The following is a 60948-nucleotide window of genomic DNA, read 5'->3' on the forward strand; positions in this document are numbered from 1 at the left end:
AAAACAACCCAAATTTATCTAAACTCTTTGCATAACTCCTACTCTCTAAACTCTTTTTTTCTTTATGTGGTAAAAACAATGATTGACAACAGAAGGAACAGAATTTAACATCCACGCCTCCTGTAAGATGGAGCTGGGGTTTCTGAAAACCAGAGTTCGATCAGAAGCAAAATAATCCTGTTTCAGAAATTGTAAGATCACAAACAAAGATATCTTTCTATCACCAATACCCTTTTATTCGAGCCAAATATCTGACAAATTTCAATCGGCCCTGAAGTGCCTGCTGCTTTCTACTATGCAGTTTGTCAATCCCATCTTCACTTTTATCTCAGTTTTGGTCATTCTCAGAGATATGTTCTACAGGTTACAAAGCTCCAGAAGAGCTATCTTGGTCAGTCCATTTCCAAATGTTAAGAATACTTTGCCACTCTGTGTGTTGGATGAGTATCCACCATAATCAGGGTGAAATAGAGAGTGAGTCAGACATAACTATAGATCAATATAGTTAGCAAAATTAAAAACCACTCTCAGCGATCCACTTCAATCACATATTCCCATGCCCCACTGATATGAATGTCCAGAGGCTCATGTACTTCCAAGTGGAGACCACCCGTAAATTGGCGGAACAACACCATATATTCCTTCTAAACAGTTTTCAATGAGGCAGCATCAACATCGACCTCTCGTTCCTCTTAACCCCTTCACCCACTCTCCCATTCTTTGATTCCTCTGTCTCCCCTAAAGGCACACCCATCTTCCATCTCCCATCAGGGAGCTGTCTTTATTGGGCAGTCCTCTGCTCTCTCGCCATCACTCATCATCTTCTTTCTCTTCTTCCCCTTATTATTGTTCGCTTGTGTTCTTCTGGTTTAGTGTCACAAAATGTGATGTTTTGCAGCAATGGTATTGTGCATTACAGAAGCAAAATTGCAATGAATTACGGTTCCATAATTCTTTGGCATCTATAGATTTATTGTCCGTTAAAAAATCTTATGGAGGAAGGGGAAAAATTGTGTTTGTAATGTTGGGTGTGCTTTTTCAGGCCCCTAGACTTCCTTTCTGATGGTAGCAGTGAGAAAAGGCCATGGTTTGGGTAATGAGACCTTGAAGAAGAAAGTTCAGGCCTAAAACATTGGTAATATATCTTTACCTCCTGTGGGCGCTGCAAAACCTGTTCAGTTTCTCCAGCAATTCTGAGCTTCTATTACAATCACAGTGTCTACAGACTTTTGTGTTTCACTGGGTGGTGAGAATCCTTGATGATAGAGACTGTTTTCTTGAGACGCTGTGTCCTTAATGGAGTGAAGACCAATGCCCATGATGGTGCTGGCTGTGTCTACAACCCTCTGTAGCCTTTTCCTGTCCTGTGCATTGGCACCTCCATATGAGACAGCAATGCAACCAGTCAGAATGCTCTTCACAATACACCCGTAGACATTTACGAGAGTCTTTGATGACATATCAAGTCTTCTCAAAATCCTAATTAAATATAGCTGCTGGTGAGCCTTCTTCATGATGGAATTGACATGATGGCTCCAGGATAGATCTACAGAGATGTTGACATCCAGGAATTTGAATTCCCCTTTCTCCTCCCCAACCCCTCTGTGGTGGAATGTGGTATGTAGACATGACCATGCTGGACTGGGCAGACTGGCCTGTCTTCTGTCCCTGTAGCTCCTCCCCGTAAGATCCCTAATAGAGGCTGATAGCCCTAGTCTCCTCCCTCCATACCTTTCTTGGATGTGAGCCAGCAGCATGGAGAAACATGCTGAGGTTTTCTGGTTAATAAAGCCTTTGACTACTTGCTTTGTGTCTGCAGCTGGTCATTGATCGTGCCACAATTTATTAACAAGAGTTTTATTTGGCATGGACAAGGCGATTTGACTGGAGAAGCTGGAAACCGATCTGAAGGAACCAGAGGTCTCAGTCAAGTTCGATATGTGGCTACATTGCTTGAAGGCCTACATGAGGCACCAAGAGATCACAGCAGATGGCAATAGATATGATCTGCTTTTCGCAGGGGTGGGTGCTGAGCGTACCAGATAATCTGTGACTGTGAAGAGTACGACAAGGCAATGGCCTTACTGTGACAGCAATATGGAACCCCAATAAATGCCATGTATGCCCGCTACCAGCTGGGCACTCGACCCCATGGCCCTGGTGTGTCAGTTGATGATTTTCTAAGGGCCATGCAGGAGCTGGGGCGAGCCTGTGGGTGCCTGAATGTGACTTCAATGACCTACTAGGAGGACTTCATCCATGACGGGCTAGTCGCAGGCTTCCACTCTAACCACATATGAGAGCAACTCCTGGAGAAGGGCGACTGGACCCTGCAGCAACTCCTGGAGAAGGACGACTGGACCCTGCAGGAAGTTGTGCTGATGGTCCAATTGCTGGAGATGGTCCAAAAGAGCATGGAGGCCTACTCAGCAGGCTATGCAGCTGCCAGATGGGGAGAATGGGTGACAACATATTGGGACTCGGGGTCCCTGACTGCCACTGCTGATGCCGAGCACACAAGGTACAACTACTGGAGCCAAGGCAAACACCCGCAGAAGTACTGCCCTGCCTGCAGCGCAACCTGCTCAAGCTGCCAGAGGAAGAGGCACTACACAAAGGTATGCTGCTCTAAACTCCCCTCTAGCAATGCCATGTGCAGACTGTTGCCTTCTTGGACTGACCCACTTTTGGCGTAATTTCCGGTAGCCGAGTACAGAACATCCAGAACAGAGGCGCGATGACACAGGATGACATAACATTCGGCTTCTCTTCTGAACTCCACCTCGTGTGATCCTTGAGGGCACCATCTTCGCGATCTCCTGGAAAGCCATCCCAATGATGTAGCAGCAGTGATTCCAGTAGTGAACTGATGTTGGCCTCCATCGTGCTGGGCCAGAGCAGGCCACATTAGCTGGGGCGATCAATGATGGACATTGAGGTAAATGCCACACTACAGGCTGCCTGTTTGACACAGGAAGCAGAGAATTTCATATACCTGGGTACAGCCCAACATTATTCCCTAACGGTGTCCCCAGCGAACTGCAAGGTAAAGCTATCCTCTAAATCCCGCTCTGTGGAAATCAGTGGGTGTTGCACCATCCCCTAACCACGAGCGGCACAAAATATAAAAACTTCAAATAGCTGGTGATGCCCCACTTCTGCGCACACATCATATTGGGGCTGGATTTCCAGTGCCAGCTTAAGGGTGTGCATTTTGATGGACCACACCCACCCCCACCACTGTCAGTAATAACCAGTTCTTGGAGGGCCCCCACCCATCTTCCTGGATAAGCCCAATCATACACCAGAACAGCAAGCCGGGCACCTGATCTGCGGCTTGGCCACCCTCCAGGTCCCTCCGTCCTCTCTGTTCTAAAACTTCACGCTGGACTGCAAACCAGTCGCCACATAGGGCAGGCGATATTGCCTTGGGGACAGGGAATTCATAAAAATTGAAGTGAGGTGACTGCTGGGGGTGGGCATATAGAACCCAGTAACAGCCCCTGGAGGGGGCAAGTGGTGGTGATGAAGAGTGGGGAGAAGCAATTACAGCCAGACCATCAACAGATTCACATTCTTAAATGCCTACCCTCTTCCCTACATGGCTGAAATGGTGAATGAGATCATGCAGTTCAGTGTTTTCTCCACCATAGACCTCAAATTGGTGTATCAGCAAATTCTAATTTGCCTGGAAGACCAGCTTTACACGGCATTTGAGGAAAACAGCCGCCTCTATCACTTACTGCAGTTCCCATTTGGCCATACGAACTGGGTGCCAGTGTTCCAAAGGGAGATGGATCACATGGTGGATGACAATAAATTAAAAGCTACTTATCCATATTTGGATAATGTCACCATCTGCAGCTAGAACCAGGAGGAACACGATGAGAACCTGTAGAAGTTCCTGGCCACCACCAAATCCCTCAACCTTAAGTATAATAAGAAAAAATATGTGTTTAGCATCAAGCATTTGGCAATCCTGGGAGTCATGTGGAGCATGGTGTCATTACCCCTGACCCTGAGCACATACATCCCCTTCTGGAACTTTATCTGCCCCAAAACCCAAAGGCTATAAAAGGTGCCTGGGGTCCTTCCTGTACTATGCCCAATGGATCCCTAATTATGCAGGGAAGGCCCAACCCATGGTGAAAACCACATTTCCCCCATCAGTGGACACCCATGAGGCTTTTGAGGCCATGAACGATGAAATTGCCAAGGCAGTGATGCACACCATTGATGAATCCATCCTGTTTCAAGTGAAGAGCGACCCTTCCGACTTTGCCTTGGCTGCCACGTTGAACAAAGTAGGCAGGCCAGTGGCATTTTTCTCCTGAACTCTCCAAGGCCCTGAACTCAGACACTCTACCATTGAGAAGGAGGCACAGGCTGTAGTAGAGGCTGTGTGTCACTGAAGGCACTATTTGGTTAGCAGACCATTCACCCTGCTGACGGACCAGAGAGCCATTGCTTTTATGTTAAATAATAAACAGCGGGATAAAATCAATAATGACAAGATCGTGAAGTGGAGAATTCAACTGTCCACCTACAATTATGAGATCTTGTATTGGCCGGGCAAGCACAATGAGCCACCCGATCCACTGTGCTAGGGCACAAGTAGATCACTTCTAAACCCTCCACAATAGACTCTGTCACCCCAAAGGGCACAAGGCTCAACCATTATGTGAGGGCCCATAACCTCCCCTGTACAGTAGAGGTGGTCAGGGAGCTGACTCACAATTGCTTGGCCTGCGGAGAATGCAAGCTGCAATTTTACTGACTGGAGAGAGCCCAGCTCATCAAGGCCACTCGCCCCTTTGAACATCTCAGTATGGACTTCAAGGGGCCTCTCCCGTCCATGAATCAGAACATGTATTTCCTGAATAATATGGACAAGTACTCACATTTCCCATTCACCATCCCCTGTCCCAATATGACCACATTCATGGTCATTAAAGTTCGCTGCAACATCTTGACCCTGTTTGGATACCCCAGTTATGTTCACATTGATCGGGGGGGGGGGGGGTCCTCATTCGCAAGTGAGGAATTGTAGCAATATTTCCTTTCCAAGGGCATAGCCATGTAGCCATGAGTAGAACCATGAGCTATAACCCCACAGGAATGGGCAAGTGGAGAGGGAGAATGGCACGATCTGGAAGGCAGTCCTTTTGGCCCTCAAGTGAAAAGGGATGCCCATCTCCCAGTGGCAAGAGGTCCTTCCAGAAGTTCTGTATTCCACCAGGTCCCTACATTACACTGCAACTAATATCACCACACATGAAAAATTATTCTCCTTCCCTTGGAGATATGGTGTGCTGAAGTAGCAGCAAGCAAGCATAAACTCAGAAAAGACTGTACAACAGGCTTTTTTCCAGTTCAAGTCTTGGTGGCTCCCCAAGTGACTGGCTCAGGTTTATATTGATGTCAAATGATTGACAGCCAGCCAAGTGGAGTCAGCCCTTTAGGCAGTCTTCCTACAGGTACAGTAATTACCCCCTGCAGTAGGCTGGTGGTCGTATCTCCACAGGACATCGGCAATGGAAACCACACTGCCAGTCTGGCTGATGACCCCAGGGCCGGTGCTTCTCCATAAGCACGTTAGGACCCACAAGGTGGATTTGCTGGTCGAGGAAATGCACCTCCTGCATGCTAACCCACAGTATGCTGTGGTACAGTACCTGGATGGACAGGATGATACAGTGTCCATCCAGGACCTTGCTTGAGCTGGGGCTCCGGCATGGGAGGTGCATCCAGTAACTCCCGTCAATGACCAATCAGCCCCAGGGACCACCCTGATAAGTGTTGGTGAGCCCACCACCACAGCCCCTCAGGCTGCTGCTCCCCCTCCCACCATTACAAACAAGTCCCCCTCCCCCCCTCAGAACCGGTACACAGTTCAGCCCTCCAACACTCAGCCTGCCAAACAAGCCACTGTTCTGTACGAACCAATGGCACAGCTGGTGCTGTGGTGAACACACCCCTGGATAAAACCACTGGATTGGCTGAATCTATGAACTGTTATGGACTACAGGATCAGTGCCAATCGACATTGTCCTGATTCACCCCGCCGGATTTCATCCATAATGGTGGAACGCAGTACTGCAGGCATGACCTCGCGGACTGGGCAGGCTGACCCACCTTCCGAACCTGTAGCCCCCCCCTTAAGATCCCTAATAAAGGCTGAGAGCCCTAGTCTCCCTCCCTCATACCTGCCTTGGATGTGAGCCAGCGGCATATAGAGGCATGCCAAGGGTTTCTGGTTAATAAAGCATTTGATTACTTGCTTCGTGTCTGCGGGTGGTCATTGATTGTGCCACACCCTCTCTCCCCCTTTTTTATTTTCAGCACTCCTGAAGAAGGGCAGAGGTCTGAAATGTTGACTGCCTTTTACTTTCTAAGCATATTGTGTAACCTGCTGAGCTTCTCCAGCACTTCTGTGTAATACACTTAGATGAAAAGACCAAGTGTATTGTAACCAAAACTATTGACACTATAAAAATGTGATGTCTGCAAAGAGATATAGATATTACATGTGGGTGGGCAGAAATTTGTCACAAGGATCATAGGTGAGGGACCGAGGGGTTATTGTCAGGGAGAATCACAAGATGCTCATTGTGTTATTGTGCAGCAGTTTGCTCGAATGGTTAATGTGCATGAGTTCACCCATTCCATTGGTGAATAACATATAAAATTAATTTTGCAAGACATTATGCAATATTACCTAATTTTTTTTTGTCAGAACAGTCATCTTTACATAATGGATTCTACAGAAGTTTAAAACTTATATGATAAATCTGTGATTTATCATATAAGATTTATAAAAAAATCTGTGATTTTCCTCTACTAAATCACTTCTCTCCAAAGCAAAAAATGTCAAATTACAAAGTCAAAAATGTAAAGCTGCTAACTCCATCGATATAGGATGGCATTTATAAATGAGATTAAATCGCAATGTTTCCAAAAGCACCAACTCAACAATTGAACAGTGAATAGGTTAATGATGTGAACCTTAAATGTCATAATAACAATGTTCAGAGACAAGGTAATTACTGACTTTTGATTGTCCTTAACTTACTGATCCTTGTTGTAAAAGGGCATGGCATTTTCACTTCTCATTCTGATGTTCTTGATGTATCTGGATCTGCTTCTCAGGGGAGCAGAGAATATGTGGATCTCTGCCCAAAGAAGCATAAGTGACTGCCTCATTGAATGTATTTGAGACACAGATAGGTAAATATTATGAATAAGGGAAGAATTAAGGCTTCAGGGAATATAAGTTAGTTGAGTCCAAAGCTAGATCATCCATGATCTTAAATTGAATGCAGGCTTGATGAATCAGAGGGTCTACTCCTCCTATTTCTTATGTTCTTATAACATAAACTTAACAATTAAGTATTCTATTATTTCTCATTATGTTAAATAAATGTTAAAATGCTGATATTAAAAGTTATGAAGGAAAATCATTTAAAAACAAGCCCTTTAGCCCACTGCATCCATACCAACTTGACCATGAAGTGTCATCTACTCTAATCCCATTTCTCTGCTTGTATCCCCATCAACTGTCTTCCTTCCTACCCATTCCTCCCCTCAGCTCTGCAATCATCCTACTGCCACCAACCTAGGCAAGAAGCATATTAAAATACCAACCAGCATGCTTTGGTATATGGAGCAACCAAGAAAAATCCATGTATTCACTGGGAGAATATTTGGGTGGCAGAGTTGATACAATGCTATTATGTTGTCACCGACCCATGTTCAAATCTGACGCTGCACTTTGTACGTTCTCTCTATGTCTGCATGCATTTCCTCCAGGTGCTCCGATTTCTTCCTACCCTTCAAAATGTACGGGTGTTGCAGGTGGATTGGTTGTAATTAGGCGGCACAGACTCATGGCCCGTGAGGGCCTGTTACCTTGCTGAATGTCCAAATTTAATTTAAATAAGCAAACTTCCCTTGAATGGCACCCTTGGTTAGGATTGAATGCATCAGTGGAGTTATGAAGCAGCAGTTCTAACCACATTACTCTGCTGCCATTGTTCATATGTTTAAGTCACAGATTTCATTGTTCCATTAATGTTTTAATGTTAATGCTTTACAAATGTACATAAAAGTAGAAAAACTATTACATCTCAAAGAGGCCTCTGAAATTCAATTAAACTGTCAATGTTTATACTCTACAAGAGTTTTCTCTGATTCCATCCTCCTCAAGGCAGCCATATAGCATGTCTTTATTTTTCTCCTACCTAATTGTTTAGTTTCCTTTTGAAAGTATGGCATAATCAATTCCTGAGGTACCAAGTTTCAGGTTCCACCATTCTCAGTAGAGACATTTGGTATTGTGCTTCCTTCCATGTTTCTACTTCATTACTGAGTCACAGTTTGCATTTAAGATATTGAGCAGGTAAATGCCCAGTGTTTGGTTAATATTAATCCTCTGAAGCAGATAATCTGAATTTATCAAGTTGCTTTTTGTGAGAGTTATCTATCCATCTATTGACCGCTATGTTTCCTGCATCACGAAGGTGACAACGCTTCTAAAATCAAAACCAAAAGATGCTACATTAATATATTTTCTTTTCACGTTGATGTCCTTCCACTGGATATTTTCAAATGTACTAACATGTTAGTACATTTGAAAATATCATGCAGACATTGAGAGAACATACAAAGTGCTAGGGACAGCGCCAGATTTGATCATGGGTCAGTGACGACATAATAGCATTGTATCAACTCTGCCGCCCAAATATTCTCCCAGTGAATACATACATTTTTCTTGGTTGTTCCATATACCAAAGTATGCTGGCTCATTCTCCAGTCCAAATTATTAAAGTGAGCTATGACTAATTGTGGTCCAACTAGTCTCATTTTCATCTCCCTTCAAGAGAGGAAAAATAAAACAGAATTAACATTACAGATTAATGATCTGTCATGAGAAAATAATGAAAGGTCAGCGATCTGAAGTGTTATTTTTCATTGAAGTTTAAACTAAGTCGTATCAAATTGCAACCGTGAGAGTTCATACCCTGAATGACTGCAATAGGCTGAGCTCAGTGTTACTTGGCTTGGAAAAATGCTCATTTGCTGAATCACACTGTCTTAACTATTATTTCGTGCAATCAGTGTGTGTTTTTGTTTAAATAAAGTTAACACTCATCAGAGAGAATCAAGGTAGAGCAGCATATGCAATTGCGGCTTTACTGAAGGCTAGAGCAACGAAATCAGCGAAAATACATCATAAAATGAGTTTAGATTGTTATTGAATAAACGATAGTTTCTTGTAATTGGACATAATCTCATTCAGTTAATTCTGAAACTGTACAATGAGAGAAAGGCAACAGATCTAAGGAGGTCTGCAACGACACAGCAAACTGAACTCTCTGCAACAAGTGAATGTGGACGAGAGAAACTTAGTTGAGGGAACTCAAGCCCGAAACGTCGGCTTTGCTCTATAAAGGACACTTCTTGACCTGCTGAGTTTCTCCAGCTTTGTGGTTTTACAAAGATTTTGTAGATGTTCTTGTTTTTGGTTTAAACAACTTTTCCAGATTATGTTATTCAACAAATAAGTCAGGTTCAGGACAGACTTCCAGTAGGTTCCCAAAGCAAATGCTTGGAGCAGACTCCCGCTGTGTCGGCACTGCCCTAAAGTGAACAGCCCGCTTAGAAGGACGGGGAAGAACAAATATTCTTCTGAGAACGAATGACACATCTTTTCCCATCCACACACCTGACGTTGGTTCTGCCGTCGCTGACGTGTGGGAGCAGAGGGATGGTTTACGAGAGATTCCTGAGGTGCGCGGCGATAAAAGTGAGGGAGTGTGAGTTGGCGGAGAACGCGTCGGCTCTGCCGAGCTCCGACCTGCGCTCGTCCCGAGGAGCCGAGCCAGCGCCACAGCCACCACCGCCGCCGTCAGCATGAAGCACCCTCACTCCCGCGTCCTCGCACTGGCACTCCTCACCTGGGGCAGCTTCTCACAAGGTACCCAATCACCACCCGTCACTGTCACTTGCTACTTCTTTGCTGTTGCCATTTCATTCACTGAAAGGATTCTCCCGCATTTCAGCAGGTTGCCGGAATTTGGGAACCTTTTCTTGTTGCTCGGCGCTCTTGCTGTTTGTCTTGGTAATAATCACCTCAGTTTTCTTTGCTCTTGAGGCTTGAAAGTCTGTTTCGAACCCTTGTTCTTGTATTCCTTCCGTTCTTGCTATTGTAAACTTTTATATTGTTATCGCCAGTAAACGCATGTATGAATGTTTCTGGATGCACAGAATAGTCATTCACTCAAACGCGCAGAGGAAATAACATGATGAAGATTTATTTTTAAAGGCTTTAAAAATCTGCGTATGGAGAGGCTGCAGAAGGTCCAGCGCCTGTTATTAATCAGCTACAAATGAGAATAAAGGGAGCTTTGCGTGGACAATAGAATAAATTCTGTGCATTAAGATACAGGTGAAGGAAATGGAAAAGTATTATATACTTAGCTCTTCAAGTGGAAGCGGTAAATATAAACACATTTTCCATTAAATATTGTTGTTGATGAGTTAAACTCTCCCGTCACACCCTTCTTCCCACATTGGCATTATGGATAACTTACTGGACTAGTCGTTCAACAGACTCGGCTACCACTTGGGCTACTGCAGAGCTCAAATCTCACTCGAACGAGGGAAATTCAAATTCAATGAATTAATAAATGATTTTTTAAATGGTCCAATAATGAAACTACTGGGTTGCCATAAGCAGCCCCCTTACTCTTAGTGATTCCCTCCAGGAAACAAATTTCTGATCCGCGGCTTTGACATTTAGCCGCCTTCTGAAATGGACTCAACTTAAGGCCAATTAGAGATAAATGCTGATCTTGCTGTCACCTTTGGATGAACTGAAGTAAAGCGATCATATTCTAAAAAAGATTGGTGTTTCTCGGTGAGTCCACCATCAATCAAGCTTGCTCGCCACATTGTTGTAAATTTATGAGGTTGAAATGATGAACATAATTAGCATGTGTTGATCTCCAGGATGCAAACATACAAAAAACCCTGCTACCCTTTGGTTATATCCCTTCCATTTTTTAATTGGACCATGTTCTCAGTAAACTGGTTGAATCAGACTGCTGTGAATCTAGACATATGCCACTGTCTCAAAACTGACCACTGGAGTTGTCAATAGAGACTCTGTATAAATAAAAAAAAACAAACCCTGGAACTCACAGACAGATCAGGTAAGATACAGTGTTACTTTTATAGATTTAGGAGAAAGCATGTGAGAGAAGTTGATTTAATAGTGACCAATTAAAATCTCATCTCCAAGAATTTACTAGCCTCCAGTAGAGATATGATTGGCTTGTAGGGCAGAGACTTACAGCTGGTCTGATGTAACCAATTGGGAGATATGGTCCTGGGGATAGAGGTATTTGGGTTTTGAATGCTTGCTTCGGAGAAATAATGTTTTCCTGCTAATTAACCCCAGTAGAATTTTATTCAAGCCTGGAATTGTAGCATAGCTATAGAGTTATATTTTGTTGTAAATGGACAACCATTGTTCTGTGTGTTCCTTGCTCTGCAAGAGAATTTTATGATTATGTGTGCAACAGATTGATTCTAAATTATTATCCAAAACAGCTAAATTTACAATTTGAAAACCTAACATGATTACATGCATAGAGATTTGTGGATAAACTATTTGGGGCACTGATGCATGATATTTAAATATAGTCTGCAATGTATGGAAGGCAAAAGATTCCCCTCTGTACAAAGAACAGAAAAAAAATGTGCTTTTAGAAATATTCAAGTATCATAATATTTAATTGAAAAATTCCAAGTGAAAAATTAAAATGTAAATAAAGTAACCAATTTTTTTTAAAAAACTTTTTAATTTGTGCATAATTATTAAAATTGTATTGATTATTTATTGAAATATTTTGTTATATAACTGGAGACCATTTGGAACAGAACCAAAAACTTTTTAATGGATTTAAGCTGTGACATTCACACCATGTCCTATTAAAGTGAATTACTGTTCAAGAGTCAGTTTTTAAGGTAATTTGAAAGAAGGCCTGCAAAGCACAGTTTGAGAATTAAAGAAAATATAACTTCAAGCTTTGCATTTAATTTTTAAAACTGCTGCAAGCACAATGGACACAATTGTGAAGAAGTTAGTTTACTTTTATCATTCGTGGTCATTTGCAAAAATCATTTTTCATATTAATTTAGTGGGATGATGTTATATTCTATGTTTTATTTTAAATAGTAGGGTATTGTTAATGGTTAGTAGCATGAGACCTCCCTGCACCTCTTCTTCTCCATACTCCTTCTCAGTGAAGATAAAAAACAACCTCTTTGACCAAGTCTTTGACCATCTTTATGAATATCTCCTTCTTTCAGTCAACCAACTTTCTCTCTGATTATACTACTGTGAACTACCTCAGAATGTTTTTCACCATAGAAGGCAATTTAAAAAAAAAATGGTTTTGAAATAAGAAATAAGCATTTCTGTAAGATGTGGAAATTCATTGGAGATAATTTTGAGTGATTGTATAAAATAATTGAACAGCTCATTTTCATCTCCAAATTTTTAAGCTCAGTAGTTAGTATTTCCCATTCATGTTTGAGTTTTTTTTGCATTTTTGTGCTGCCAACATTACCTCCAATGTCCTTAAAAATAATAATGAGATCAGAATTCATTCATCAGATTTAGAAAATTGATTTACAATATGGTCAAGACAAGAATCTTTATATAAAAGGAAAGTTGAACTCAAAACTAAATTTGATCTTCTTTCTACTTATCTTTTTCCAATATTTTAAGAAAGGAGGGAGGGAGAAAACGGGAAATTATAGACCGGTTAGCCTGACATCAGTGGTGGGGAAGATATTGGAGTCCATCATAAAAGGAGAAATAGCAGAACACTTAGTCAGTAATAATAGTATAAGGGCTAGTCAGCATGGATTCCTTAAGGGTAAGTCATGCTTGACTAACCTTCTGGAATTTTTTGAGGATGTGACAAAGAGGGTGGACTCGGGAGAGCCAGTGGATGTGGTGTATTTGGACTTCCAGAAGGCCTTTGATAAGGTACCGCACGGGAGTCTAGTGGGCAAGATCAGGGAGCATGGTATTGGAGGTAAGGTGCTGACATGGATAGGAAATTGGTTAAGAGATAGGAAACAAAGGGTTGGAGTAAATGGGTCTTTTTCAGAATGGCAGGATGTGATGAGTGGAGTGCCTCAGGGATCGGTGTTGGGTCCTCAGTTGTTTGTAATTTATGTTAATGATTTGGATGGGGGGATTATAAATAACATGAGCAAATTTGCAAATGACACTAAACTGGGTGGCGGTGTGGGGTGTGAGGAGGATGTAAGGAAAATGCAGAGGGACTTGGACAGGCTGGAGGAGTGGGCGGCTAAATGGAAGATGAATTTCAATGTGAACAAATGTGAGGTTATTCATTTTGGGGGAAGTAATAGGAAAGCTGAGTATTATTTAAATGGAGACAAGCTAGGGAGTGGGGAAGTGCAAATGGATCTGGGTGTACTTGTTCACCGGTCACTGAAGGCTAGCATGCAGGTTCAGAAAGCTGTGAAGAAGGCAAATGGAATGTTGGCTTTCATAAAGAGGGGATTGGAGTATAGGAACAGAGACACCCTTCTGCAGTTATACAGGGCCCTGGTGAGACCCCACCTGGAGTATTGCGTCCAGTTCTGGTCTCCAAACTTGAGGAAGGACATACTAGCTATAGAGGGTGTGCAGCGCAGATTTACAAGTTTAGTTCCAGGGATGGCAGGGTTGTCATATGCAGCAAGGCTAGAAAAACTGGACTTGTATCCATTGGAGTTTAGAAGGATGAGGGGGGACATGATTGAGGTATACAAAATCATCAGGGGGATAGACAAGGTGAAGTCTGATTACTTGTTCCCAATGATGGGGGAGACGAGGACTAGAGGGCATAGTTTAAGAATACAGGGTAGGCCCTTTAGGACGGAGATGAGAAAGCATTTTTTTACCCAGAGAAGTGTGAATCTGTGGAATGCTCTGCCACAGAGGGTGGTAGAGGCGGATTCGCTGACTATGTTCAAAAGAGAGTTAGATAAGACTCTTGTGGGTAACGGAGTTAAGAGTTATGGGGATAAGGCTGGAAAGGGGTACTGATGGTAATGATCAGCCATGATCTAAAATGGCGGTGCTGGCCCGACAGGCCAAATGGCCTACTCCAGCTCCTATTGTCTATTGTCTATTGCACATTGTATAATTGTATCATTCAATTGTTTATAAATATCAATAAAAAATCTTTTTTTAAAAGAAAAATAATAACAAAAACTAATAATAGTTTCTTTTTCAAATACATGTAATTTGTTTGTAGGAGTTCATGGATTTCCTAAATGATGGTGTGTAAAATCACATGCCTGATGTATTTTACAGGTGCACCTACATTGCCCCAGAGGTTTGTAGAAGGACAGGAGTTACGTCTGTGGAGTGAGGTAATCATAGTTACAATGAATTTGAAGAATATAAATCAAAATAATCTCAGATGCTTATTGGTGCTTAAAGTGGATGGATGAAGGAGATAAGCCATTCTAGGTCACATAACAGGTTGATTATTGGGCTTCTCCAGACAGAGACTGTGATGTCCCTGCTTTCTGCTAGAAATGCTAAATTGTAGAATCCCATCAACACTGCAATTAATTACAGTTCTTGTAGGATGAAAAATGCATTTGTCCTGTATTGTTTGCAAACCTATTTGCTTGCAGAATTCACGCATAGACAGTGACACACTCGCAGAAAGCACTTGTAGTATGAAACATATTTCTTGCTCAATAAGAGAGGTTTTATGAATTTACTGGATTTTTTTCTCCATACTATTTACCAATTTGACTTAATTCACGTGCAAACTATATAAATGCACATCTGTACATGTTTTAATCTTCCTGTATTGCTTAACATAACACTTTCTCAAGGCCACCAAAGGTTTGTCCACACTCCTGACTCAGCACTTCTTCCCATTACAATCCATTATGAATATTTATTGTTACTAGTTTATTTTCTACCTTTTTTATTTTATACTTCTTGTTGATTTTATACGTTATGTGTTATGTGCCTGGAAAGCTGCAGCAAGTAAAACTTTTATTGTATCTTTATATTGTTTTTATGTGTGTAACTTCATTGTTCATGAACTTTAATTTATTGCAATGTTTTCAAAAACATTTTGCATTTTAATAATTCTACTTAGTATATATTGAATATCCTGAATAATTTAAATGCCCATGTTCAATTAGCATACGCATTTGTTATTCAGATTTGTAGATAATACAGGAATTCCAGTAATACTTTTTGACGGGGAACACTTTAGATAACATGCTATTTATATCTAGTAAGTGGTGAGAATTATGGGTTGAACACTTGCATTTTCTCTTTTTAAATGAAATATTTATAGGTCAGTTATTTTCTATTTTAATGATCCTTTATATCCCTTTGGAACTATTTTTACACTGGCCAGGTTATTTCTGTAAAAGGGTGGCACAGTTGGCTAAGTGGTTAGCTAAAATCCTTTACAGTGCCAGTAATCATGACTGGACCTGGATTTGAATCCTGTGCTGTCTGTAAGAAGTTTGTACATTCATCCCGTGTCTACCTGGGCTTTCTCTGTGTGCTCCAGTTTGCTCCCACCACTCAAAAACATATCGGGGGTGTAGGTCAATGGGGTGTAAATTGGGTGGCACTGGTCCATGGGTCAAAATAGCCTATTAACATGCTCTATGTCTAAATTAAAAAATTTAAAAGTTCACCTAGAGTTGGTGCTTCAGAAATATATTACTTTAACATGGTATGACGTTACAGAAAATATTTTCATATTAATTTCAACATTGTGAAGTGAAACCCCATTCCACTTCCCTTACAGAAATTCACTTCTTGTACCAAATGTTTTGGTTATAGTATCAATAAAAGTTCTTGATCAGAATTAAACCATACAAGCAGTTGCCATGTTCAAGAGGAGATGTTCTTTAACTTCTGAATTACCTCTTTTAGATAGATGACCTGTGCTCATCCTTACTCTCTGATAATACACAGCCACAGGTGAGAATCAAATAATTGGACTGGAGATTTATGCAGTTTATAGATTTAAAAAATTTGATGATAAAAATATTCTGACAAATGCATGTCTTGTTTTACCAGCTAAGCAGCACACTTGAAGAACTGTGTTATATGGCCTTGACAATTCTGCAAAAGGTACGATCATTAGTTTATTGACATATGCATTGTACAATGTACATACACACCAAAATCCTTCCTTGCTGCAACTAAACAGGTATTTTGTGAAAAAGAAACAACTCAGGTGTAAACTTTATTGAATTAAAAAGAAACAGTAAATACAGTATCAAAATATAATGGGTATGAAATGCAATCAAATTATTTGAACTGAATGTACATTTGCAAATGTTGCTTTAATGCTAGAAATATGTAGCAAACAATTTAAAAATACTTGGATGAGCACTTCATATTCACCTATAAGACTCCAAGCCAAGAATTGAGAAGGGTGGAAGGATTGTTTGCCCCAGTGTCCCAATGGGATGAATGGCCTGCTTTTTTCCTATAAATTCCCATGCTTTAAACCACCCTTAGAAACAGATCAATGTATTTATCCTCTTCTCTCAAAAAAGACATCCTCTGAATATTTATAGATCTGAACAACTGTTAATTTTAGTTTTAATATGTTGCATATTCTAGAGAGTGTTTCCAATTCAAAGAATAGACTTTTCTCATTGTTATCCACTCAAAATCAAATGGAAAGTTGAGGAGATGATGAACAGCAGCAACCTGTTTATGCTCCTTCTTTTGTTTTTGTTCAGAGAGAATATCACAGCAGTATATTCATGGGTGATTGGCCAGTGAGGCTATGAGGATGGAGCATAGAAAACAGAAGGGGAAATGAAGAACAAAGTGTAGCAAGGTGACAACTAGTTGCAGCAATGACAGGATTGTAATAGTAGGTGATTTCAATCTCCCTCATATTGACTGGGATTCTCACAGTGCAAAGGACTTGAATGGGGCAGAATTTATCCAATAGGATTTTTTTTCAAACTATATGTTGATTGCCTGACTAGAGAAGGAGCAACAATCTCTTGGGAAATGTGGCAGATATCAGTAGGAGAGAAGTTTTGGACTAGTCACCATAACTCAATTCCTTTTAAAATAGTTATTTAAAAACACAGGACTGGTGCACAATTTAAAATCCTATATTGGGGTTAGGCAAAGTTTGATGGCATATAATAGCAATCAATAAAGATTGATTGGTAGGTAACAAATGGGAGGCTTCTAAAAGTAAGGGAAGCACAGCTCAGAGAAAGCATTCGTATTAGAGGGAAGATCAAGGCTGGCAGGATTAGGTAATTATGGATGACCAGAAATATTGAGGATCTGGTCAAAAAGGGAGGCATATATCAGTTAAAGTGGAATAAATAGGATGTCAAGGGCATGCCATAGCTCCAGTGGATAAAGTTAAGGAGAATGCTAAAAGATACCTCAAGTATATTAAGAACAAAAGATTAAACATGGAAAGGGCCTCTTAAAGTTCAACAAGGTCATCAATGTGTGGGTCACAGGAGGTGGGTGAGATCCTAAATAAGTATTTTTATCTGTATTTATGTGGAGAAATACATGGAGGCTGAGAATATCTGGGAAATATATAGTGATGGCTTGGAGAGAGACCAAGAGAAGTTACTGGAGATCATAAAATACATAGATGGATAAAAACCTATGTTCTGATCAAATGCAACCCAGGACATTATGTGGAACCTAAGGAAGAGATATTTGTATAATTGTTGAACACATATGAAGTGTTGTTAATATGGAAGGTAGCTAATAGTGTAACTTTATTTAAAAATGTCTCCTGGGACAAGCCAATGAACTTAATGTTATTTGTGGGTAAATTACTGGAGGGGAATCAAGAGACCTTTGTTATGAGTCCAGAGGACTCAAAACCCGGCAGCAATAGAAATTCACCAAGACAAATGGTTACTTAAACAAAAATTGCTTTTAATTTTCTTTCAACATAAAAACCAGTTCTAACTTTAACTTATTACTATTAATTTAACTTAACCTAACTTAACCCTCTTCTAATTCTAAGCACATGTAATGTGTATATGTTCAGGAAAGTTCTTTGCTTTAATAGTCCAGTTATTCACTTCTCACTTCTCCAAGTTCACCAGTATCAGGCAGTTCTTATACTGCACACAGAATTTAACATTTATAAATTTTCACCAGGCTCTGGTGCTTAAATGGCTACTGCTCAGGAAGTTTCTAGTTGGTTTCAGAGAGATACTTGCTGCTCGTTGGACACACACAAACTGATTTCCTCCGATCAGCAACTTCAGAGCCTTGTGGAAGAAATTTACCCCATTATGGATTTTCCAAATGATAACCTCTTCTTCCAGGTCACCACAGAGTTCCTCTTATTTCTCTTATTTCAGTAGAAACACTTTAGCCAGTCATTACCTCTTGTAAGGACTACAAGGGTTTTGCACAGTCGGAACTCAGAACTCCCAACCTGTCTTCAAAATGGGGTTTTTCACAAGCCTGACAAGCTTGCTATTTTGTGGCCTCAACTGCTGATGTAGAACTGACTTCTCTCTCTCTCTCTCTCTCTCTCTCTCTCTCTCTCTCTCTCTCTCTCTCTCTCTCTAAGAGAAATCTTATTTGTTCTTTTCTCTCTCTCTGCTTATAAAAAGCAGAACACCTCCTTAAGGCTCCAAAACCCAATCCTTGAAAGATCTTTATTTGCACCTGCTTTTGAAGTTCCTTCCAAAACAGTTTCATTGTCTTTACAAAGGCACTGGTGCCTCAATGTCTCACTTTCAGAAAAGCTCTTGCTTTTGTGAAGTGTTACTCTGCTTGTGAAGTGACCTACACACTAACCCCCACAATCTATCTCTTTTAAAAACATATTGATATATAAAATAACCCATAACACAGGATCTGCCTGCATTTGGAAAGGCAAGGATTGATTAGTGATACTCATCATGGCATGAATCCTAGAAATTGTGTCTCATAAATTTAATTGAGTTTTTTAAACAGGTGACCTAAACGATGAATGAGGGCAGGGTAATAAATATGTGAAGGTGTTCATGTTATTATTGCTGCTTTTACAAGTTTTGCAAGGACTGTGTGTAATGGAAAGTTACTTGGTCAAGCAATGAAATAAAATGAGTGTGAAGACGCAAAGGGGCATGATAAGAAATGGCAAAAAAAACAACCCCTTTTTGATAAGTGTGTGGCTTGTTGAGACATAATCCATGCCTTTCAGGTGCTGTATGAGTGTTAAATATACTGTGGAAGTGGGGATCTGTTCTGCACCTGGAGTATCTCATAAAAAGGTTGTGTTCAGCGTATGTGCAGAGCTCACTGATTTGGAGAAATAGCTGCTGGGCCACAGCACTCACTCTGTAACTCTGTTCCTCTTGCTTTACAAAGTGAAAATGAAAGAAGATTTATCTTGTTGATCAATGTTAAGAGTTTTCTTATAGTTCGAGAGATGTTTGGAAATCAGTGCAGTACAGCAGACAGACTTTAGCAAGGCTTTTGTCAAAGTCCCACATTGCAGGATGGGTTGGGATGTCAGATAGCATGGAATCCAAGGTAAGCTGACCAATTGGATACAGAGTTCCCTTGATGGTAGGAGTCAGAGGGCTTTAGAAGAGGGTTGTTATTTAGACTGAAGGCTTGTGAACCAATGTTCCCTCCAATATTTGGTATTCAGTGTGCGCAAAAATTTTATTGTGTGCAAATTTTTTTAACCTGTGAGAAAAGTATGTGTGCTCTGAATGCTTGTGCAAATGTAAATTTAAAATTGTTTCAAGATAATTTTGGCACAGCCTATCTCTCTCTTGGCTAATAAAACTGTATTGGAATGTTTTAATATAATGTAAGTATGATTGCTTCATTCTATGAAGTAACCTATTTAGTTAAAATTTTATTCTATACTTTGAACTAAAAATAATTATTAATTACTGACAATACATTATTTTAGGAAACTAATCTTTTGTGTACACATTAACTTCCTTTGTATGCTGGTTGCAAAACGTGTGTGACCAATGTTATGGACCATGGACTGACCTTTTGGATTGTGGACTGTCATTATAAAGGATAGATTTCTGCTAAGAACTCTGTTCAACTTGTGGTACAGCTGAGTGCCGACTCGCCAATTGATTGGAACTTTTGGAAACATAGGGAGAATCCAGTTGTGAAACAATGAGCAGCAGTTGGAGCGGCAGTTGGAGCGGCAGTTGGAGCGGCAGTTGGAGCGGCAGTTGGAGCGGCAGTTGGAGCGGCAGTTGGAGCGGCAGTTGGAGTGGCAGAAGGCAGCTAGAGAGCTGTGTAAAATGCACATGGGTCATAAGTAAGGATTCATAAGTTTACTGCAACACAACATCAGTCATTTCTCCAACATTCAATACAACGTCCTTTGTTATCAGTTAAAGAACTGACCTTGGACATTGAACTTTGAGATTGAATTCTGTAGACTGTTTTTTTGGACTGACTTACTTGACTGACAGACTTGGTGTTTGGGGGGATTTTTCCTTTTGGAATATCAGGCACAGACTCTAATGGTCTGGTCTGGGTTTATCCACATATACAATGACATCTATAGATTTCTATAGATACTTATAATGGGGTTAATTGTGTTAAGACATTATATTGTTAACAGTGATTAATAAAGAGTTAAAATTTAACCCTTTTGAATTGTATCTTCTGTTGTTGCTGGTTTGAGACATTACAAAGTGGGGATTCATCTGGGATACAAACAAATTTGGGAGTTTAGAAGTCAATTGATTAGTGATAATTCGTCTTGAGTCTTAATCAAGCTGGAGCTTGGTGATTGATGGAATTCTGGTCTGTTTAGGAAATTCCTTTGGTAAAAACAACTAAAAGCCTGTGTGTGTGTGTGTGTGTGTGTGTGTGTGTGTGTGTGTGTGTGTGTGTGTGTGTGTGTGTGTGTGTGTGTGTGTGTGTGTGTGTGTGTGTGTGTGTGTGTGTGTGTGTGTGTGTGTGTGTGTGTGTGTGTAATCAACAGCAACAAACCAGCAGCCATTGATATAGTGGGATTTTTGGCTAACAGGCACGTTGGTGACTAATGCCAAAAGTTGGCAATTGTTTCAGTCAAACCATGAATGGAAAAAGGTGGAGATTGGAAGGAAAAATGCAAAATACTACATGGAAACAGGAAAGTTTGAAAAAGAAGTGTTAGAGCAGTTTCTCAAGAGTAAAATGTCTAAGCAAATACAGTTGGAATTAAAGAGATTAGAATTGGAGACAGCTGGGAGACAAAAGAAATTGGACATAGAAACGGAACAGAACAGATTAGAAATAGAAGCCGCTGAGAGACAAAAGTGATGGGAAATGGAACTGAAGATATTACAATTAGAGGCTACATGAGCAGGAAAAAATTAGAGTGGAAAATGATGGGAGAAAAAAAGAGACCTGAGATCAAATTCTTGGACATGGTGAAGGGTTTATGGCCAGTAGAGGGTTTAGTGCCTCCATTTGAGGAAGCTGAATTAGATAAATATTTTCAGCACTTTGAGAAAGTGGCTGTGAATTTAAATTGGCCACAAAACTAATGGTCTCTTATGTTCCAAAGTGTAATTAAAGGAAAAAGAGATTAAAAGACATGTTCTGGATGATATTAAAGGATAGTTGGATGAGAATGAGGTGAAAACCTGGCAGGAGTCTGCTAAGTTAGCATAAGCCTAAATGGATGTCAGGCAAACATTTTCAAAAGTGCACTGTGAATAATCCAAGTAAGGTGGAGAATAAATTTAGAAGCAGTATTAAGGGTAAAGATGAATGGTAAAGAAAAAAAAAACCTTTGGGTCCCCTTTGCCAATACATGACCAGAAAGCTGGTAATGTGATTGCAAGTTGTTCTGTGCTGTAAAAGAATAGAGATAAAAGAGGTAGCACTGAAGAGGTATAAAAATCAAGAATTATCTAAATTTACTGATAAAATTAGAGATGTATTCAAACATTTTGTGACTAAGCATTCAGTTTCAGATAAGGAAAGGTTAAAACAAGCATAGATGATACTTTGCTTATTCCAATATATCCTAATTTCAAAGTATCTTCTTCCAAAAGTATGAGCTATGATAATCCAAATTTTGATCTCTCTAATTCAATAAATCAAACTCTGTGGCTGCTACTTTATGTAGTTTTAATTTGCTGATAAAACATATAAACATTTTACATAGCTTCACATTCAGCCTTTCATAATTCCCCTCAAAAGTAATAAATACATACTGGATATAAAATTTTTATATTTGTATTTGATATTACTGTTTCTATTTAATTATCTTCTAACAGTAAATAAGATGGAGTTAATATTTCTCATAATTAAACCTTTAATTGATAATATCTAAATATTGTATAAATCAAAACAAAGGTGGGTAAAGGATTTGGGTGTAGATATAACTGATAGAAATTGGACACAAATATGTTTTAATAGTATGAAAAATACCATATACAGAATGTTACAGTACATTTTTATACATCAGTTATACTTCACGCCACAAAATCTTAATAGATTGAAGTTAGATATTTTGGATGTGTTTTCAGTGTAAAGAGAATATAGGTACTTTTTTTACATTCTACATGGACATGACCCAAATTGAATTCTTTTTGGACTAATTTTCTTCAACAGGTAATAGGTGTTAAATTCCCAAGAAATCCTATGTTGTTTCTTTTGGGGGATATATCACGGATTAATCCAGATTTAAAATTGGATTAGTTTCAAAAAGAATTTTTTAAAATTGCACTGGCAGTTGCCAGAAAATGTATAGCTGTTTCATGGAAATTGAATACAGAATTGGTATTAGATTGATGGCATGGTGACATGCGAAGTTGTATACCTTTGGAAAAGATTACATATTATTTAAAGAACAAATTTGATATTTTTTTGAAATTTGGTTTCCATATATGCAAAAGATTGGTGTTATAACTTTATAAGTAATTACATATGTTAATTGGTAGAATATGGTGCAAATTTTAACACTCCCTGGCCGACCCTTAATATTTCATTTTATTATTTTTGTTAAATATTATGTGTGTTTTTCTTATATACACATTTAGATTTTGACCAAGTGTTATATGTTGCACAGTAGTGTTTTATTTTATTGCACACTTTATATTTAATAGATATACTAATAGTTGTAAATGTTAGAATGATTAGGTCATAATTTAGTTATAAGGTAATATCCAGTATTGTTTTAATACTAATTTATTTTCTTTCTTTCTTTTTGTTCTATCTTCTTTTTCTCTTTTCTTTCTTTGGGGTATTTTTCTGTATGGGATGTGGTGAGAAAAATGAAAAAATTGCATTTATTAAGTTATTTTGGCTATATATGTAATTTTTACATGTGCTAATAAAATAAAATTTGAAAAAAGACTTTCATAACGATGAATAACAAAGCATTTACTGTGTGATAGAGATATAAAGCATGTAAAAAGAAGCTCAAACTTTAAAGAGATACACAGAAAGTATTTAAAGTGACAAAAAATTCAAAGAAAAATTTCTCGTGCTCACACTTCCTTCACATGTTGAAGAGTAACGAGCAAGCTGTTAGTCTGGGTGGATATTATGACATATTACATCAGAGTCACAATGGTAACACTATGAACTATAGTCTCTTAAAGAGACAGGCACAAAATTAACTAAGAGCTTAAAAAAAAACACAAGGTTTTAACCTTTACACAAGTGCCAGTGAAAATCTTGCGAGATACTGGGGCTGCTCAGTTTCTTATGTTAGATAGTATTTTGGAATTTGGAGAAGAAACTGACACTGGGGAAATAAATTTGATTAGAGGTATTGGAGGTGATACTAAACATATTCCTTTGCACAAAATAGTGTTAAAATCAACCTTGCTTAATGGACCTATTACAATAGAAGTCAGGTCGAATTTCCCAGTGGAAGGAGTCTCACTTTTGCTAGGCAATGACTTGGTGGAGGGTAAGGATGTTCCTGCAGTGCGAATGATAGCTAAGCCAGTCATTGATTAGTCAGAAAGGGACTCTGATATTTACCCAGCTTGTGCTACAACAAGGGCAATGTCTAAAAAAAATCTCATTCAGATAAGGCTGTGAAAATTGATTTACTGGAAAATAAAGTCTGTGAGGATCAAAAACAGCATCCAGATGAAAATGACCTGGTAAAGTGTGAGCAATCTTCTTTATTAGACCCAAGTACTGATAGTAAACTTAAGGGTACAGATTTTCTTTGGTCATTATCCAGACAGGAATTGATAGTAAGGTAAAATGAGGATCCAGATCTTGCTGAGATGAGAGATAAGGCTCCCTCTGATGAGGAAATTAAGAAAGTGCCAGTTGGTTATCATGTCAAAGATGGAGTATTGATGAGGAAATGGAGACCACATGATGTTCCTGGGAAGTGTATACTAGGTTGTAATCCCTAAAGCCTATAGGGGATGAAATTATGACTTTGGCCCATAACACACCCCTCAATGGTCAACTTGGGGTGAAGAAAACTATGGATAAGAAAATAAAACATTTTTATTGGCCTAGTTTAAGAAAGGATGATATAAGCTTTTGCCGGACCTGTCACACTTGTCAGGTGTTGAGTAAACCTAATCAGGGTACCCCAGTGGCACCCTTACAACCTATCCTTACTTTCGATGAGCCTTTCTCAAAAGTGATTGCAGACTGTGTTGGCCCATTGCCCAAAACCAAAGCTTGGAATTAGTATTTGTTGCACTTATGTGTGCAGCTACAAAGTTTCTGGAGGTTTTCCTCTGAGAAACATTAAAGTAAAGGCAATTGTGAAGGCTTTGTTAAAATTTTTCACCTTTGTTGGCCTGCCTAGAGAAATTCAGTCAGATCAAGGGACCAATTTTCTGTCAGGCTTATTCTAACAAGTGGTTTATTAATTTAGAGCTAAGCAGATTTTATCTTCTGCATACCATCCAGAGGGTTGTGACTTTAGAGAAGTTCCATTTGACACTGAAAAACATGATGAGAACTGAATTGTTTAGAGAATGAAAAGGATTGGGATGAAGGGGTTCATTTGCTTTTATTTGCAGTGAGGGAGTCTGTCCAAGAATCACTTGGCTTTAATTCATTCAAGTTAGTTTTTGGACATGAGGTGAGAGGTCCTTTAATGTTATTAAATGAACGGTGGGTTAATAATGATGTGCATTTAAATTTGTTGGATTATGTCTTTAAATGTAAGGATCAGTTGCATAAAGCTTGTGAAATGGCAAAGGAGAATTTAAAGGCCAATCAACAGAAGTTGAAGGTTTGGCATGATCACAAGGCAAATATGAGAAATTTTAAACTTGGTGACAAAGTGTTGGTTCTGTTTCCTACACATTGAAATCCTCTTAGGGCAAGGTTTTCAGGACCATATTTAGTTAAGTCTAAAGTTAATGAGTTCACTTGTGTTATTGAAACACCAAATCGCAGATGAGAAACTCAGGTCTGTCATGTAAATATGATTAAGCCATATTTTGAGCAGGTGGCTCACAGTGAGACTAAACCTTTGCCAGAGGTGATGGTTATCGACCAGGATAATGAGGAGACAAATAAAACAAGTTTCAGAGAAGGTCGTGGGACACAAAAATTGATAAGCCCGAGGTTAGAAAATTCCATGATTTTGAAGGACCTGGAAACAAAGTTGGCTCATCTCCAAACTTCAGAAAGGAAAAAAAAATGAGACAGTTACTTGTAAAATTTGAGAATATATTTCCAGATTTACCTCAATGAATTTCCATAGCTTATCATGATGTGATGCAGGTGATGCTTGACCTATTAAAAAGCACCCCTTTTGGATGAATATAGAAAAGTGCAGACTAGTAGATCAGGAGATTGACTATATGTTGAAGAATGGTATTATCAAAAAGTCAACTTCAAATTGAGTTGTCATCTGAGTGCTGACTCGCCAATTGCTCGGATTGTTCGAGAACAAAAGGAGAATCCAGCTGTGAAGCAGAGAGTGGCAGTTGGAGCAGCTGTTGGAGTGGCAGTTGGAGTGGCAGAGGGCAGTTGGAGAGCTGTGTGAAATGCACATGCCTCATAAGTGAGGATTCATAAGTTTCTTTCTCCAACATTCAAAATGATGTCTTTTGTTATCAATTAAAGAACTGAACTTGGACATTGAACTTTGTGATTGAATTCTGTGGACTGTGTTTTTGGACTGACTTACTTGACTGACTGACCTCGGGTTTAGGGGGTCTTTCCTTTTTGAATATTGGGCACAGACTGTAATGGTTTTGATTTTTCACATACACACTGTTTATAAATATATATCAGTATATTTGCTACAGATACTTATAGTGGGGTTAATTGTGTTAGGATATTATATTGTTAATAGTCATCAATAAATATAGAGTTTAAATTTAACCCTTTTGAATTGCATCTTCTGTGTTTGCTGGTTTGAGATGTAACTCCAGTGGTGTGCTGAACTATTGGTGCTGGTATATTAATGATTTAAATGACATTGCAGTTAGCATGGTTAATAAGTTCACAAATCACACGAAAGTTGGTGGTTTAGTGGACAGTGAAGAGACTGTAAGATTATAAAAGGATGTAGATGAACTGGAAAAGTGGACAAAGAAATAACAGATGGAATTTAATTTGGACAAAATAAATTTTGGTTGGGAAAACTGGGGTAGGGCTTCCAAGATTAAAGTATGGTCCTGAAGGGACTTGTAGACAAAGAGATTTGGTGGTACAGGTACACAGCTCCATGAAAGTGTTGACAACAGGGAGACAGGGTGCTGAAGAAGGTATTGGGGAGGCTTACCTTCATCATTTGGGAAAGTTAGAAAATGAGTAGGGACATCATTTTACATCTGTTCAAGATGTGGGTGAAACCACACTTGGAATATTTTGCATAGTTTTGGTCACCTAGCTATAGGAAATGTATCATTAAGCTGGAAAGACTGCAGAAAAATTCACAGGACAGGTGTGATTGAATTATAAAGAGAGGCTGAATAGACTTGTACTTTTCTCCTTGGATCATAGGAGGTTAAGGGGAGACCTTTATAAAAATCACAAGAGGCCATAGATAAGGTAGCCATAGGCTTGTTTCCAGGGCAGGGAATCTAAAACTAGAAGGCACAGGCTTAAAGTGAGAGGGGAAAGACTTAAAAGGGATTTGAGGTACACCATCTTATCATAGAGGGTGGTTGGTAAATGGAATGAGCTGTCAGAGAAAGTGATAGAAGCAGCGACAATTGTGAAGTTTAGAAGATATTTAGATATCGACGTGGATAGGAAAGGTTTGGTGTCTATTGTCTGAATGCAAGTAAATAGGATGATCTTAGTTAACATGGACAAGTTGGGCCAAAGGGCCTGTTGCTCTGCTGTAGATCTCTATGACTTTGTAACCTTGCCTGCACGCAGCTCCTTCCTCACTTGGTCTCAATCACTTTGTTCAAATCTGGTTCTGATGAGGTGCTAGTGTCCACAATAATGTGGGGTGAAAAGGGATTTCATTATGCTGGGTTCTGTAGTTTACTTGTTTTCATCTCATCTTGGGAAAAGTCAAAAAGAATAAAAATAGATTAAATACGGTCTTCGGCAAAAAGAAAAAAAAGTTGCCTAGCAAACATGGCCAGAAATTTTGAGAAGGTTTCTGTGCAGTGGGAATACAGGAAAATGCTAATACATTGAGGATGGTGGCATAATAATGACAGAATTGCCTTCATAATCTCTTCTTCAGGTTTCTAGCTAAATAACTATGAAGGCCATCTCCTCACATCATGAAAATTGATTAACAATAGCTTGTTACACAAGCAGAAATCATTTAAGTCAATACAGTATACTACCTTCCCATGCAATTTGGAAGCTTAATGCCCATTGATATGCAATAATTTGAACAACTGTTAAATAATTTCACTGTTTTATCTCAGCATATAATATTGAATGGATTTTCCATGACTGCAAAATTTCTAGTGTTATGTAGTAAATGTCTTCATAAATCCATTTCAATCTGTCACATTTTAAAATAAACTTTTAATTATTTATAATGAACCTATTTGCTCAGTGTTTTCAGCCTCTTGTTAAATGCATAATGTGATAATAATTCCACATTATCTTCTGCTTTGATAATTTATTGCAATTGAAATGAATGGATTAAAATCTATGGAATTAATTTTGGAAGCTGAGAACAATACAAAACCAGTCCTATATTATATCTTTAAGGTATGAATTTCTGCCATGATATTGCATGTTGTTTGCAATGAGCAATATCCTGGAATTAATCTGTATTTTTGCTTTATAATATTTAATTCTTCAGCACGAACTTTCATGGTAGAATCTGATATAGGCTAAATTGTTCACAGTGGGATAACAATTCCAAACTAAAGGTGATTTTTATTGTTGAGCCTGTCAAAACTGAATAAAGAGCAATGATTCAAAATATGGCATGATGCAATGTGAGACAGTTCCACATTTTTTTATCCTGCACTAATTGATTGATAATAGGGAACTTTTATGAGCTCATACATCATAAGAAACAAATTACTATGTGTTCTCTAGTTTTATTTGTAGCAACAACTGTGTACTTACATTGCTGATCTTGTAATGAAATCAAACCCAGGACATGCATTGTGGTGAGGGTGCTTTTTCATTCTCTGATAGTCTAATATTTTTCACGATTGTTGATAACTTTCCTTTTTTGACTTGCACCTACCATTTAACAAAGATGCTGTTCAAATACATGATAACCTTCATGAATGAAAATCTTAATGATACCCATGAGGAAAAATAAAGTTAATCAATTTGAAATGTCAACAGATCTCAAGTAGAAAACATATTTCCAGTTGGGTAAACAAGAGACTGCAGATACTGGAATCTGGAGCAGGAAACAAAATTCTGGAGGAACTCAGCAGGTCAAACAGCATCTGTGAGGAAAAGGAACTGATGATATTTCAGGTTGTGATCTTGCATCAGGCTGCATAGTTCCAATTGAAATATTTGCCCTCATATCAAGCTGAACATGTGTGGTGATATATAATTACACCACTAGGTCACCAGGGGTCATCCCAGTGACCTTGTATATAAAGCTGTCCAGAGCTACAGTGTAACCTTCCAGGCTGGTCTTGCAGAGAGACAAGATCTCTTAGTGTACATATTAGTTTATTAAAGCTGTCTTATACTCACACTGCTGGTGTGGTTATTGTCAGTACAACATGAACAAGTCATCAGGAATGCATTGCCTTTCACCCCTATTAGAACCCTGACCTTTCATGAGGTAGTAGAATGAAGAGGAGGAAATAAGCTTCATTCTGATGTTTGAAAGGAGATTTTCCTTTCCTATCATTTTAAGTTACCTGTATGGGTGGGCACCTGGTTGTCTGTGCATGGTTGCCACAGTAATCTAAAACCAGAACCTGAGGTCACTTCACAGGAGGGGTTTTCTGCTGTTGTCGATTAAAAACTTCCTAAAAATATATATAATATGCCAGATGACACACAGTGCACTCTATTGATGGATCTGCTCTACAAAGACATTCAGGCCCTGAGGTGTATGGTCAAAGTGTGGTAGCTCAGGCATCCAAGGATCTTGTGGTTCACCTGACTAGTGACCAATTCTTCAGAGCATTTATATCTTCTGGTGAAGTTACTGCAGGTGATGTGTAGAACCTCATCTCTCCATCCCTGAAAACATGTCCTGTGTTAATCAAAGTTAATAAATGCAATGGTGAAGCAGTGCTGAATGTTTAGGGAAAAAAAAATCTTAATTTAGATTGATTCATTCCTGTTGTCTTTCAAGGTATTTGTAAAAGATCCAATGTACAATCTATAGAAAAGATGAGCAGATCTCCCAGTGTCTGATGCAGTATTTAACTGTCATCAAATAGTTACTAAAACAGACTTCATAATTGTTTATCTTATTCTCTTGCTGAAAGTATATTGACTGCTATATTCTCCAAATTATATTAAACAATAAAAATTAACCCCTTCCCGATCAATTCTCAGCTTTTCTTTCCTGCTCTGCCATCCATGTCCACCTCTGGCCTCTTGGCTGTTGGCCTATGCTCCTCTCCTTCCTTCCTCCCCCACCCTTTTATTCAGGTGCCTGTCTGGTTTTTGCTCTTACCTTGATGAAGGGCTCAGGCCCGAAACATTGGTAATACAGGTATAATCTTTGCCTCCTATGGTCGATACAGGACCTGCTGAATTTCTCCATCAATTTTGTGTATTTAATATATTTTGTTCTCCAGAAAATTGATTCATCTGTCATTAAGGATATTAGAGAGGCATAAAGCTGTTTCACTATTTTCCAAACTTGTTGATGAATAAATACCTTCTGCAATTCATTGTGATTTTTATGAATCATTTGCATAAATAAATCCAAAATTGGCATTATTCCCTATTTTATTTTTAAAATTTTAAAATCAATTTTATTTATAAATTTAAAACCACAAAAATTTCACACAATTAATAATAAATACAAATCAAATACAAATACATGTGGCTTATTTAAAAAAAGAAAAATTCCTCCCCTATCTTGATGAAAGAATTAGGTTGCAATAAAAAAAAAGGTGCTCTTGTTACACAAATGCATTGTGCATTTGTGCTTTAATATTCCAGAATAATTCTATTGTCTTGTCAATCTGCACTGCGTTCAGAATGGATCCCTTACTGGCAGCAGTTCATGAAAAGTGCTGGTACACACTTCTCCTCAGAAATATTGTAATAAAAAAGAATTAAACGTTAGGCAGAGCAACCTGAAAATGAAGCAAAGGGCCCGGTGTCTGAAGCATCTCATTATTCTCATGAAGATCAGCTAAAAGATGGCATGGTGATACAGCAGTTAGTGCAGTCTTCTCACAGCTCCAGTCACTTGGGTTGATTTCTGACATCAGGTGCTCAAGTTTTCTCTCTTATCCTGAAGATGGGTTAAATTGCTATTATAAATTATTTCTCAAAGTGGCAAAAGAGTATGTGAGTGAGATTGATGAGCAGGTCTAGTAGGAAATGAGAGAGAGAATATGGCAGATGTGTTGCCTATTGGCATGAACCCACTGAGCTGAATGGTTTCCTTCTGTGATGTATGTATTTTTCTGATCATCAGTTATGTGAAAAAATAAGTTTGTTCACTGATGTAAAATATACATTTACCTGTCTTTGCTCTCCCAGTGGGAAGAGCCACCCTCTAATCAACAGATGGAAAATAATATTAGTGGCACTGCAACATTTCTGTGTGTGCAGTGGGTGTGATGCCTAGACACTTGTACAACCTCATCACTTTGTTCCAAAATGTCTTGTTCCAGTTCTTTGAGTCCATACGGTTTATGGTAGACAACTTAAAAAATCTTTGTATCACAATTAGCAAGTGGAATTAGTTAGCAAACTGGCCTTGTGCATCTTGATCAGAGGTGTAAGTTTAGCCAGAATGGCATGATGAAAGGTTTCTTCACAGCTGTCAGCATCATGTCAAGAATTGAGATGGTTCATAATGTGCATTCTATTCAAAGTCAAACCTGACCAAATCTACATTCAAAAATTAAAAAAAACTATATATATATAGGTATAAAATGATAATCTCAAATGAGACCATCATTGTGCTGGTACAAGCAGGAAAGAAATTAGCAGTTCTTTCCTGACATTTTGATTAAGTTATATTGGAGCTGCCTTTGCCCTTCTGAATCATGGTGCAATGAAGGGATGGAAAAATAATCCCATTTTTTAAATGTTTCATGAGCTAAAGCTTGTTCAAAGTGATACGTTTTAAGGACACCTTTAAAAAGAGAGAGGTGGAGAAGAGGAAAGGAAGACTTCGAAAAACATGAGGGGATTTGCAACATCATTAGAACTGGGTATGCTCATTTCAGATTGAGAGGAGCACCTGCATTCCAGAGGACTAAAGGAGATTGCAAAAATGGGAAGCTAAGATACTTCAAAGCTAAGTGATTAAAAAACAAGCTGAAAGTTGTAAAATAGAAATTTTACTTACCTAAAGACTTGAGCAGCAGAATTTTAGATTACCCCAACTGTAATGAATGTTGACTAGAGAGGCAGTGTGAAAAAATTTTTAAATCTAGAGGTATCAAAGGCATGGAAGGAATATTCTGTGGTAAGAAAACACAGAGAAAATGTTACAGCCAATAGAAACAGCTCCTCTTCGCGGTATGATTTGAAGGACCCCAATCAAGATTGGAATTTGGTTCAGTCTCTGACAGATGTCAGGACCAGGAGTGAGTGAAGACAGAGATTTCGCTCTTTTCAGCTGAGCTGAAAGAAATTTCAGTTTATCTAGGCCTCAATGTCATATAAATTTTGCAACCCATTGCTACATTTTCAGATGATGCTTCCAAGGGTCAGGGCAGAGATGAGGAGTAGGAAGAGAATCAAGAAGAAGGCTTTAGGAATGCCAGAGATAATGGGAAAGCAGCAAGCTCTTTGCACGTAATTTTGTGGCTACAATTGAATAAATAGCCGTGAAACTAGGCAAGTATGACCTAATGCTTTCATTTGCTTACAGTCACTCCTCACACATGAGTGCAAAAATGGGCCGAAACTATTTCTTAAAAGAAAAAAAATCATTTCTTGTTGCTTAGTTTCCAGCAATGTTAATGAGTGGAAGATTATTTTCTTTCATCGAATGATTTTGTTCCAGTTTGTAGTTTTTGCTTTCTCGAGCCATTGTAAATTTATTTTGCATGAATTGTTTGCAGGACTCAGAAGACAAGCGTCAAAGCAAAAGGGTAAGCAGTATATCTTGGTGTGTATGAATGTCAATGGTAATCTGAAAGTAGGCTTAAGTAATTGGCATATGTTACAGTAAAATATTTTTCCATTTTTTGTACAGTTCTTATTTCATTATTCTAAGACCCATGACTCTGGCAATTCTGATTTTATGGTAAGTGGCTTGAAGGCTGTTCTGAAATTGTCCAGAAAGGTATCAGTTGATTCCACTCAGCTTTAATTTCAAATTCGTGAATATTGTCTATTAGTTCAAAAATTTAAGGTTTATTATTTCACTATTAATTGTGAAAATATGTATGACCAATGTTTTTTTCTTGAGAGAGTGTAACTAAATGAAATATTAAATCCAAGAAATACTCATCAGGTGAGGAAGAAAATAGTTTCATTTAATCAGAATTGGGAAAAGTCAGAAATATAAGGGTAGGAATAAGAAGTTGTGGCAGATGAATTTGTGGCTGAGGCGTTGGTGCAAGGGGCAGGGGTATAGATTTCTGGATCATCGGGATTTCTTCTGGGGAAGGTTTGACTTGTACAAAAAGGACAGGCTGGACCTGAGCTGGAGAGGGACCAATAGCCTGGCAGGCAGGTTTGCTTGAACTGTTAAAGTTTAAACTACAGTATTCTGGCAGGGAGATGGGAACAGAATGACAGTGCATTGAATAGGACAGAAGGTGGAAAGGATGATGCAATGTGTTGTAGGTTTGTGAGGAAAGACAAGCAGGAGAGGAAGCATAAATATAGTCAGCTGGAGGATTTCAAATGTGTCTCTTCCAATGCACTGAGTATCAGGAATGAAGAAGATGAACTTGGAACATGATCGGTATTTGGAATTACGATGTGATGGCCATTCTAGGGACTTGGCTGACGCAAGGACAGGATTGGATGATGCAGCTACCGGGGCATCAATGATTTTAAAGGGATAGGATGGGTGGTAAAAGAGAGGGGGGGTTGGAAGGTAGCATTATTGCACAGTTGCAGAAAGGGAGGACGCTGTGGAGGTAGCGTCTACTGAGTCAATGCGAATAGAAGTCAGAAGTAGGAAGGGAACAATCATTATATTCAGAATAGTCTACAGGCCCCCAAATAGCCTTCAGGATACTGAAGAACTGATAAGGAGGCAGATTTTGGAATGGTGCTGAAATAGCAGGGATGTTTTCATTAGCACCTCTTTATTATAAGAGAGATAGTTGGGGCAGAATTTATCAGGTGTGTCTCAGAAGGATTCCTGACAAAATATATGGATCAGCTGACTAGAGAAGAGGCCATACTGGATCTAGTAATGAACCTGGTCAGGTGACTGACCTCTCAGTAGGGGATGGTATCTACAACTCCCTGAGCTTTAGCATAGCTATGGACAAAGATGAAAGCAGACAAGTTGGTAAAATGTTTAATTGGGGAAATGCTAATTATGTTTGGAAGAGGTAGGATCTAGGGAGAGTAAATTGGGATCAGATATTCTTGGGAGGAAACACAGAATTAATTGGAGGTTGTTTAGGGGTCACTTGTGTGGGGATTCTGGGTAGGTTTGGCTCACTGAGATAGGGAAAGATGGTAGGGAAAGGAACAGTGGTTGACAAAACAGATGAGACAACTTACTGTAGTTAAGAGGAAGAAGGAAATATATATTAGATTTAGGAAGCAAATAACAGAAAGGCCTCTGATAATCATATGGTAGCAAGAAAGGAACTTAAGCAAGGATGTAGGTGAGCTAGAAAGGGGCATGAGAAGGCCTTGGCAAATTGGATTAAAGAGAACCCTAAGGTTGTCTATGCTTACATGAAGAACAGAAGGATGACAAGAGTGAAGGTAGGGCCATTTAAGGATACATCTACCTGGAGGCGGATGAGGTTGGGGAGGTCCTAAATTAATACTTTGCTTCAGTATTCACCAGAGAAAAGGACCTTTGTCAAGGTAAAGTCAGAATAGAATAAGCTTATGCACTGGGACCTTGTTGAATTTAAGAAAGAGGAAGTGCTAGACCTTTTTTAAAATCATTAAGATTGATAAGACTCAGGGACTGGTTGAGATACACCCTAGGTTGCCATGGGAAGGGAAAGAAGAGACTGATGGGTCATTGGTGATCTTTGCCATAATGAATGGCAAATGTGGACTCCTTGAATAAAAAAAGATCATAGGGATAATCCTGGAAATTATAGACCAGTAAATCTCATATCAGAGGTGTGCAATCTAAAGTTAGGATCTAGGAACATTAAGAGAAGTACAGTCTTCTCCAGGATAGTCAGCATGGTTTTGTGAGTTTTTTGTAGAACTAACAAAAAAAATTGATGAAGGTAGTGTGATAGATGTTGCGTATATGGATTTTAGTAACACATTTAACAATGTCCCCTATGGGAGGCTCATTCCGAAAGTTATGAGGCATGGGATCCACGGAACCTTGGCTGTGTGGATTTAGAATTGGCTTGCCTGTAGAAAGCAGAGGGTAATAATGGATGGAAAGTATTCTGCCTGGAAGTCAGTGACTACCAGAGTTCAGCAGGGATCTCTTTTGGGACCCCTGTTTTTTGTGATTTTTAAAAAAAATAAATGATCTGGGTAGAGGGATGGGTCAGTAAGTTTACAGATGATTATGAAGGTTGGAGGAGTTGTGGATGGTGCTGAAGGTTGCCATAGGTTACAGCAGGATATAGACAGTTGAGTGGAAAAGTGACAGTTGGTGTTCAATTCAAATAAGTGTGAAGTGATGCATTTGATAGGTCAAACTTGAAGACAAAGTATATGGTTAATGGTAGGATACTTAACAGTGAGGAAGAACAGAGGGACCTTGGGGTCCAAATCCATACATCTCTCAAGGTTGATGCGCAAGTTGATAGGATAGTTAAGAAGGCCTAAGGTATACTGGGCTTCATTAGTTCAGGAGTTGTGAGGTAATGTTGCGGCTCTATAAATCTCTGGTGAGATCACTGTTAGGATATTGTGTTCAGTTCTGGTCACCTCATTAAAGGAAAGATATGGAAGCTATGGAGCGGTGGCTGAGTAAATTTACCAGGATTGGAAAATATTTCTTCTGAAGCAAGGTTAGCAGAACTAAGGTTTTTCTCTTTGGAGCGAAGAATGATAAGAGGTGACTTCACAGAGATCTATGAAATTATGAGAGGCACAGACAAGGTAGGCAGCCAGCACTTTTTTCCCAGGGCAAGATTAGCAAACACCAGAAGACATCTGTACAAAGTGAAGGGAGGAAAGTTTAGGGGAGGAATGGGGGTAAGTTTTGCATAGAGTTGTGGGGGGGGGGGGCTGGAATGCATTGCTAGGGGTGGTAGAGAAGGCTGGAACAATAGGGACTTTTAAGAGACTCTTAGACACATGGATGAAAGAAAAATGGAGGATTATGAGTAGGAAGTAGATTTTTTTGGAATTTATATGCTGAAACAACATAGAGGGCCTGTACTGTGCTGTACTGTTGTATGTTATATGTTCTATGATACATTTGTGTAGAGTTTCCCCTGGTGGTCATGCTTTCGTCTTCCATCCTAAACATGTTCTGGTAGGTTATTTAGCTACTGTCATTTTTGCCTGGTATAGGTAAATGTCAAATGAACCAAAATGATGTTGATGGATACATAAATAAGAAATAAGAGAAGGAGCTGGTGTGGAGCCAATAGGTTATTTTTTTTTTGTTGCAGTCAGTAAACAAAGTTTAGCTGGTTGGAGGTGTATGGAGGTCTGGGGTCAATTCAACTACTGAACATTTGAAGGACATTTGGGGAAATGGACAGGCAATGTTCATTACTGCGTTGTTGATTACAAACGTGACAGATGAAGCAGAATCTCTTACTATTACACCTTTTGTATGAATTAACTGCGTGGTTGTATTCTCTATTTACCAATTGTTGATTTCTCAGTTTTCCCATCAGATAAAGTTATTGTGAATGAAAACAATTAATTTATTTTAAAAATTCTAGTTAGCTAATAATTCAAGGTGTGCAATGGCACTGGTTATTTTGATTTTTCATGTAATTGCATGTTCAATAGTCATCATAAAATGAGAAGATTTTGTCATGTGTGATTGGTTTGCATCTGTTGAATGCAGGCAATGACCAACTTTGTATCGTCTGCTAATCTCATGAAATCCGTGACCAGCCTTCTAACCGCACTGTTGATGAACTGATAATGACACTGGGGCACGGGTATCATGAATAATCAGAACAGATAAATCAGCATCAACCTGTGTTGTATAAAGGGGATGATCTCAGTAGTGAAGGAGCTTTCACACAAGTGAATCAGTCCTGGGAAATGACAAAAAATGACAAAAGTTGGGATGCAGAGGCTCCAATGATTTTTGATGCTGAATTGGAAGCCAGAGAAAATATTGAGGATTTGGAACAGGTGCAAAATTGGAGCAATGTGCTGTATCTTCAGAGATCTGGGCGACCTTGAGCCAGAAGAAAGCAAAGGCAGCCGATATAATTGGAAATCCATGGCATGAGGCAAGCCAAGAAGACATATCAGGGAAGCTGCAAAAAGTTCTCTTGGCTCACCTGTGATCTATGACAGTGAATGGTCTTCAAAAGCCATAAACTGCATGATTAGCTTCAGATCCTAGTCAATCCTCACACACTTGCTTTACTGCCATGTCTCAGAATGTGCACACACAGCAAACACATCATTACCTATAAATGGGGACAGCAGGAGTTAAGAGTCAGGGGGCAAGTAACCCCAAGTACCCAAACCAGAGAAGTTGCTGAAGTTGTAACCAGTGGTAACGCTAAAGCTAACAATGATGAATGTACGTTTTTGTACCTAGTGCTCCTTCTCCCAACTACCTCCCCATCAATCCACACTCTTATTTACAAACTGAGTGCTGTAGTGGAACTGCAGATTGGTATAATCACATCCGTGGATTACAGCGTGCAGTAGGTCTCAGAGCTTTTCAGCATTTGCTGAGTACAGACAGTGACTCTGTTGGGTGAAAACATGAACCCTCCTCTTGGAAACATTGCATTTTGCCTCACTGGTGATGTCTTTCATCCTGCCTGTCACCTAGAAAGTCCCCTTGCCCCATCCCCACCCCCACCTCAGGAGGGGAAGAGTGTTGTTGGGAATGTGAGAAGAATAAAATGGGTAAGGGGTAGGTATGGAATACCAAAGGTGTATTGGGTATGGGTAAGAATGGTGGGCCCAGACACTCCAGGCCGAAGGGACAGTTTCTGTGCTGAATTTTCCTGCGATGCTATGACACCCCTTATAGCAGAACATAAAATGTTGCAAAAAAAAAGTCCATCTACAGCTTTGAAGGAGGCATAGGCTCAAAAGAAATTTGTCATGGGTATATCCAGCAGACATTCATTGTACATTATTAAAATCCTCATTATTATGGATTAGATCCAATTTTATAACACTGCTATGCATATGCATTGTCAACGCTGGTTTAGAACCACCAAAGGTATGCATTGTTTAAAACAGGCATTAACAATGTCAATTTTTCATAGGTGGTAGTTATCATCTTAAAAACAAAATTGTTTTTAAGCAATAATGTTTAGCTTTGTACTTTTTAATTTTTTGGAAATATTCTTGAAGTAACATTCAAATATTATATTGTATATTGAATTAGCTTGTAAATAAATCAATACTGTTTGCCAGCAATAGATTCTGAAACCACAATCAGAGATGTTTATGCAAGTTATGTGAATCGTATGCAAGAATCATTTCACCTTGCCTGTTCTATTTTGCTTTACATTATGTCTACTTACTTTCCTTTGAAATGTATTGTCTCACATGGTCAGATGATCATTATTCCTCTTGTGTCCTTGTTCATGTCCTCTTAGTCCTCTGTCCTGCATCCTCTGCTGCAGCTTGTCCCTATGCTTCATGAGAGAAGAATGAAGAAAGGCAGAGGTGATGTACGTAACTCATTAGTAAACGTGCCTTCATTGTCATGTTGCAATTAACGTTGCCACAAGATTAGATCATCCTTTGCAACTATGTACAGTTTGAGCTAATGGTGGGTTGTGAGCGAAACATGAAACATTTATTGGAGACTTTCTAATTAGACCATGCAGCATTCTCCAAAAATTGTAAAAGACTCAATAAAACTTCCTAAAACTTTATGTTTAAAAGCTTCAGAACATTCCCAATTTAAAGATCATGACTTTCTTCAACATTTTTTCTTTGTCTCTTGCTTAAAATGATTCTCATGCTATAGCTAACCTTCAAGTGTTAAACACAGACTAATCCATTTCTCTTAGAAATAAGTGAATGGTTAACACTAAACCTATGAGATGGAGTGTGGAGGATTTTAGTGTGCTCTTATATCATGAAGATGAGTCATAAATCAGACTTGCTTTCCCCTGATACTCAATATCTCTTTAAATAAATGAAATGGATATAAAAAGCTGATTGTCCCTAATGTTTCCAAGTATCAAACTTCACTGAGGACACTTTTTTTGGGGGGTGGGGACAGGAGGTACGTCCTTTCTGCACAATGGGGATTAAATTCTATATAAAATACTTGGTTAAGTATTCTATATTCCTCTGCCAAGATATCATTGGGAAGCCAAGGAATGTTCAACACTAATATTGGTTTTGCACTAAGAAACACATTAGGTATCCTGAAGTCGGGAAAATATTATTAGATTTGATCTACTTTTCTTTCATTTGGGAAAAAAATAGTTGTGGCTTTAGAACTTGTTGAAATGTGGCAGATAAATTTTACTGCAGTGACAATTTAAGGCAAGTCTGAACGATCAATTCCTTCAATTCTCATATATCATATTCTTCTGCAGAATTAAACACTGCAGTATAATGGGCAAATACAGAAATATACCTTTGAGTGAAGATTTCTTCCCATCAAGAACTTTTATCACAGTACATTAAAATGTTGTCACCTAACCAACAATTTCATATTGATGCTTATGTTGAAATATTCTAAACAAATTGAAATCGACTTATTTATTTATTGCAGACCTACTGCTACACAAAGGAAACGTTTGCATATCTCAGTAATTCAGGTTTATAATTTTGCAGTCTTTCATAAGTATTTTTCAAATATATTAAAAGTAGACTGAAAATAGGGAATCCATTTTGCCACTTATTTTGGACATCAGTGGACTGAATTTAGGAGAATATTTGATTCAGGCCCAAAGTCTATCATTGAGATGTTGGTACAGCCATGTCCTTCTTAATTTTTTGTGTCATTTTCATTCACATTTAACTGTTGGAAGAAACAGAACCAGGAGATACTCAGTAGGTCATTAGCATCTATGGAGAGAGAAAGAAATTTAATTTCATGTCAATGAGTTTTCTTTAGAATTGGGCAAAGTTAGAAGTGAAATAAGGTTTAAGAGAAAATCAAAGGGAAGATCTGAGTATGGGTGACGAAAGATTGAGTTCCTCAAATGTTGTGGAGTCAAGTGAAAGGTTTCTCTGGGAGAAGTGTAAGTAAAAGATGAATGAAACTTGAAATACCAGGATAGAGAAGAAGAAAAAAAATGCTAAAAATATGACTAGAGTTTAATGTTGAGTCTTGAAGGCTGTTATATGCCATGTCAGAAGATGAAGTGCTGCACCTTGAATTTCTTTTGAACCTCACTGAAACCATTTAGGAGGCCAAGATATAGAGATAAGAATGACAGTAAGATGGAGAATTAAAGTGACATGACTGGAAAATCAGGAAACAGTCTTGTGTTCAAAACAGAAATGTTCTGCATGGAGGTCACCCAATTTGCATTTGGTTTGTCTAATTTAAAAAAGACATATTGCGAGCACAGTATGCTGTAAACTCAATTATAAGAAGCATTAACAAATTGCTTCTCAAGTAGAATAGCTCATTGAGCTCTTTAACAACAGGAAGAGGAGCTAAAAGCCATTTTCTCCAGGGTCTTGGTATTAATTTCAACAGATTAATTCAAGCTATTCTAGTCTTGTATCTCACTTTCCCAGCTTTTGTTTTATTTTCATCCCTTCCGATGTATGCCTCCTCAAGACCTAACTCACCCATCCTATTTCAACTGACACTACAACCACTTGCTCAGTTTCTCCGGGTTTCCACCATATCATGACATGTGCTCTCTATCTCTCCTTGACAACTTAAAACCTGAGTCATTTCTAACTTCCCTAGTTCTGAAAAAAGATGATAAACCTGAAATGTTAACTCTCTCCATTCTCTCCATTCAAAGTGTCTGATTGTTGAATATTTACAGCACTTCCTGATTTTGCATCATGCAAAAAGTCAATTTATTTGTCACAGATCTATTTTTACTTTCAACCTGGAGTTCTAATCAATACCATTTTGACATTGTGCCACTGTCATACATCATTTAGTAAAGGAATGTTAATAATGAAGTTGTACTATATTTTATGTAAAAATATGAATAAAGATATGTGGAGCAATTATTTTGTATATGATGTGGGCTAATAATAATTTTGCTTGTTTTTGCTTTAGGAAGAATATAGAGGACCGGGTTTAATTCCAAGCAGAGGCTATTTTCTCTTTCGGGTATGTGTCAAAATTAAGAATATTGCATTTGTATAACAATTATAAACATCCCTTAGAATTTTTACCTGATTTAGATTACTGAAGTCACGGGATTGTCAATAGAAGAAATTCAGTGTGCCCTGTGGAGACCTGCATTGGATAGATTAGAGGCAGGATTTATGACAGAGCACAACAAACATTTGACTTACCTGAGCAATCAATGTAAAACAATTTAAGATTATAATACAAGCTGAGGTCCAGATCAAATACTTTTTTCTGATTTTCATAGTGGGTCTTGCTAATGAGAGATTTTGAACCTTGATATTAACTGGTAATAGATTATTTAGTATGTTATTTTTGCAATAAGAAATGATCCTGTCTTCAACCATTATATTGAGAAGAAAACTTTGGGCACTCATACGATGAACAATTACAATCAGATTTTTTTTATATTTCCAGCCGCGAAATGGAAGGAGCTCATCTACATTTCATTAACAGGTATTTCAATTTTATGAGAGGGTTAACTGGATGACTTTTATTATGCTTCGTTATAATGGATGCATTTGCTTTATAATGATGACGATCAGTTATCTGGTTATATTCTATGTAATTTTTCTGTGGAAATAATTGCTTAATTTTCCTTCAAGAGATAAACAAGAAAATCTGCATATGCTGGCATCTAGTGCAGTACATAAAAATGCTGGGAGGACTCGGGCTCAAAATGTCAACTGCCTTTGCTGTGTGACCTGTTGAATTTCTCCAGCACTTTTGTGTACTGTAATTTTCCATCAAGCAACTTTTCAGCTGTATGTTTTAATTATAAAAGTCAACATTGCAGATGCTACAAATCTGACAGAAAATGGTGGAAATATTCTGTGGTTCAGACAGCATCTGTGGAGACAAAAACAGGGTTAATATTTCAGTTTTATTAGCTGAGTCAGTACTGGGTGATGTAAGAAATAACCTAAGTTGAAAATTGATGGAATAAAAAGTGGGATTTCTAAAATGGTTATGGAATCAGCCGACAGAGGATGGTAAAAGAGTATCTGTATGAAAGTTTATTGTCATACACATACATACAATGAATCCTTATGCAGCAAAACTCTTACTTGCTGCAGTTACACAGGTATGTGAACAATAAAATGTTTATCTGGGGAAGGATAATTACAGAGAAGGATAGGTCTGGGCCTCAGGTTGAGATTCTAACTAGGAGAAAGGCTAATTTTGAGGAAATGAGAAATAATCTAGAACATGAAGATTGGAATGTTTTTTTTTTGGCAAAGATATAAGTTACCAGTAGGTGGAAAACCTTCAAAGGTGAAGTTTAGAGAGTACAGAGTTTGTATGTTCCTTTCAGGATTAAAAGCAAGGCTAGCAGGCATAGAGAACCTTGGTTTCTGAGGGATATTGGGGAGCTGGTTTGCAAGAAGAGAGAGGTGTATAGCAGGTATAGGCAACATGGAGCAAATGAGAACTCTGAAGAGTAGAGAAAATGCAAGAAAAATTTCAAGAAAGATATGAGGAAGGCTAAACAAAGACATGAGGTCCCTTTGGCAGACAATGTGAAGGAAAATCCCAAAGGTTTCTACAGGTACAGTATATTAAAAGCAAAAGGATAGTAAGGGACAAAATTGTCTCTTTGAAGATCAGAGTGGACTGCTTTGTAGGGGGCTGAAAGAGATGGGGCCAATCTTAAATGATTTTTTTCATCAGTATTTTTTCATCAGAATAGTTTAGGGGGAACATGATAGGGAACTTCTTCGCACAGAGAGTGTTGGGAGTGTGGAACAAGGTGCCAGCTGAGGTGGTGAATGTGGTCTTAATTTTACCATTTTAGAAGAATTTAGACAGGTACATGGATGGGAGAGGTATGGAAGACTGGGTGCAGGTGAATGGGATGAAGCAACAAAACTGGTTCAGCATATACTAGAAGAGCCAAAGGGGCCTGTTTCGAAGGGGGCTGTAGCATTCTATGGTTCTGTGGTTTTAAAGTGAAAGCAGGAAGTGATGTATTAGTTCTGAAATAAAAGTTCTGAGATAAAAAAAAATACTTGCTGGAAATATGAGATACAATTTATCTGAAATTATTGAATTCATTCTTCAGTCTGGAGGCAGGATTGTGATTATTTGTAAGATAAGGTGTTATTCCTTGAGCTTGCAATGAGATTTATTGGGAGCAGATAGATGACCAAAGACAGCTTAAATATGGGATAAGATATTAAAATATATAGAGACCTTATCTCATTCAGCTAAAGAGTTTGTTTATTGTGTAACTTTTACAACCATTTCATTTTATAGGGACATGAACATCTATCGGAATGGTTGATGCTGGTGTTGAAAATAATTTATGTTATTTATGTTTCTAAATGTAACTTAATATGCATGGTAACTTAAAATCATTATTGATTGCTGTTTTCATAATGGATTTGTCACTCAAATCAAAGGAGAACTTGTGAAATGTTTCTGCAGTAAAGAAATATTCAAATATAGATGATGTGTAAATACTGTACCACTTTAAGGCTAAACTCTGATGTAATATAATACATATTATTGAATACTCTTCTCACATTTCCTGTTTGTGATGATGTCACTAAAAAGAAAAATTTAAAATAAAATTCTTATTAAAGAATCTGCGTTTGCTTTTGTTTTGAAATAGAACATTCCCCTGCCTGATGCCATTGGATTTTAATTCCATTTGCCTTTAAATTTATGTTATATATGCAATTAAATGATTATGATGGTAAATTCTTTTGCTCATCCATTAATATTATTTTGCAATGCCATTGGGTGTCAATCCTGACGCAAGTTTCCAAGGGACTCAGAGCTCATTGCCATCTCCCAAATTAAACTCTATCTAAATGTAACCTTCCTCAAGCCATAGGAAGGAATATATTCTCATCTATTCAACCTGACTGCACCTCATCATCTATGAAAATATTTTCACAGGTCATGGATAAACTGGAAAGAGGTTATGTGGTACTGAAATTTTCAAATAAACTTCCCACATTTTTCATATTTTAAAGTCTAAAGAAGACAATTCCACACTAGCTGGAGTTCTTCATAAGAGTTCTGTTTGATTTACCCAAGATCTAGTAAAATTAAGATCAAACTGTCAATATTTGCAATTCTGTATTTGTCAAGAACTGAGTCATCAGCCAGTGGCATTGATCCATAAACAGGAAACTAGGAACCTTCTATTGTCCCAATCACCAAGAATCACCTCATACTCCATAATTTTCAGGTCTGTATTATTGTTATCATTTCTCTAACATCATTGTCATTATCATTTACAATACTTTAAATGTCATTCAATACAGAACACCTAAATATGATGGAGGAGGAGATTAATTGTTGATGAAGAACTGAGCAGTATGCAAACAATGACCACAAATAACATTTTGCTGAATTTTGTACCAACTGCTCATATGATACTTATTTGTTCCTATTAGGATCTAAATATATTTCTTTGACATTCGATCACCTCTCATGATTTGACCCCTAAACCATATTACCCAAGAGATGAATGCATGAACTAGTGGAGACATGAACTATGGCCTCTCTGGAGGCTACAGCACATTTAAGGGACACCATGGACTGAAATCATTATTTTTTAAAATATTTTTTTAATGTAATCAGAAAAAATACAGAAGAAACCAACTAAACTTGACTGCTTTACAGGGAACATGGCCCATAAATTTTGAGCAGAGTCCTAAGGGGGCAAAAGCCAAAATAAAAGGTTGAGGATGGCTGAACTAGACAGCAGTGAGTTACCCTGGAGGATGATTGTTAGAGGAAATCTCGATGGAAAAATTTGAAGAGTGGTGAGGTTGTAGGCTATGCTGAATATGGTCACCCAGCGTGTGTCCTGCTGGGTTTCTCCTATCCCTCTGTCTCCTTTCCTTCAGCTCCCCACCCCTCCCTTTCCCTCTCCTATCAGAGAACTACCATCTCCTCTATCACTTCTTGGCTTTTTTCTCTTTTACCCTCCCACCTGCATCCACCTATGACCCCTTACTGTGCACCTCCCTCTGCCCTTTTCTCCTCCTCCTCCTCCCTCCGTGTTGTGTTTGGAAAAGTATCAGGTTCAGTGAGTTCACCGAGAGATGAGTCTGGACACAAGTGCTACAATTACAGGTAACTTTATTTAAGACACAGGAGACAAACAGGAGAGAATGTCAAATGATACTTAATTACTCTACTATTAAACATTTCTATGGACGTTCACATCAGACCTAGGTTGGACTCCGATACCAGTGGCCATCTATCTTCTACAAGCTCATGCACATGTACACACTTTACTGACAGGGACTTTCAAACACATTCCCAGTTCCCTGTACCAATGGGGGTGTGGCTCTCTGCAAGCACTGATCAATCACAACACTACGGCTCATCTTCAGTGTAGTGCACACCTTACCAGCAGCTCTTCCAGCAATGTCAACAGTGGCAACCTTCCATGGTGCAATGTCCGGGCCTTGGACCACAAGGCAGAGAGAAATAAATATGCTATGCTTCGATGTTTTATACATTTCTGAGCTGGGCGACAAGCCAATGATGATCCAACGTAATTTAAATGAGCCAATGGTAAGGTGTGCCCTAATGGGTGGCTGGAGTCCAACCTTAATTTGCCAGTGATGCACTTCCGAATAAGTTTCAGACAAGGATGCCATATGTTCCTCCGCAATCCACACACTTGCTAATCACTACAAATACAATGAATAATTGGTTTCTAGACAGTAAACTGTATGTGACATTATAAAAGTCAAAGAAAATGATGCAAATCAAGTGGAATGATATATACACAAGTGCCTTCCATATGATGGACAAGATACATTATCAAACTCAATGATAACGCCTCACCAACTGCCCCAACCGCCCCCTCCAAACACCCCCGATCAAACAAGGTTGTTTTCCTGCTGGAGCTGAACTGCTCCCTAGTGTGTTGGGGAGGGAAGAGAAAGAAAAGTGTTTGTTTACTAACTTGCATGCCTGGTTTATCCAGCTTAGCTGGCATCATTATAGGAAGGATTTGGAAGCTATGGAGAGGGTGCAGAGAAGATTTACCAGGAGGTCCCCTGGATTAGAAAACAAGTCTTATGAGGCAAGGTTAGCAGAGCTGAGCCTTTTCTCTGTGGAGCGTAGGAGGATGAGAGGAGACATGATAGAGGTCTACAAGATCATTAGAGAACAGCCAGCACCTGTTTCTCAGAGCAGGAATAGCAAGCACCAGAGGACATATGGTATTTACAAAGTGAAGGGAGGGAAGTTAAAGTAAGACATCAGGCTTTCTTTTACACAGAGAGTTGTAGATGCTTGGAATGCTTTGCCAGGGATGGTGATGGAGGCTGAATCATTAGGGGAATTTAAGAGACTCTTAGACAGACACATGATGGATGAAATACAGAGTAGGATACAGGGTAGGATGAGTTTAATACTTTTTTTTAAGGAATATATGGGTCAGCACAAGATTAAAGGCTGAGGGCCCTTAACTGCATAGTAGTGTTCTATGTTCTATCTGTGAGCACCTTTTCTACCAATGTCTGTGAGCAGGCAGTGCAAGGTCATCCTTAAGGTGCTAAAGCCCTCTCTTGGCTCATGCATCCTGTGCCTTGCCTTCACATTTGGGCATTCCCTCAGCACAGATCCCAGATGCCCATCACTGTGATAACCAGGGCAAGGCAGTAGACTCACTGGCAGGCATACATCTAGGGTGTACCCATATTCTCGTGGAAGCACCTTATTTTTTAGGGTCTGTCATCTGAAACCAGAATGCCTTTCCTACTCATATTCCTCGTGTTTGCCTATGTTTGTTCTCTGTAACGATAGCCAGGAGGAGTCAGGACTGAAAGTTGGCCAAACTAGTAGTAGTTTTTAAATAAAAGCTCTTGAATCACTCATCCCATGAAGAATTAGTTTCTGTCATTAAAACCTAACAACCCTTTTAAATTTTGCTTGGGATTAAAGGGACTTTGTTAGCACTAACACAGGAACAGCAACAGAAAATTGACCAGACAATGGTAAATTCAAAATAATAGCTTTTTTATTAAACTATTAGTAACATAACACTTCTTACTTATCTCTAAACTTACTTAACTCTAAATTTAACCCCACTATGCACAAATGTAAATGGATGTATGTGTGTGTATATATATATATATATATATTTAAAGTCCCACCTTGAAAAGTCAATCTTTAAATGTTTGGCATCATTTTAGTCTTGCTTGAAGGTCTTAAATTCTCAGTTCAGAAATAATTATAAAGTGCTGTTAAACATCATATCTTCAGGCCTCTTTACTCACAATGTAGTATTTTCTTCCACAATGACTTCACAAACCCAGACAAGGGTTAAAAAATGTGGTAGTCTTCTTCCATGACTTGGTAACAAACTAGACAAGGGTTAAACAAAGTGGCCATACAAAAATAGACCCAGTGGAAATCTGTCCTCTTTTACACAGTGACAGCAAATCGGTCTTCCTTATTTTAAAAGCCACTGATTCTGTGTTCCCTTTTCCCAGGAGTAACACACAACTGCACCAATTCTGGTTACTGCAACTCAACCCTGTCTTTCACAAGGTTTCAGTCCCTGTGTCACAGGGATTTTGACTTCTGTATTCTCCAATCTGAACTCTTCCAAAACTGAACTCAAAATGTCTGAATTCAGTAATATATTTCTCCAAATCATGTGACTGTTACATCATCACTGATGTGAGACCAAATTCTTGGAAACCACATAACTATCAGTTTTATTTCTACTATAATTCTGTTCCTTTTTCAAAACCATGACATATCCATACAACTTCTGACCTCATTTCTGTTAGGAGGTTTAAGTGGGGGAGGAACTTCATGTGATGTAGAGAAGGAAGGAGGCGGCATCCCAAAGCTCCCAGGTAATTATAAAATAAAAGGAAAATAAAATAATTTACAATAATTTAAACAGGAAGAAAAGGAAGAATGTACATTTATGGTGAAGATGTCGCAAAAGAATCAACAATTGTTGGCGACTTTGAGCTCCCAACGAGAAATGGAAAAGGGCCTACTTACAGGAAGAAACTGGGAGTTGTGGTTTGTTCTGCCACCTGTGAAGAAAACCCGACATCTGGGAGGAATGATGGAATGTTTTTGGCGTTGGAGCCAAGAGACCCTATAGAAGAAAAAGAAACTTGGCATGTGCACATTAAAGGAGAACTGGAAGAAGTAAGAAGGAGGAGCTCTCTCTCAAATGGCAATTCAGAGGCTGATCAAAGTACAGAAGAGGAAGATGAACTGGTAAATGTTAAACCAGTGAGTCAAGTTAAAAAAGTTAAAGTACAAACTAAAGGAAAATATACTAATGAAGATATATGAAAGTACTTTTATTGAAAGATCAGAATACTAACAAAAAACTGGGACATATTTTAAAAGTAATGACCAGACTAGAAACAGAAATTGGGATTTTAAATGAAAGAGTAACAGAAGTGGAAGAAAAAATGGATGAAACTATGGAAAGAGTGGTTAAAGTGGAAAAATAATTAAATGAATGGGCTGCAGAAAAACCAAAAATATTGGAAAAGATGGATTCTTTAGAAAAATTTTACTAGATTTAATTATGTTAAGATAGAAGGACTCAAAGAGGGAGTGGAGGGGGTAAATCCCATCCGCTTCTTTCAAGAATGGTTACCAAATGTCCTGGGAGTACAAAATGTTGGAGCAAAGATAGAAATTGAGAAAGTATATAGATTCAGGAATGAATCAAAAACCACACTCTATATTAATTAGATGTATGAAATTTAATGATGGTGAAAAAATATTAAGAGCTGCAGCAAAAAAGTTAAGGAGATAGAAGGAAAACCACTAGAAGTTGAAGGTGAAAAAATATATTATTGATCCTGATATAAGTGCTGTGCTAATATTGTGTAGAAAGGAATTTAATCCACTGAAGAATACCCTTTGGAAAAAGGTACAATTTTTTGCTGCGTCAACTAGCCAATTTAAAAATCACGATGCCAATTGGATAAAATAAGTTTTTTACTGATATTGAAACAGCAAAGAATTTTGTGAACTGACAGATTATGTTGTATTTTATATTGTATAGGGATATGTTTTAAAGGAGATAAATATTTAGTGTAGATCACATACAAACACAGATCTCATTTAAAAGACTGGAGCTCTGCTCAAGCTAGACAGGCTGGCCCTGAGAGCCTTTGCAAAAACTTTGAAGAGTGCCCAAGGGACTTCACTAATGGATTGTTATTTTGAAAAGTAACAGATGAAAGAACTTGGAGGATTAGGTCCAGAGCTGCAGGCTGTCTGAATGCCACTTGCTGTTCTAAGAAGGTCATGTGGATTTTCAAGAAGAGAGAAAAAAATGGCTTTTCTCAGAGAGTGAGAGAGATAGATAGAGAGAGAAAGAGAGAGAGAAAATTCAGAGCTAGAGTTCAGCAGCAGCAGCTGGGACTGGAACAGGACAAGTTGGCAAGTTTGTGGAAAATTCCTATTTTGAAGACGGGTTGTGAATTCTTAGTTCAGCTTGGTCAAAGCTCTTGTGGTCTATACAAGATGAGAGGACTGGCTGGCTAATGTTTCACATGAAATAAGGAAAACAAAAAAGAACTCTGTGGTGACCTGAAAGAAAGAGGTTATCATCTGCAAAACCCTGATGGGGCAAGATTCTTTGGCAAGACAATGATGTGGCTAATTAAAAGGAATAATTTTGTGTTCAGCGAAGAACAAATCTCTCTCTAAAAACTGACAAGAACCTTCCTGAGTGGTAATCCATTTACCTTTCAAGCACCAAAGCTTGGTGAACTTCATAAATGTCAAATTCTGTGCACAGCATAAGAATTGTCTGCAACCAGTGAACTTGGAGGAATGAGAGTGAGTTTGGACTGTGAATTAAAGAACTTTTCTGAACTTACTCACACATTACATACACATACTCTTAGAATTAGAAGGGGGTTAAGTAAGTTAATAGTAATAAGTAAGAGTTTGATCCTGTTTTCATGTTTAAGGATAATTAAAAGCAACTTTTGTTTAAGTAACCATTTGTCTTAGTGAATATCTGTTGCTGTTGGGTTTTGGGGTCCACTGGGCTCGTAGCAGAGCAACTTACCAACTTTGAAGCAAATTGAAAGAAAATGAGAGAATTTCTTTAAACTTGATTCTTTAAATCTGAATTATGGTACTATTTCTTCCCGAGTATCTGTATTTGTTTAATATTAATCCTTTGGTTAAAAAAAAGTGTAAAATTTTCTGAAATTATTTTGCCTTGGAGTTTGGGAGGTTAGCCTCCAGAATCCATGCATACATGTTAGTGGGTTTTCCCACTACCTGTAAAATAGAGGGGGGTGGTGTAATTTTGAATTTACTATTTTATATTTTTTGGGGGAACTTCATATTTTTTGGGGAAGTATTGTCCTATGTTTGAGAAAAGTGAAAATGGTTTTTGAAAGGCATGTGGTGTTGGAGGATAGAAGAAAAGGTTTGAAACAAGTATAACAATAATAATAAGATTTTTTTGTGTGGAGTATGATAACTAAAGATTCTAAGTAATGTTATAAATTTTGGGCTTGCCAGCCATGCCACCAAATGGCTGAACCCCTGACGAGGATTTTATATTTTGACCCCAGGGTTCTGTTATGAGCTGTGGGTCGCCTCTTGCTGCCCCCGTTGTTGAGCAGGTGTACAATAACACATGCACTCGACAAGATACCCAAACGCACAATCTCGCACTCCAGCTGAAACTATTTGAACCTTGCTTGCAGCGCCAATTGTGTTTGGAAAAGTATCAGGTGCGGTGGGTTCACAGAGAGATGAGTCTGGACACAAGTTACAATTACAGGTAACTTTATTGAACATGCAGGAGACAAACAGGGGAGAACATGAAATAATAATTAATTACTCTACTACAAAACAACTATATAGACCTTCACATCAGACCCAGTTTGGACTCCGTAACCAGTGACCTCCTACATGCTCACTCACATGTACACATTCTATAGAAAGGGACTTTCAAACACACTCCTGGTTCCCTGTACCAACGGGGGTGCAGCTCTCTGCAAGTTCTGATCTATTTCAGTACTACAGCTCAGCCTAAGTGTAATGCACATCTTACCCGCAACACTTCCAGCGATGTCAACAGTAGTGACCTGGCATGGAGTGACATCCGGGCCTTGGACCACAAGGCAAAGATAAAGAAATATGCTATTCCTCAATGCTTTATACAGTTCTGACCTGGGCATCTCGCTAATGATAACCATGAGTAATTTAAATTAGCCAATGGTAAGGTGTACACTAATGGGTGGCTGGAGTCCAACCTTGATTGGTTGGTGAGGTGACCTCTGAATAAGTTTCAGACAGGGAGGACAGATGACCACCTGCAATCCAAAATAATCCATTCAGTCAGGGAGACCATGCATTTTTCCACAATCCACACATAACACTCCTCGTACTCTTTTATTCAGGCACCTGTCTATTTTCGCTTATAACTGACTAACAGCTGAGACCTGAAACATTGATTACATTTTACTTCCTATAGATCCTGCATAGCCTGCTGATAATATGAAAGGGCTAAATGACCTGTTGCTGCACATCAGGCTCCACGGGCCATGATGTTAATTATATACCAGAGGAAGTCTTTAAAACAGGCCCTTCTAGCTCACATATATTTTTTAAATTCAGACATATAGCAAAATAATAGGCCATTTCAGCCCAGGAGCCCATTCTGCCAAATTACACCCAATTGACCTCCAACCCCCAGTACATCTTTGAACAGTAGAAGGAAACTGGAGCAAGAGAATATAAGAACATAAGAGATAGGAGCAGCAGTTGGCACCGGCCCATTGAGTCTTCTCCACCATTCAATAAGATCATAGATAATCTGATCATTGACTCAACTCCACCTACCAGATCAGCCATGATCTGTAAAATGGTGGAGCTGGCTCGACGGGCCGAAGGGCCTACTCCAGCTCCTATTGTCTATTGTCTATTGTCTATTACCTGGCTTTCCCCCATATTCCTTAATTTCCTTTTTATGTAAAAATCTATCTAACTGAACCTTAAATGTGTTTGATGAAGTAGTCTCAACTGCTTCCCTGGGCAGAGAATTCCATAGATTCATTATTTTCTAGAAAAAACAGTTTTCCTCATCTCTGTCTTAAATCTACTCCCCTGAACCTTGAGGCTGTGTCCCCTAATTCTGGTCTCACCTACCAGTGAAAACAATTTTCCTGCCTCCATTTTATTTATCCCTTTCATAATTTTACATTTCTATAGGATTTCTCATTTTTCTGAATTTGAGCCAATATAATTCCTGGAGATTTAGTCTCTCCTTGTAAGTCAACCCCGCTCATCTCCGGGATCAACCTGGTGAACCTCCTCTGGACTGCCTCCAAGGCCAATATATTCTTCCTCAAATATGGAGAGCAGAATTGCACACAGTACTCCAGATGCTGCCTCACCAGTACCTTGTATAGTTGCAGCATGACCTCCTTGCTCTTGAATACAATTCCTCTAGTGATGGCCAACATTCCTTTTGTCTTCTTAATAACTTGTTGTACCTGCAATCCAACCTTTTGTGATTCATGCACAAGCACTCCAAAGTCCTTCTGCACTACAGCATGCTGCAGTTTTCCACCAGATAAATAATAGCCTGCTCTTCTATTTTTCTACCAGAGTGGATGACCTTGCATTTACTAACGTTGTATTCCATCTGCCAGACCTTTGCCCACTCATCTAACTTAACTATATTCTTCTACAGCCTCTCCACATCCTCTGCACATTTTGATTTTCCACTCAATTTAGTATCACCCGCAAACTTGGCTACACCACACTCTGTCCCCTCTTCCAAATCATCAATCTAAATGATGACCAGCACTGACTCCTGCGGCCCCCCACTTACCACTGTCTGCCAATCAGAAGAACACCCATTTATCCCAACTCTGCCTTCTATCAGTTAACCAATCCTCAATCCATGCCAATATACCTCCCCCCAACTCCAATCATCTGTATCTTATTGACATCAACCTGTACCCCTCTATCTACCAAACCCATTATATCCTCAAAGAACTCCAGCAAGTTTGTCAAACAAGACCTGGCCTTTCTGAATCCATGCTGTGTTTACCTGATGGAGCCCCATCGTTCTAAATATCTCACTATTTCATCCTTAATGACAGCTTCAAGTATTTTCCTGACTACAGATGTTAAGCTAACTGGCCAATAATTATCAGTCTTCTGCCTACACCCCTTTTTAAAAGTGGTGTGACATTTGCTGCCTTCCAATCTGCCCAAAGTCCAGAGAATTTTGATAAATGACTACCAATGCATCAACTATAACTCCTGCCATTTCTCTCAGTACCATTTCCCATCAGAACCAGGTGGTTTGTCCACCTTCAGTCCTATTAGTTTGCTTATCACTTTCTCTTTTGTAACAATTACTTTATTGAGGCCCTCACCTCCCTTCACATCCCTATCACCACTTTTTGGCATGATGGACGTGTCTTCCACCATGAAGACTGACACAAAATATCTGTTCAATGCCTCAGCCATTTCTTTATTACTCAATATCAATCTCCCTTTCTCATCTTCCAAGGGACCTATGTTTACTCTTGCCACCCTCTTCCATTTTATATATTTATAAAACATTTTACTCTCTATTTTTATATTTTGTGCTAATTTACCTTCATAATCCTTCTTCCCTTTCCTTATTTCCCCTTTAGTTGTCCTTTGTTGCCTTTTAAAGTTTTCCCAATCCTTCAGTTTCCCACTACTCTGGGCTACTTTGTACACATGAGCTTTTAATTTTACACTTTCCTTTATTTCCTTAGTTGACTCTTCCCTCCCTTACTGCCTTTATTTTTAATGGGAATATATTTTTGTTAAACACTGTGAAGAATCTCTTTGAAAGTCTTCTGCTGTTCTTCAACTATTCTGCCAATTAGCCTGTGCTCCCAGTCCATACTGACCAATTCCTCCCTTATCCTGTTGTAGTTTCCCCTGTTCAAGCATAATACACTAGTTTTAGATCTAACTATTCCACCTTCCATCTGAATGACCCACTTTTTCCAAGAGGGTCCCCAACTACTAGATTGTTAATCTTACCTATCTCAACCTAGATCTAAAATTGCATCCTCCCTTGTTGGTTCCTTAACATGCTGCTCAAGAAAGCTATCATGGATGCATTCTATGAAGTCATATTTCAGACTTCCTCAACCAACTTGATTTTCCCAATCTACATGGAAGTTAAAGTCCCCCACAACAACTATTGTTCGGTTCTTACATGTCTCAGTTGTACTCGGTTAATTGCCTATGCCACTGTTCTATTGTTATTTAGTGGGTGATAGACAACTCCCACCAGTGATTTTTACCTTTTACTGTTCTTAATCTCTACCCGGTACATTCTGTACCTTAGATCTTATATTGCCCTGATCTCATCCCTCATTAAGAGCACCACCCAATCCGGAGGAAACTCATGCAGACATGGGGAGAATGTACAAACTCCTTACAGAGAGCGCCGGGTTTGAACACGGGTCGCTGGCGATGTAATAGCATTACACGAACCACTAAGCTAGCTCACTGTGCTGACTAACCACTATGCTATCTGTACAATTCAAAGAGACTATAGCAAGTTGTGGGTAATTACAGAAATGCTCTCTGCTATTGAAAGATAATTATCAACATCCTTCCAAATGTTAATCAAGTTTCTCATTCAGGTTAATCTTGCCATTTTCTTAATTTTTATGCCACTGCATTTTTTCATGCAGAAATTACTGACTTCAACTAATTACTCAATTTAAGCCATCAATTTTCCAGACGAACTACCCTGGGACCTCTTCGGGATTAGGACGGCACCCAAGTAGGACCTGTAGGCTTCAATAGTGGAGATGGTCTATGGTGCACCGCTTTCCCTGCCGGGTGAATTTTTCGGCTCAGACCCTGACTCCACGGCCACCAACAAAAACCTGCTGGTGGACCTACGCAGGTGACTGGCCTCCCTAGCTTCCCCACCCCTGGCACTCCATGGCACCAGGCCGTTTCATCTCCCCAAAGAGCTCGACTCTAATTTTGGTAATGTCATGCAGTAATAGTCATACAGCACAGAAACATTGTCGATCACAACTGACAGAGGCCAAGAGACTTCATGTCATGTGAGTTCCTGCTTCCACAACCCACTCAGGAAATTAGATCAGATTTCAAACATTCTCTGGGAGAGAAAAAAATCTTATTTTAATCCCCTCTGAACCAATTTTCCCTAACTCTAAACCATGTCCTTTAGTTTTTGATACCTCTACTGTGGGAAAACCTAGGATTATCTACCCTGTCCGCATCCCTTAAAGTTATTTTATATAAATCAGGCCCCATCTTAGTCTCCTCCACTCAAAAGATGACTAACCCAATCTCGAGTTAAACAAGAAAAATGCAGATGCTGGAGTCGAATGAAATGCACAAAAATAATCAGGTGAAACTCAGCAGGTCTTGCAGCATCCAAATAAAGTAAAGGGTAACCAATATATCAGGCCTGGGCCTGACGTTGGATATTAACTGATATCAAATGAAGGGCCCAGCACCAAATCATTGTTTACCCTTTAACTTCCTGTGGATGCTGTGCGACCTGCTGAGTTTCACCAGCACATGTGGATATTGCACTAACCCAGCATATCCAGTATCTCTTCATAACTAAGAGAAAACAAAAGTTGCAGATGCTGTGATTTTAGTTAAAAACACAAAAATACTGGAAGAAATCAATGGATCACACAGCGTCCGATGGAGGTAACGATACATAGTATAACCAATGTTTGGGGCCTGAGGCCTTGGACAAAGTATGAGCAAAATGCTGACAGGCACCTGTATAACTAAGGCTGGGAGAGAGGGAAGAAAGGGCAGCGGGTAGTTTGTAGAATCATCGGTTGAATGTGTGGATCTGACGGAGAATTAAGTGTAGGGGAAGTCAGTGACAGGTCATGGTGAGTGAGGCTTGGAGTTGAGGAGGCAAGAGAGTGAGGGTCCCTCGTATCTGTGCATGAAGGCGAGGTTGGTCCATAGAATTAGGTGAGAGAAACGAAGAGAGCAACAGTCAATGCAGTGCAGTTATCCGAGATACTTGTTGGGGCCAAACTGGGAGGTCTGCAAATGGAGCCGGAAACTACGTGGCACAAGATGGCAGCAGAGACAAGTCAGCTGACCTTTCTTCTCTCTTCTGATGACCAGAAGAGCACAAAGTAACCCACACCTGGAGTATGGTCTCTACCAATGAAGACATTCATATACCTGGCAGAATCTGTTCTTACCCTGAAAAACTTCTGGTTTTTTTTTCAAACTTTATTTGAAATTTTCAAAAAAAGAGTACATAATATAAAAATTAGAAAGAAAATCTACAATTAACCCCAACCCACCCCTCCCCACCCTCAACACACCCTGCAAGGGGAGCATACAAAAAACATAGTTAAAAACACATACAATAATTTAAAATATTAATAAACCCATACATTTCAAATAAGGTGACCACATCTTAATAAAGAAATTATAATTATCATACTGTGACGGTGTGAGCAGTGGAAGAAACACAGTCACCACATTAAGGGTTGTTAACGACTGTTTTAATTCAAATTCAGCGCAACCCTTTAAGGGCAGCAGGAGCTCAGTCACCTGGTGTATTGTGACAACATAATTGCTGCCCAGGGTGTGCGCTGGAAGGGATTCTAGAGTCAGAGAGAAACCCCTGATGGCGCCATTTCCCAATGGCTGCCCTGCCATGTGGCGATACAAGCGGGGCCAGTTCGCCATGAGGATGTGTGCCACCACACAACCCCCCCCAGAACCAACTACATGTCCTGTTACTTTGGCGGCCGGCCCTGGTGCTTGGGCACGGCCATCTGCACCGGCTGTGATAAGTCCAGATGGGCGGCCTTCAGGCGGTCCACCATAAAAAGTTCCTCTCTCCCCCCCAACGTCCAGGGTGAAGGTTCCGCTGGACCGGTGCAAGACTTTGTATGGCCCCTCGTACGGTCGCTGTAGCGGTGCACCTTGTGGTCCCCTGCGCACAAAAATGAATTGGGCTGAGTCAAGCTCTTTGGGGAGATGAAACGGCCTGGTGCCATGGTGTGCCAGGGGTGGGGAAGCTAGGGAGGCCAGTCACCTGTGTAGGTCCACCAGCAGGTTTTTGTTGGTGGCCGTGGAGTCAGGGTCTGAGCCGAAAAATTTACCCGGCAGGGAAAGCGGTGCACCATAGACCATCTTCAGTACTGAAGCCTACAGGTCCTCCTTGGGTGCCATCCTAATCCCGAAGAGGTCCCAGGGTAGTTCGTCTTCCCAGTCTGATCCAGAGAGCCTGGCCATAATCGATACCTTCTGGTGCCTGTGGAACCTCTCGACCAACCCATTGGATTGCGGGTGCTATGCTGTGGTGTGGTGGAGCTTGACCCCCAGGAGCTTCACTATCTGAGTCCACAGAGCCCACATGAACTACGCCCCTCTGTCGCTAGTGATGTGCACTGGTACTCCGAAACGGGTGATCCATTGGCTGACCAGAGTCCTGGAGCACATTTCCGCGGAGGCCTCCTTAATCAGGACCGCCTCTGGCCACCTTGTGGCCTGATCCACCACTGTGAGGAGGTAACTGGCCTCCTTGGACACCAGGAGGGGCTCGACGACATCAACATGGATGTGTTGGAATCTGCAAACCACCGGGTCGAAGTTCTAGATGGGGGCATGCGTGTGTTGCTGGACATTGGAGGTCTGGCACCTGGTACAGTTCCTGGTCAGTTGTGGCATCTCCTTCTTCAGCCTGTGCCACACAAACCACTCCGCAACCATCTGCATGGTTGTCTTTACCACTGGGTGAGCAAGGTCATGGATCAGACTGAAGACCTTCGCCCTCCAGTGTGGCAGAGCAATGTGTCCAGTCTGCTGAGCACCTGGACATCCTTGAGTTTGAGGCCCGAGATGGCAGTCCGCAAGGCCTGCATCTCCACATCGTTCCTCTGTGCCTGAGCCAGTTGCACATAGTTCATGTTGGCTGTGAGAGTGTTGATGGCTGGATGGGAGAGTGCATCCACCACTACATTGTCCTTGCCGTCCCTGTGTCGGATGTCGGTCGTGAACTCAGACACATACGAGAGGTGGTGCTGCTGTCTGGCGGACCACAGATCCTTAGCCATCACCTGTACTTGAGTGAGGGGCTTGTGATCCGTGAAGGCTGTGAATGGCCTGCCCTTGAGGAAGTAGCGGAAATGGCAATGGCCAAATACAGCGCCAGGAGCTCCCGGTCGAAGGAGCTGTATTTGAGCTCCAACAGGCGCATCTGCTTGCTGAAAAAGGCCAGCGGGTTCCATTGTCCATCGAGCCACTGTTCCAGAAACCCCCTCCCCACTGCTGTAACTGAGGCATCCACGGAGAGCACTGTGTGTGCCTCCGGCCGTGGGTGCACCAGCAGCGTGGCGCTGGCTAGAGCCTCCTTTGTCACAGTGAAAGCTCTGTCCGCCTCCTCTGACCATGATAAAGTATTTTCTTTGGTGGCCATGAGCGCGAACAATGGGTGCATGATGTGCGTGGCTCTGGGGATGAAACGATGGTAAAAGTTCACCATCCCCATGAACTCTTGGAGGCCTTTCAGGGTGGAGGGTTTGAGAAATCATTGAACAGCCGCTACCTTCTCCGGCACTGGCGAAGCCCCAGCCACCAAAATCGTGTGCCCCAGGAACTGAAGGGACTCTTGCCGAACTGGCATTTGGCCATGTTGACCATGAGGCCGAAGTCTGCCAGCCAGGCAAAGAGTGTGCGGAGGTGGGCTTTGTGTTCATCGCAATTGCAACTGGCAATGAGGATATTTTCTAGGTAAATGAACACAAAGTCTAGGTTTTTTCTCATCGCGTCCATTAGGCACTGGAATGTTTGGGCCGCATTCTTTAGACTGAAGGACATACGCAGGAACTTGAAGAAGCCGAAAGGGGTGATAATGGCTGTCTTACCCATGTCAACTGGATGCACCAGGATCTGATGGTTTCCCCGCATGAGGTTCATTTTGGAGAAGACCCGTGTGCCGTGGAGGTTGGCGGAGAATGTGGGGCACTGGGTGCCTGTCAGGGGTGGTTGCGTCATTCAACTGACGGTAGTCACCACATGGTCTCTAGTCCCCGGATGATTTCTGGACCATATGGAGCAGCAATGCCCAGGTGGAGTGGAACATTCGGGCGTTGACCAGCCTTTTGCCCTTCATGTCAACCAGTAAGCCGTGAGGTCTGAGGAAGTCAGCTCCTAAAAGCGCAGTGCCCACAGAGGCTAGGATGAACCTCCAGTGGAACTTCTCCTTCCTGATCTGGATCTGTGCCCTGCGGGTGCCTTAGGTCCTGATGGTGGAGCCGTTGGCCGCCCGCAGGGTTGGACCTCGAGATTAGGTGTGAGTCTCTAATGTTGTGGGGGGAAGGACACTGAACTCAGCCCCTGTGTTCACCAGGAATTGGCCAGTGGATCTGTCCATCACATGAGGGAGGCTGTTTGTGTGGCCAGCCATCGAAGCCATTAACGGCGGCTGGCCTGGTCATTTCCCTGAAACCCACAGGGCTTGCGCCACTTATGGGCTTGTGTTCCCCAGCGCTGGTGGTAGAAACACCAGGTTGACTGGCCCTCCTCTGGCTTGGTCTTGGGAGCGGCTTGCAGTCGGTTGGCTCCTCGTCATGCCACCTGGTTGAGGGCTGCCTTGTTCTCACTCTTCATGCACCAGAGGGCATCTGCACGGCTGCTGCTCTCCTCAGGTTCGAGAAGTCTTCATCTGTGAGGAGCAGCTGGATGTCCTCCGGCATCTGTTCCAGGAATATCTGGCGGAAGACAAAACAAGGCTTGTGGTCTTCTGTCAGGGCCAGCATTTCATCCATCAGTGCTGATGGACTGTGGTCCCCCAAGCCCATCTAGGTGAAGGAGCCTGGAAGCCTGTTGCTGGGGAATTAGCCTGAAAGTTCCAAGCAGCAGGTCTTTGAGGGCAGTGTACTTGCCCGTAGCCAGGTGGTGGTGGATGATGTCATCCACCCTCGCTGCTGTTTCTTGGTCCAGAGCACTCACGACATGATAGAACATCATGGCGTCTGAGGAGATGTTGTGGAGTTGAAATTGTGTTTCCGCTTGCCCAAACCACGTTCTCAGTCAGTGGGTCCAAAAGGGGGGGAAGCTTGATGGAGACAGCATTAACTTCTGCTGAATCCATGGTGTTTTGAATCCAGAAAAATGTTTGGGCTCATCAGGATCACCACTGTGGTGGTTTGAGCAGTGGAAGAAACATAGCCATCACGTTGAGGGTCATTAATGACTGTTTTTATTCGAATTCAGCGTGCCCCTTTAAGGGCATCATGAGCTCAGTCACCTGGTGCATTGTGACATAATAATCGCTGCCCAGGGTGCCTGCTGGAAGAGATGCTGGAGTCAGAAAGAAACCCCTGATGATGCCATTTCCCCATGGCTGCCCCGCCACGTGGCAATAAAGTGGGGCCGGTTCGCCATGAGGATGTACATGTTATTTTTTCCATATAAATGCAAGATCTCAACTCATTATGCCAATGAGCTACATTTACCTCAACATCATCCTTCCATGAAATCACCACATATTTACGTGCTACAGCATCATCCTTCCATGAAATCACCACACATTTACGTGCTACAGCCAATCCTAAGCTATCTGAAACTTATCTAACCTCAAATCATTAAATATGACAGTACAACCCAACAAAAGTTTTTTTGGATCTAATAAAAATTTAATCTTAAACAATTTTTGAAGAAATTTTTTGCCGAAATGGTTGAACCTTATCACAAAACCAAACTGAATGTATAAATGTTCCTACACATGATCCACATCTAA

The 60948-nt window shown here is 39.8% G+C and overlaps 1 protein-coding gene and 1 long non-coding RNA gene across 4 annotated transcripts; one reads left to right on the forward strand and one right to left on the reverse strand.

Annotated features, from left to right (window-relative positions):
* The first annotated feature begins 25980 nt into the window (after positions 1-25980).
* LOC138757398 (uncharacterized) lies at positions 25981-43748 on the forward strand. 3 transcript variants are annotated; one of them, XR_011353570.1, is made up of 7 exons: positions 25981-26060; positions 32671-32700; positions 32805-32855; positions 38488-38562; positions 41103-41156; positions 41595-41633; positions 43434-43748. It is a non-coding gene; the product is annotated as an uncharacterized lncRNA (long non-coding RNA). The 3 variants fall into 3 exon arrangements; XR_011353569.1 differs by lacking the exon at positions 38488-38562 and having other exon boundaries at positions 25987-26060; XR_011353571.1 differs by lacking the exons at positions 32805-32855; positions 38488-38562 and having other exon boundaries at positions 25990-26060.
* On the reverse strand, positions 38487-60423 carry LOC138757397 (uncharacterized). Its single transcript, XM_069924639.1, has 3 exons — positions 56641-60423; positions 41222-41285; positions 38487-38526 (listed from the first exon to the last, which is right to left on the reverse strand). The coding sequence occupies exon 1, from the start codon at positions 58901-58903 to the stop codon at positions 57959-57961; it is 945 nt and encodes a 314-aa protein (XP_069780740.1). The 5' UTR covers positions 58904-60423; the 3' UTR covers positions 38487-38526; positions 41222-41285; positions 56641-57958.
* Between the last annotated feature and the right edge of the window lie 525 nt (positions 60424-60948).

This window comes from Narcine bancroftii, chromosome 3 (assembly GCF_036971445.1).
Source record: "Narcine bancroftii isolate sNarBan1 chromosome 3, sNarBan1.hap1, whole genome shotgun sequence".
Taxonomy (NCBI): domain Eukaryota; kingdom Metazoa; phylum Chordata; class Chondrichthyes; order Torpediniformes; family Narcinidae; genus Narcine; species Narcine bancroftii.

What these genes read in the sequence shown, in the direction of transcription:
- LOC138757397 (XM_069924639.1), bottom strand. Translation starts at nt 58,903, where the DNA reads ATGAACACAAAGCCCACCTCCGCACACTCTTTGCCTGGCTGGCAGACT.